Genomic DNA, 72,089 nt, shown 5'->3' with positions numbered 1-72,089 from the left:
TCATTTTTGTTGCTGTATGGAAGGAAGTGTTATACCACCATTCAGCCAGAGGCAACCATTTGACCCATTTTGTCTGTTTATCAGATACAAAGCAACGAAGACATCCTTCCAAACATTTGTTTACTATCTCAGTTTTCCCATTAGATTGAGGATGATAAGATGAGCTATGAGCTAACTGAGTACCAAGACAAGAAAATAAATCTGTCCAAATATTTCCAGTGAAAATGGGATCTCTGTCACTTGCAATAATATTTGGGTTTCCATGTAGCTTTTGAATTATTTCCATAAATGCAGTAGAAACTGTATTGGATTTAAATGGATGTGATAATGCACAAAAGTGTGCATACTTGGTAAGTCTGTCAACTACCACCATTTATGACACTCTTTCCCTCGGATTTGGGTAAAACTGTGATAAAATCCATTGAAACCTCCTCCCAACGTTAGCTTGGAATGGATAAAGGTTGTATTAGACCCAGGGTCTTAATTGTTTCAACTTTATTTTGTTGGAAAACCAAACATTCCGCCACAAACTTTTGAATATCCGATTTAAGGCCATCCCAAAAAAATTCCTTCTTAACCCTGTGGTAAGTTTTTAAAAATCCTGAGTGCCCTCCTAAGGGAGAAGTGTGCAATTCCATAAGAATATTTTGTTTGAGTTGCGAATTCTTACAGAGGTATAAGCAATCTTTGTACCATAACAAATAATTTTTCCAGCTAAATGTATCAGATGTACTGGAATCTTGTTGTAATTTTCAAATAAGTGCCCACACTTCTTCATCGTTCTTCCATTCCCCCCTTGCTTCATTTATCCAATCTGGTTGGATAATAGAAATGGCGCACAACAATGCTTCCACATCCTCATCCTTTCTTGAGAGTGCATCTGCCACCACATTTTTCTTCCCTTTTTTCTAGATGATTTCAAAGTCATAACCCAACATCTTTCTGACCCACTTTTGTTGCTCTTCAGAGGATAATCTTTGTTCTAAAAAGTATTTAAGGCTATCATGATCCATTTTTACCTTGAAGTGTCTTCCCATTAGGTAGGGTCGCTATTTCTTAAGTGCATGTATTATTGCCAACATTTCCTTCTCGTAAATAGATTTGTGTAAAAACTTTCCCTTGATTGGATGACTTTCAAAAGCAATGGGTCTTTCATCTTGCATTAAAACAACACCAATTCCATTTCCTGAAGCATCACATTCCACATTAAAGGTTTTTGTGAACTCCGGTGTAGCTAAGACCGGTGCTTGGCACATTGCCTCTTTAAGATGTTCGAAGGCATTTTTTGCTTATGGTGTCCATGAAAATGCATCTTTCTTCAATAATGTTGTTAGAGGTGCTGATATTCTCCCATAATCCTTAACAAACTTGTGATAATACCCTGTCAACCCGAGAAATCCTTGCAGATGGTTTATGGATGCGGGGATTTTCCATTTCTTAATGGCTTTAATTTTGCTAGGGTCTACCTTAACTCCTTCATGAGATACAATATGACCCAGATATTCCACCTTTTGTACTCCAAAGAAACATTTGGATCTTTTTGCATATAATTGTTTCTCCTCCAATAGTTGTAGCACCCTGTCAACATGTTCAACATGATCCTTCCAAGACTTGTTGTAGATTAGTATATCATCAAAAAATACTAATACAAATTTTCTAAGGAAGGGTTTGAAAATGGACATCAAACCTTTAAATGTAGAAGGTGCATTGGTAAGGCAAAAAGGCATGACCAAAAATTCATAATGACCCTCATGAGCTATAAATGCTATTTTTGGAATGTCTTCAGTCTTCATTTTGATTTGATGATATCCTGAACGAAGATCCAACTTGGTGAAGTAAATTGATCCATGCAATTCATCTAGTAATTCATCAATGAAAGGAATGGAAACTTATCTTTAATAGTGAGCTTGTTGAGCTCCCTATAATCCAAACACATGCACCATGATCCATCCTTCTTGTGCACCAATACTACTGGAGCAGAGAAAGAACTTTGACTAGGTTGAATTATACCAACCTCTAGCATTTCTACAACCATATGTTCAATTTCACTCTTTTGGGCATAGGGATATCTGTACAGCATGATGTTTGGAGGAACACTTCCTGGAATTAGATGAATAGCATGATCATGATCACGAATAGGTGGGAGACCTTTGGGAGTATCAAATACCTTGGAATGATTGTCCAAGACTTTTTGGAGATTTGGAGAAATAGATGATTCTGATGTGGAAACATCTGGTGAACATAATTGTGCAATTACACCTCTTTGTTCCTTTTTAGAAACTTTGTCATACCGTTAGAACTGATTATCTTTCCTAGTTTCCTTGCAATACCCCTTAAATCAACTTCCTTTCCTTCCGCAGAAAATTTCATGAAAAGTTATTGAAAATTAAAAGCTATTGTACCCAAGGGTTGTAGCCATTGGACTCCTGGTACAACATCAGCACCTTCCACTGGAATGGAAAGCATTGGGCTAGTCAATACATATTCTCCCATGGATAGCTTGATATTATGGCACTTTCCAGAGCAATTTATTTTTCCTCCATTTGCAACCATCACTTGACAGTCTGGTGTTGGATATAGGAAGCAATTCAATTCTTTTGCTATCTTACAATGAATAAAATTGTGGGTACTTCCTGAATCAATCAACACTATTACCTTTTTCTTCTTGATTTGTCCTTCTATCTTGATGGTTTAAGGAGTGGTAATTCTAGCCAATGCATTACAAAATATGGTCGGATTCATTTCTTCTTTATCTAGGCTTTGTTCTTGGAGTATATCCTCTTCTTTTGACCTTTCTTGCTTCTTTTCTTCTTCCTCTTCACAATCTATGTATAATAATTTCTTCTCAGCACACTTATGACCTTTAGTGTATTTGCTATCACAACTGTAACAAAGCCCTTTTTCTCTTTTTTCTTCCAATTGTTATGGTGTCAACCTTATAGGTTGTGGAAGATGGTGAGCTCCAGTATTGCAGCAATAATGCTGCAACTCCTAGGGCTCCCTTCTTTACTTTTATCAACCTGGTAGTTTGTAACAAACTTGGAGGCGACAGTGCTGTATGCACAAGTACTAGCTGTTACTGCCGCTATCACTTGATCAGTGGCACAAGTTCGCTAGGAGCTTAAGCCAACTTCTATGAGTTCTCAGAAGAATCTTTTATTGTGATGGTAGAAGACTAATTCTACGAGGGCTATTCTACTTGCAGAAAGAGAATGAAAATTGAAATGGAACTCAAAACCTAGCAAACCCTAGCAAACCCTAATCGTGCAAGAAAAGAGATGGAAATTACTGGAATGGGTGTCATTGATTACTAAAAGGTAAATTGAATTTATTCAAGCTACTTCTGAAGATAAATGGGAAGAAATCATCTTTTTTCAATTTTGAATATTTTATGTGGATTTATTATGCTTGTGATTTGACTAATTGTGACTGTGTAGTGGTTTGGTGGCAAAGGAAAATGGAGTTGGCTTTCTCAAATGATGAGGAAGGTGTGGAGGGGTCCTAAGAAGTCCCTAGTACCTTTTTGGAGATTTCCATTGTGATCAGACTTCAAAAAATCACTCGCATGAACTTCTATAGGAAGGTTGCAGGGCATTTACAGGAAATTCTACAGGAAGTTCTACAGGAGGAGGCCGAAAGTGATTTTTGGAGGTTTGAAAGTGGAAAAATGGTGGGAAAAAAGGAAATGAAGGTTGTGTGAAGGTTTTGGAGGGTCTAGGACTCTATCAATGAAGATTAGGAATGAAGGAGAGGGTTGGACTTGCTCAGAGGGTAAGAAAGCGACTTTGTGAAGGAATGTAGAAATTAGGACAATTTGGCGAAATGTGGTGATCAAGTGAAGGATTATGTGAAAGATGAGTTGGTACAGGTTTTGCTGTGGAAGGATGAAAAGATGGAACATTTTTCAAGTGAGCTGCACACCTACTTCTTAAAACTGACCCAAGTAAGAACCAAAAAAACAGAGTTTTCTTAATTTGACCTAAAATCTGACCTAAAAATAGAAAAGTTCTTAACAGAATTTTATGAACATGAAACTATGTGAGAAAGCCATGGAAACTGAACAAGGACAATCTAAGCATGTAAATACAACTGATATCAACTTCTCCAACTCAAAATCTCACACTAACAATTGCATTGGAAAGCAAAAACAATGTTTTGGTGGCAGCAAGAGTGCCTTGGTCTCAATTCATGGTTCCAAGGAGGGAGAAAGGAGATCAAGGCCTGCATGGTAGCATTTTTGTGGATATTTTTCTATTATTGCAGCAAACTATCTAATCAACCTGAAGCAAGAACAACTATTCTAATCATCAAAAACAACTTAAGTAACAAAGCAAGATTTAAACTAAACAACTGAAATTATTACATGAATGCAAGAAAAAAACATATAGATACACAAAGGAGGTGCTGGGCACTTGGGTTGGGCCCAACGCCAAGAGCTACAGCCCCCTAAGAAAGATCAGTGCTGGTTCAAGGCTGGATTCATCTTCATTGATCAAAAAATAATAGTTACATCACAAAACTGTCTATAAAAAGAGCTCGAAAATGAGCTGAATACAAGGCTGCACTAAAGTGTGAAAATAGGCTATCAAATGGCTAACCTACTGAGGCTTGAACCCTTCTTATTTATACAAGTGAGGATCCCCAACAGTCCTCCTAAACTTAAGGAACTCGACTGCCTAAAACTGGAGATAACAGCAATCCCACTTGAGTTGCTCGGCTGCCCCTTCGAATCATCGATGTGGTGGACTTTGAACTCCGAGATGCTGGTGGAGAACTCAAGGAAGGGGTCATTAATGTAGGAGACACCCCTCCTATAAGTCCTCAACCATGTTTCCTTGAGTTTGGCTGCTAATCTGCTCATAAATGCCTGGTCCTTATCCAAAATTTGTCCAAAAATCTGCAATAAACACTCATTAGACTATGTGGCAAAGTGAATATCCCCATTCACTCAATTGAAATAAATATATTCAAAAAAATGCACAAAACTATGGAGAATGGTGGATTAAATGGAAACAATAGGCAAAATGAGCCCATATAGTTACCCATTTCTGGGGCTCATCATCACTCCCCTGCTGAATGGGTTGCTCATCCTCTGAGCAACTAATCCAATTCTTCATCCTTGATAGCTTTAACAACTTCCCTGACATCACAAGCTTCTGAGGTGATATCCTCTTCCCTGTCAAGAAAACTTTCCTTCTCTCCACTTCCTCCCGTTGCTTTTTTTCTTCTTCTTCCTTAACCCCTTCCAATAGTCCTAAGAGTAGTGGAGGACTGAACTTAAGGCCAATCCAGTTGGCTTTCAAGTTTTGCATTGATTGTTTGTATAGGGGCACTCTCACCAAAGCCTCCCTCATTCTGGTTGGGGAGTGATACTCCCTGATCTTTAAGCTATATGACAATGTATTCCATCTCCTCATGCAAGCATGAAGGCAATCATCACCAATAAAATCTTTCCATATCTTCAAAATGGGTGATAGCTTGCACTTTCCTTTCAACATAATCAGGGAGAACTTGAGGGTTACTTGCAAGTTGTTGATGAGCATGTATGAGAGCTGAGGGGTCTTCCGATTCTGCCCTTATTAGTAGGGGCTCATTTAGTTCTTTTGCCATGATCTATTGAATTTCCACTGCTCTTTTTCCTCATGGCTCATCCAAGAAGCCATAGCCATGAGCTGTAGGTATCCCAATGCAGCATTCGGATCCCAAAAGTTCATACCAGGGAGTGCCATATTGTGTAAGTAGAATTCTGCTAATTTGACCTTATCCTCAGCTGAACTAGTAGCACACAGATGCATAAATTGACCATAATTTTGGAATGGGATTGTGCCTCTTTGAGCCAATGTTTTAATATGGAATTGGAGCAATTGGTATTTGAGATATAGCGCGTAGGATCTAGCTGGGTGCCTGCACTGCAAGGCCTCCATTGCCCAGCTGGCCATGCATGTCATCTGGGCTTCCCTTTCTTACAACTGCTGCTTCAGCATCAACACTTCAGCTGCTGCCTGAGACTCCCTTTCTTGCTATTGCTTTATCATTTCAACATCAGGCTGTGGCTCTTCCTCTTGCTGCTATTTCTCTACTGCTTCCTTATCTTCTAGGGGACCTTCCTATAGTTTTTGTTCTTCAAAAATATGTGATATGTCTCCCCTTTGAGTTTCCTGTTGCTGTAACTACTTTTTCAGCAGTGCATTTTCCTCTTGTAGCTGGGCTCTTTTAATGCTCTCGGTGTGTCTCACCATTGCCAACTCCCTTCTTAATTCTTTCAACTGTTCTTCCATGTGTCTTATATATACAACTCCTTTGGATTTAGCAATTTTCATCCAGGTCTAGGTTCTAACCCTTTATTATTCTAATTCAAAGAAAAGGGGCACAACGAATTTCTGTGGGATGATCTTCCCACCTTCTAGAAAATTGTAATATGAGCCTAAATTAGGCTGAGGGCTTGGTTCAGGTATCTCTTCAGTCTTGTCTTCCTCTTGTGACTATTCTGCTGCCTCCTCTTCTAATTTTTCAGTCTCCTTTAGCTTGGCCAGTGTTTCCTGTAGAGAGGTCTTAGCTTCTTGTAGAACTGTTTTGGTGTCCATTAGTCTGATTCTTTCCTTCCAGGTAGAAGTTTTGGGACTCCCTCTCTCATAAGTGATATAGATTTTGGAGGGGGATTCCTCCTTTTTCTCAGTAGGAGCATCCTCAATTATCATAGGTTCTTTTGATGGTGGCTGGGGCTTGCCCACCTTTATCCTGGTGCCCCTTCTCGCCTTGAAATACATGGATGTTTCTCTTTTTCTTTTTCCCTTTTGTTTTTCTGGAGTGCTCAATGCAGCCAGCACAGCTGCTGCTTCTTTTGCCAATGTTTCAAGGGATGTTTCTTCCTGCTGTTGTTCCTCTTCATCTTCTGCAGTCTTTTCCGTGTCTACTATTTTTGTTTGTGTCTCTGCTATCTCTGGTAATGTATTCTCTTTTTCTTGTTGGGTCCCTGCCTTGCCTGTGGTAGTCTTCTTTTGGGCTTTCTTGGGCTTTTTCTTCTCAGCCTTTGTCCTTTTTCTCTTCTCTGATTTTGAGGTTGTCTTCTTTTCTGCCTTAGGCTCAGTAGTAGTTTTGTCATATTTATCCTCTTCTTCTTGTTTCTCCTATGTTTTTCCTTCTGTTTGAATGTCTTGTGCTTCCTCATTAATGTTCTTCTCAATTTATTCGGCTTTCTCCTCCTCTTCACTACTGGATGGCCTAATGTCCTCAGTTAAAGTTTTGATGTCATCATCTTTGGACATATTCCTGAAAATTTCCCAAGCAATGGGAATGGTATATGTGTGTAAGGCATCTTCTACCAACAGTTTGATGAGCCCATGATGGGCCAGCTGGTCTGGGACCCCTGCATTTAGATTGGTGCTACATTCTATTAAAGACTGGAGGAGGAAATATGGGAGACTGAGTTTTCTAACTGGAGGTAGGTCCATCCCATACCTCAATTCATGTAATAACCTGAAGTGATAACCATAAATTATACTGAACCTTCCTTCACAAGTGATATATTTCATTATTTGGTAGCTGACTTCACTCCATGGAGGAGGTAAGCTTGTCCTTCTGACCCCATTTTTATCCTCTACAGGATTCTCCCCAGGTTGAAAAAATGTCTTCTTGGCAACCTGTCCCAATGCTTTTTCCTCCTTGCTCCAAGGGAGCCCAAGTGGAAGACCTGTGATTCGACTGATAAAATCAGGTGTAAGTTCTAGGGTCAGACCCCTAAAACTAACTGTAGCATGTGTTTTCGAATGGGGTCTTAAGGACATCAAAAATTCTTCAGTCACCTCATCATCATATCCATGTATTCTTTCAAAGAAAATCATCCAATTTTCCCTGGTGAAGAGGGCCACCACCTCAGGGTGCTCATGCAATTGGTTGGAGTTCAAAGGCTCCTTCCTCATAAAACCTCTTGGCATGGTGTTGAGTGCTTTTTTTTTTTAAATGCTCAAGTGAGTAAGCAGGCAAAACTGAAAACAGAGGGATAGCTAAATTTTGTCTTTTTTTGAAACCAGATAAGGAATTTCCCGTGTGCTTTCTCCTTACAACATCAAATTGCAATATTTCCCTTGTTTCAAACTGCTCTTATCTTGAATTTGATTCTCTGCTTTTGGAAAGAAATTTTTTTTTGACAGAACAGAGGATAAATAACACAAGGTTTTTTCTCAGAGAGTAGACAGATATGAAAATTTGGTTTTTTCACATAGGCTGGTTTCTATGGTTGCATGTGTTTTCTTTACAATAGAATGTGAGAAAGAAGAATATAGACTTTGAATGCAGAGAAGAAAACAAAGAACTGTGTAGAACTCAGGGAAAATATGCAGGCAGACTTTTAAGCTTCACTCTCCTTTCTTTCAATTCAATGTTGTGTTTTTAATCCACTACCTTATACAAATAAGTCATATGCAGAGAGGTTTCCCAAACCTATCTCATTTCAAGGTCGAATTTTGACAAAAATCGCAGGTTTTCCTTCTGCAGGGCTGTTCTCTGCCCTTCCTGTAGAAATATTCCGGCTCCTGTAGAATGCAGCAGGGCTCCTGTAGAGCCCGATAGGTGGGAGTGTTACCGGGAAAACTAGTGTCTATTCAGAACTGCTAGTCCCACTAAGATGGGTAGCTATCTTAGAAACAAACAAGCTAAATTCACTTGTTTTTTCCTTTACGAGAGATAGATGAGAAAGAAGCAGAGAGTACCAACCTCAGTCTTTTGCTTGGCTCCTTGCTTGTTTCCTTTCCCCTTCGATAGAATCTTGCCACTGCTTCCTTACTTGTCCTGCTTGAAAGAGCACCTGTAGAGTCACAACAACATAATACCATCAAAGCATAGAGATCTATCACTGTAAACAATATAGGATCAGATATATATTAACCATACAAATGCATATATCAACACAATATTCAGAGATACACAAGAATATGGAGGAAAACTCAAATAGCTTTATTGATAGAAGTAGTAGAAGAGAGGATTACAACCACTTGGTTTGACCCAGCGCCATCCTCCCAGCTTGAAAGCCCTCTTCACCTCATACAAAGCAAGATCACCCAACAATGTCTTCAAAGAGAAACCAATATCACTTCTTTGCAAATTACCAAATTCCAACCTTTGGATCTCTGGGATGAGGGATCCATATATCGATATTTGTAGCGGGGTGAGTCAGCTTCTGGGATTTTGATTAGTGTCATCTCTCTGATAGTTCTTGGTTCCACTTGGAGATTTCATGATCTCTTACTCATCCTTGGGCAAATTCAGGGAGGCAAGTGTCAAATGAGCAGCTTCTAGAAGATTCTTAGGGTCTCCACCTAGAAAACTGCTTGTGCCATTTCTCTGCTCTCGCTCATCGCACCCTACAGAAGGGATTTCCAGTATGCATCATGTTAGCACCTAAATCTGCCTTAGGCTGAAGAAGGAAAAAATTAGGGTAACCAAAAACCATGCTCAGTCTCGTAGCTAGCCCTACGAGAGCAGGAGAGGGCTCTCTTCGAGTCACACTCAGCGAATGGATAAGAAAAATAGTCTGAGATGACTTACAATACGATTTTTATCTTAGGCTAGTAAGTGAAAATGAACATAAGGAGGGATTTTTATGAATGACTGTGTTTCTGGGATGTTATGGGACCACTGGACCTCAATGAACAGAGAACTTAACGCAAAGGAAAAAATTATTTCGTGAGGCAAGGTAGGCGGAAAGAATAGCAATTTTAGTTTTAAGATATGGTGGAATGGAGAGATTGATTAAGAAGGTGAAAAGGGCATCGACAACATGAATCCTTTTCAACAGAAGAATGAACATTGTACATGAAATTTTCCCACAAGTAGAGCAAATAAAATTGAATTCTACCTAATCTCATTCAAAAAATTTCACCAGAAATGAATATGAAATGAAATATGGAACATAACAAGGTACATATGAAACATAAGAGACACACTTGCTACACTCACAACCACAAGAATCTCATGAAACAGAGCCACTGCCTTTCATTAATTCTCTGTAAAAATATACAATGCAGAAACAAAGTTTCTTTCCCACAGTCTCCCAGAAGTTACAAGCCAGCCAACCCTTTGCAAATAAAATGTATACACTATATAGAATGTGTGGAGAAGAGGTGGAACACACAAGGGTTGGGAAGCTACTCAAATCATTTCGAAATGGAAATGGAGAGCCAACCATCAGCTACAGGTGCAGCGCTCTCGAGCATGACATTTGGCGTGTGGTGACCCTTTGCATTCTTTGCCACTTGGATAGATGCCCACCTGGGGAGGAAATTATTCAATAGCCACATTTGGTGCCAAAAAACCGAAGAGTGTATGATCGGGCCCACTTGGAGAAGTCGCAACCCGAAATTTCACGAAACGGGAGCAAACTGGGAAAAATTTCCTCTGTGCGCCGTGCGCTTTTCTCTGTGCATTACGCTACTTTGGGGCCTATTTTGGGGCACTTGTAGGTGTCCAAAATGTGCCCAAGTGGGCTTGTTGGAAATCCTGGCCTGTCTACTTTCCAACCCCACTGGAATTTCTGAATTTGAAGCTTATTTTCTCCTCCAAAACTTCATTCTGCCGAGACTGCTTTCTGTGTGTCCAAAAAGTGGCAGAGAGGCCATTTTTGGGTGTTTTTTGACCTTTAGGAGACCCAAAACTTATCAAAATTTCTTGCCTGGACACCAGTAGATGTATTTGTCGATGTTGAATCCAAATATGTAAGCCGTTCCTTATTTAGATCTCTAGAATTTTAGCGCCACGCAGGGTACGCGACGCACAGGGAGAAAAACCCTGTTTTTTGACCAAAAAATTCCCAAAAAGACAAAATTGCCTGAAATTTTTTGTAATTTGGGCTGGGGGGTCTCTATGGAGTGCCATGCTGAGCCAAGGAAGCCTCAGTGAAGAGTCTAAGCCTGTGTTTCTCTTTTGCTCTTTTTTCCCTTTTTGTGGCTTTCCTCAGTTTTGCTTTCAAACTCCTTATTCAGGCTCTCAAACTCCTTATTCGGGCTCTCAAACTCAAGTTCTGTGCCATGTAATGATGAGCCATGTGTCTCAGCAGTGTGTTTTCATCATTGTCCTTGTTCAGCATGTTGTCCAGGTGCATGTTAACTCTCTCAAGAACAGACTCACGATCCTCCATAACCTGTTGCTCCAATGAAGTGAATTCATTGCTCCTTTGCTGGGCAGTTAGGCGATCCTCACGGATGTTTTGCAGCTCCATGATCACATGCTGGTCTTCCAGCTATTTTTTCCTTTACTCTAAATACCTGATGTTCCATTTGGCCATCTCCAACTTGAGTGTCAAGGATTGAATCTCTGTCTCTTGCTCCTGGAAGATCTCTTTCAGCTGTTCATTTTGTGGACATGTATTTGCATCATCATCATCATGAATGAGAATGAATCCGATCTCCTGTTTACCTGGTGGCACAACTGAAGGCCCCTCCTCATGCTTGGGATTCTTTCCCTTGTCCCGTACTTGTACCTGTATTGCCGATGTAGGAAGCGAGGCCCCTTCCACCCCGGGTGGAGATAACACTTGCTTTGCTGCTGCAAACAAAGGCCTGGTGCCTTTCGGATAGCCTCTCTGATATGTGATGAAAAATGGCACCAAAATGGTCTCATGGCACTCATGCTGATGAAAAGGACCACCTACCTCATGCTTGACCTTCGATACTACCTGTGGAGCGCTGAAGAATTCACGGGAGATGAAGTCCTCCCAAGCAATGCCCTGCAATCTCAACTGATGGTCCACCAAAATCTGGATAAGGGAAAAGTGATATATGCTGTTGAGCTATTGCCGAGGGGTCTTATGCTGCATGAAATTCCTCATCCTCTCTATGTTCCCGCAAATGAAAAATGGGAGGTTCATCATACGCACCCTGGTAAAGTGCATGAGCAACCTGATGTGATATGCATAAAGGCGAGAAAACCTCCCCTCACAACTGAAGTATTTCATGATCAATCTCATGAGCGGAGAATAATCATCTCTCAGAAATCTGAATGGGAAAACTCTCACGAGCTGAATCAAAAAACTGGCCTTTATGTAAGGCGCATAAAGTTCCCTCTCTACCTTCATCTTCTTGTGCCACTTTTCTCCAACAATCGGTATGCCTGTTGCCACTGATATGGTTTCGGGTGTCAATGTGAAAGTGACCCCGAACAAGATAGACTGTCCTCCATGTAGGTGAAGTGCAAAAAGATGGGCCAAATCATGATGAATTCTGACATTTGCCACCCTCTGACAAAATTTGAAACATGCCAAGTGTTGGAAACAAGACATAGCGAGAGGGCATGCCTGTAACTCAGTGAGGGTGTTTGGTTCATCCCTGACATGTCTGCCTCTCCTAGGTCTCCAGGGAGCCTGTTCTCCTGAAGCTGTATCACTGTAAGTTTCCCCCTCATAATCTGATGAAATTTCTGATGCCATTACTACTGTTTGCACCCTGAATTTCTTCGCTGCCATCTGAACCCACTGAACTGATAGATGCCCTGCAAATCTGTCACCAAGGGGACAATAAAATAGGGAGTATCAGGAGGGGAATGATGAAATAGGGATAGGGATTAAGAGGAGAAAGTTATCAGGGATTTAGGAATATTTTGGGTATAGGGTTGATGGGGTAGGGTTTGAATTCTGAGCTATAGGAATGCAGGGGGAAAAAAGGAATAAGATTATAGTGATGTTAAGGTGATGATTAGGGGAAAATGCTACAGGGAATTAGATGATAGGGGTGTGGTAGAAAGATACTTTGGCAACACTGGTTACTGTAGCAAAACCCTATTTTCTCGATTTTCTTTGTGTCTCCCTTTGTTTATTTTCAAAAAATTTTGCATTTGGTTCACAGCCTCCAAATCATGGTATTCTTCTCAATATTTATGCCAAGAGTGAAGGTAGTTTGGTCTACCTCTTAAGTTTGATAGGAATTCATACAATTTTAGGAAAATTGGTACATTTTCGGTCTTGTAAGTCTATGGGCTGCGCGCACTGCCCAATGCGCCACGCCAGTGGAAAATTTAAACTGCAAAACGGCTTCTAGTGCGCCGCGCACAATGAGTGTGCCACGCCACCATGTGTGTGCGCCGCGCACTGTCAAAGTCACCCAAGTTTGCTTGAGAAATAGGAAAGAGGGTTTAGGGCGGTTTAGGGTGGTTCTCTTTGGGAGGCAAGGTGGAATAGAGGTGACTATGACGAGTGAGGGGACAAGGGGGAGTGGAAACAAAACCTTGGTGGCATCATTGCAAACTTGCAACCACATTCATTGTTTTTCTTGGTGATTGTTTTCATGGATGGCCAATGCACCTTGGATATTATTCAACCTCTTCACAAATAGCTAAACATAGACCAAATTGATGGAGAAGAGGAGTCATAAAGCCTACCTCTTTTTCTGCTAGCCTTCCCCAAGATTTGAAGCGGTTTACAATGTTTTTTATGCTTCTGGACTGTGTGCGCAATGCACTCTTCCCAGTGCACCGCGCGCCTTGTATGCGCTGTGCCTGTGGTGATTTTACATTGCGGGTTGGCTGCCAGTGCGTCGCACGCTGTGTGTGCGCCGCGCAACCTGGTGTATGCGTCGCGCTTACCAAATCGCCTCCCAACTCACTCAAACGCTCACCAATGTCACTCTCCCACCTTTTGCACTATCTTTCCAAGTCTTCAATGGCACAATGGCTTTGCTTTGGGCCACAATATGTATTTATAGGCTTGAGAGAAACTAGATTGATTTTTTTCTTCTATGAAAACCCACTTTATAATGTCTTTGTTTTGCACTTTTTTTATTGACCTTTAAACACACTGATTTTCACCTTTTCCTTGAAATCTTGGCTCAAATGACGAAATCTTTGGCACAACTTTGCAAGTACTGTATGACGGAGCATCTGGCTTTGAAATCCTTGACTGCATTTGAAAATGTCAATTGTCGATTTTTTTGGAAAAAATTTTCATAGTTGACCTTGTTTGACTTTTCTTCAAAACAGAGTTTTGAAGAAAAGTCGATGTCTCTTGCGGTGATGATGAAGCTTTCTGCACTGTAGGTGTATAACATCTCCCTCTGACTTGCACGGCTTGTTTCTGGACATGTTTTTCAAAGACCAAACTGATGAATTTATAGATCCAAACCATAAAAATGACTCTGTCCTGTAATAGGACCAGACCTTGACTATCATGAATTTGATTGATTTTGGACCAAGACCTGAACCAGAAGAGGCCCAACATGAGGGGAAATGAGTAGCATGACTTTCTCTGTCATATCATGACATGTCCCTAGCGAAATTCAGCTGAGCGGATGAAGCGGGACTCTTAAAAATGAAATGCATAAAGAGCTTTGATCTCTGATAGAGGGCTGACCAGACCGACTCTAACATTGGCTCCAATGGGGGATGGTAGCTCCCATGGAGGTGCCAAGAACAACAGATCTCTGGAGGAGCTAGACAGTTCCTCTTGGTCTATTGGGCTATGGAGTCATTATTTTGATAAACAGCACAAGACTCTGACTTATTTACAAAACTGAAGTAACCAAGAAATTGACTCAAACTTGACAATTGGAATAACTCAAAAACTGACTGTACATACTGAAACCAAACTGAAATAAAAATGGTATTTACAATGACAATGGAAGCAGCATTGATAGATCAACAATGATACCGCTTGAGCAGCCGACCATTGATCGGCCCTCCAGGACAGTCTTCCCCGTTCATTTCCTTCAGAAGAAAGGCATTTTGACCACTATATGCTGCAATTTTGAAAGGACCCTTCCACAAATTTTCGAACTTTCCGTGCTTGCCTTTCTCTTCATTCCTTGCATCCCACTTCAGCACCACATCATCCAACTGAAATTTGTCCATAGCTTTTCTGTCATAGATTTTCTTTATCTTCTCCTGCAATTTGGATGTGTTTTGGAAAACTTCTTCTCTTGTTTGCTACAAGTGGATCATTTGATTCAGTCTTCTCTGCACGTGATCTTCCTCACTGCATGCCTCCTGAAGAAGTCTGACCACCGGGGCAGCAAGGGTGGCTGGGAATACTGTGTCTACTCCATAAACCAGCTCAAACGGTGACATACCAATAGACTTTTTTTGACTGATTCGATCTGCCCAAAGTGCATGAACCAGCCTCTTGTTCCAGCTCTTCTTATTAATTTCCAGCAGCTTCTCGATGATTTTGACCAAAGATTTATTCGAAGATTTAGCCAATCCATTGCCTTGTGGATGATAGGCAGTTGAATGACCCAAAATGATGTGATATTTGTGACAAAATTCTGCCATCCTTTTCGATTTGAAAGCTGTTGCATTATCGGTGATTATTTTGTTTGGACAACCAAAGCGAGACAAGATGTTATTTTCGAGAAATGAGATGATTACCGTGTCTGCCACTTGTCTGGTAGGTGCTGCCTCAATCCATTTTTTGAAGTAGTCTGTGGCTGTAAGGATCCATATATGTTGTCCGGAAGATGCGGGATGAATTTCCCCAATGAAATCCAACCCCCACTGCTGAAAAGGAGTGCTCACTGCGATAGGCTTGAGTGGAAAAGGCTGTAATTTTTGTTTTCCTTCAAAAATTTGACACTTATGACAGTGCTTTACCATCTTATGCACATCAGCAAACAAAGTAGGCCAGTAGTACCCTGCTCTCAAAATTTTGTTAGCTGTTGATTTCCAAAAAAGGTGACCACCACACTCTCCTCCATGGAAATCTTCCATGGATTTCTTTGCCTCCTCTTCCACCAGACAGTTTAACAAAATGCCACCGGGATCTTTCCAATACAATGCAGAATTCAAAATACAAAACTTGCAAGTTTTCAATTTAAGTGTTCTCGCTTTGTTTCTAGCCATGCGGGGCGGTGGTAGATTTTTCAGCACATATATTATATCAGAATACCATGGGGACAAAGCAAACATTTCGGATACCTGAACTAAAGTTCCTTCCTCATTCTCATCGGACATGGCAGTGATCAGATTTATGTCTAATGCATGCAAGTTTGATTCAGCCATTAGTTTCGCCAACCCCTGTCCTTTGACCAGCTTTGTAGGCTTTATCTCCACATCGTATTCTAGCAAGGTTGCGATCCATTTGCCTCTTCTCCCTTCCAGATCAGTCTGCACCAAAACATCTTTTACAGTAGTATTAGGAACATAGGCCAGAATGTGAGAGTGTAGAATGTATACCCGGAAATCCTTCAATGCTTTCACCAATGCTAGAGCTTGTTTCTCAATGATGTTGTACTTTAACGCTGCATCCCTTATAGCTCTGCTGAAGAATGCAATGGGTCTTTCATGATCATCCCTTTTCTGCAATAATACTGCTGCCATAGTGTGTTCAGAAGCGAATGAAAACAAGATGAAATCTTGAGTGTAATCCGGGCTGACTAGAACTGGAGTTGAAGAAAGGGCCAATTTGACCAAGTTGAAAGATTTTACAGCCTCATCCATCCATTTCACCTGGCTGTCCTTCTTAAGCATGTTGGTCATTTCTTTCAAGTGTTCCGCAAGATTAGGTACAAAGCGACGCAGAAAATTCATCTTACCGTTGAATGACTGTATCTCCTTTTTGTTCCTAGGCAGATTGATTTGCTGAATTGCTTGGACACGTGCTGGATCTATGCGGATGCCATCTTTTGAAATGATATGCCCAAGTAATTTGCCTTCGTCCATGGCAAACAAGCTCTTCTTAGGATTAAGCGATAAACCATATTTCCTGCATTTTTGAAAGACAATTTTTAGGTGCTGCATGTGCTCTTCATCTGATTTTGAAAACACCGTCAAGTCATCCAAGTACACCACCAAAAACACATCCTTCTCATTTTCAAACGCCAAGTCCATTGCACGCTGAAATGTGGCACCTACATTTTTCAAACCGAATGGAATTTTGGCATAGTGAAATGTTCCCCATGGAGTTGTGAACGCTGTCTTATCTCTATCATCTTCATGGACAAAAATTTGGTTATATCCGGAATAACCATCAAGGAGCGACATACGAGATGCCCCCACTACTCGCTGAAGTATATGGTCCATCTTGGGCAGCGGATATTTGTCCTTCAATGAGACCTTGTTTATATTTCTAAAATTGATGCATAGGTGGATTTCATCGGTCTTCTTTCTTACGGGTACCAAATTAGAAATCCAATCTGAAAATCTGATGGGCATAATGATACCTGATTTGTACAACCTATTTACCTCTTTTTCAATGGATGGCAGCAACTTTGGGTTGATCCTTCTCAGCTTTTGTCTAAATGGTTTTTGATTGGGCTTGATAGGTATTGTGTGCTGAATGATATTTGTATCATAGGTCTTCAAATCTGAATAATCCCAAGCAAATACATCTGCAAATGAAGCCATCAAATTGATATATTTGTCCTTGATTTTTGGCGGTAGTGTCTTGGACAATTTTACCAATTTTCGATTTGCTATTGTGCCGATGTTGACTTCTTCTACACCTTTCTCCGTGGGCTGCAAAGTTGGCTTGCGGGCAACATCATCCTGATCGAAAAGTTCTTCTAGGGGTATCAAACCTTTAGGAATGATGTTGTTCTTTAGCTGCAATACGTCCATTTGATTGATTTGAACCTCTTCTGTACCATCCCCTTTGTTCTCATCGTTTTCCACATTGATTAAGGTTTCTTTGAACTTGCCTTGGTAGAGCAGAAAGTCCTTAATCTCTTCATCATATTGGAACACTTGCCAATGTCACTTATTGTCAGGAATGGTTGGAAGGTGCTTGACATGGATTTCAAATTCGTTGCTAGAGTTCATGGGGATCTTCAAGCCTCTCGCTGACTTGGCAAGAGCATCAGCAATACTATTTTGGATTCTTGGCACGCATGTCAAGGTGTATTCAGAAAATAGTTTCAATATGTCCAAAATTGCATTTCGATAGGCCCGCATCCTAGGATGTTTTGCTTGATATTCACCTCTGACCTGTTTTATTACTAACTCGGAGTCGCCATATATTGAAATCCTCTTTGCATTCAACTTTCTAAGAATTTTTAGGCCAGCAATTAGAGCTTCATATTCAGCCTCATTATTGGAACATTCGAAGGCTAGCTTGTAGGAGCAAACTCTCATGCTGCTAGGTACTTTGTTTGGGGCGGAGAAAGGATTGCGTACCCAAATGCCAATACCAGCTCCATCATTCCCTACTGCTCCATCAAAATCCATGGTCCATAAGCCTTCTTCTTCTTCTTGCAAGTGCTGAAAATCCTTTTGCTACCCATTGTTTGTTTGCTGTCCATTGTTTTCAACTGATTGCCCAATCTCTTGTTGCTTTTCTTGTCTTTCTTTCTTCAAAATCTCTCTAAAATTCTTTGTTATCTCTGGAATGTCATCTGCTTCTACTATCTGACTATCTATTTCATTTAAACTATCTAAAAACAAAACAAAAGACTCTAAATATGTATGTACATAGTTTACAGGATGATTGATTGGTTTCTCCTTGCTTGTGATCATATACTTCATCTTTTGTTCCCGATATGGCTTCCTCATTTGTCTAAACACTGGGATTGTCGCATAGGAGAAATCCAGCTGTAGTGTCCCCTTCAATTTTGCCACCCAAGACCTGGAAAGAAACATGCCAAACCTTGGAGGAATGTCTACTACCGCTATGTCCATCAGCACATTTTTCATAGGAAGCTGATATAAACTCACAACTAAGTCTCTCATAAGCCCTATGCACCTTACTCTGCTAGAGTCGAATGAATAGAGATCGTGATATTGCCGGGTGATGTCCAGACCAAGCTTATCCATGATAGACTTGGGCATGAGATTGTGAGAGGCTCCGGAATTGAACATGGCATTGTGTAGCACAAGGTCATGCAGTCGTAAAATGATGTAGAAGGGTGGCACCTCGCTCTCGGGAGACTCACCATTCATTGCTGGCCCAAAAATCATTTCAGGCTGATCATCTTCCACATTTTCCATGTCATATGTTGGGTCCAGGTTCAACAATTTGGAAATATGTCCTCTATAACTGCTGTTTTTCATGATTTCAGTCAAAGGGATGGATATTTTTAACTTAGAAATTTCATTCTCTAAGCTGAAAGTGGGAGTCTTTTCTACCTCTTTGACTGGAGTCTCTTTCTTTTCCTTTTCTTTTGATGTAGCTTGCTGCTGTGATTGTTCTGCTAATTTCGATTTGCTGCTCTCCAGGACCACTGCCTCCTTTCCCTTTCTTTGTGTAGCTGATGGATCCTTCTTTGTTGTTTCATCCTCCTTCTTTTTCTGAATTGTTTTGACCGGTACATCTCTATTCCTCAGTGAATATCGATGTTGTTGGGTGGATAGAGCATTCATATAGCCTCTTTCATATTCTTCTGACTCTTCTTCCAACACAATTTTATTAGCTAGAATAAAATCAGTGTCTCGGTGTGTAGCTGAATTTACTGCACATTCTTCTTCTTCGGTAATGTAAGTGGGCAACTCATCTGGAGTAAAAAGATGGTTCTCTTCACCTATTATGTTCCCTTCCTCATCTGATTCCAGTCCATGCACAAAATTCTGCTGCAAGGGTGTCTGTATGGGCTACTGCGCTGCCTGCTCTTGGTTTCGCTGATCTCTTTGTCTTATCCTATATTGTGGCTGCTGCTGCTGGCCACGAAAGTTAGGATTCCTAACTTGTGGCTCAGGCTTGTCAATTTTCACTCTTTCAAGCATTTGCTCCACCTTTTTGAGCAGCTGATCCATTGAAGACGATTCTTCTTTCACCGTGGTTTTTTTCTCTACTTTCGTCCTTGCTCTTTTGGAAAGCAGGTTAGCCTCAACGCTGACTGCAATTTTCTGCATATCTTCCATTGTAGCCGGTTCTCTCTCTCTCAATTGGTACGCCATGTCAGCATCGAAACCATCCGAAAACTTCATCATTGCTAGTCCCACAGGTGGCTTTGGATGATCTGGGATGTCGTTGTAGACTGCATTAAATCTAACACAGTAATCTTGGACCGACTCACATGCATTCCTTTTGATTTGCTCATACTCGGCCAGAATTTGAAGGGGATTCTTTTTCGCTTCCCACCTGTTCAAGAATTGTCTTTGTAGCTCAGCTAAGGTGATGATACTTGTAGCTGTCAAACCTCTGAACCATTTCCTCACATCATCTACAAATGTTTGTACCAAGAGCCTCATTGCCACGTTCTCCGCATTGATCTCATGAAGTTCATAGAAGTTTGCCATTTTGTCTACATGTTGTTGAGCTGTAACACCGTTAGGAGTGCCATCGAAAAATAGAATCTTACTTTGATAATTATTTGGCATGTTATCTAGGACTTTTGGGAGAACAAGAGGAGCGAAATGGGCAGCCATCATTCTGGGTGGTGTTAGCTCTCGAATTTGCCTCAGGCTGAGGAAGGCAAAACTCGAGGCCACATCAAACCACGCTCAGCCTCGTAGCTAGCCGTACGAGGACAGGAGAGGGCTCTCTCCGGTCAATCTCGGAAAAAGGTAATAAAAGAGGCTCGAGATGACTGTATTGATGACTAATTTTAGGCTAGGTATGAAGTACAAGGATTATGGAATTTATTTTTTGAAGTTTTGTTGAATTCAAGGGAAACGCAATTTTGGGTGCGGGGATGAGGCACAGCTTTTGCAGAGGTCTACTTGGGGCAAGATAGGCGATTGTTTTGATGCCTTTAAAGTGAGTGAATGAATAGTCCTGATAGGTGAGGAGCTAAGGAGAGCAAGGAAGTCTCAAGGATTCTCCTTAAACTGAAGAAAACATGGAAAATTAAACAAACTTAAAGGTAGAGCATAGCAAATTTATGGATTCTACCTTAACACTTCATTTGTTTAATTGCAGAAGATTAAATAAGGAAAGTGGTACACATACAAAACTTACAAGTACTGAGAGAAACACACCATCAACACATAAGGCCACATGAATCCTAAATAGTGCTGCAAAACCCTGGTCTATCCTTTGCCAAAATTGTAGATAAAATATGTACAATAGTGTATCAAGCTATTCCCAAGAGTCCAACCATGAAAATGACTAAGAAAATACATAATATAGGCAAGCTAACACATTCCATTGCCTCTATGGGTCGAGCTCATCATCCTAGGAGCTGTTTCAACCAATTCTAAACAAAGCACTACAATCTAGGCAGTCAAAACAACTTTCCTCTATAAGTTAGGAAACCAATTCATTCATTAAATGTTTGCTATTTTATGAATGAATCATCTAGAATAGGTAAATAAGTGTCAAGTCAACATAAAATTACATCAATTACATCAAGAAGGGTGAAAAATCCCATCACAAGTCAAAATTGGTCAAAGCTAGGCGAATTCCTGAGCTGGAAGGTGCAAAATGTGCAAAAAATCCCGATGCGTAGCGCGCCTTTCCACCTACTTTTGGGGCACTTCCCAGCATCCAAATTGAGCTCACGATAGCTCGTTGGAAAGGTCTGGATGTCTACGTTCCAACCCAAGTCGAATTTTGCAATTTTGTGTCAATTTTCCCCTCCAAAAGTTCATTCTCCCAAGACTGCTTCCTGTGTGTCCAAAAAGGGGCAGTGAGGTCATTTTTTGCATGTTTTTTGACCTTTTGGGGACCCAAACCTTGATGAAATGCATTGGAAGTGGCTGAGCAGATGTATTTCATCATGAAAAATCCAAAAATGCAAACCTTTCTTGAATTGGACCTCCCCATCTTCAGGGTAGCGCGCGGCGCGCTATGCGTTGAGGGCAAAAACATGTTTTTAATACAAAAATTTCAAAATTGACAAAAACTTCTCCAAATTTTTTGAAATTTGAGCTGGGGGTGTCTCATCAAGTACCATGCTCCTTCAAAGAGGCTTCGGCCAAAATTTGGAGTGGATCAGGCCTTTTTCTCCGTTTTAATGCCTTGCTCAATCGCCCTTTAAGGATCTTCAGTTTCACTTTGCAAACATGCATGCGGGCCCAGTAATGATTCTTCATATTGCAGAGCATATCTTTGTCTCTGTTTTCCTTGGCTAACAATTTCTCTAAATGAGTGTTCACCCGGATGAGCATAGACTCTTGCTCAATAGGTGTCAAATCACCGGGTCTCTTGCGGGCCAAGTTTCAGTCTTCTCGGATTCGCCGCAACTCATAAAGAGTGTGTTCATCTTCTAGCTATTTGTTGCGCTGCTCCAAGTAGTTGATTTTCCAATTGGCCATTTCCAATTTCTATTGCAACAAGTGATTCTCAGCCTTTTGTTGTTGAATGACCTCCTTTAGCTCTGAGCTAGGAGAGCTGATATCAAGGTCAATAATATCCGTGTCTGGATCTCCTGAAGGTCCCTCATCAAACATGGGTTGCTTGCCTCTGTCCTGTACCTGTGCTGCAGAAGGCGAGACCCTTTCCACCTGATTTGGAGATAATACTCGTCGTGTAGATGCAAATAAGGCCCTGTGGCCTCTCTGATATGTAACATATGAAGGAGCGCTAACATGCTCGGGCTTAGGAATGTCAAACTGATGTGAAGGCCCTCCCTCATCATGGACAATCTCGGGAGGTGGTTGTGGCACCGTGAGAAGTTCACGAGAAATAAAATCCTCCCAAGTAATGCTCGCTGTGCCAACTGATGCATCACTATGATTTTGATCAATGCATAATGATAGATGCTTTTATGCTGATGTGCTGGGCTCTTCCTTTGTACTAAAGGCACCATTCTCTCTATGTTGCGACACATGAAAAATGGAATATTCATCATACGTACCCTTGTGAAATGCATCAACAAACAGACATGGTACATGTAGAGACGTGAGAATCTGCCGTCGCTACTGAAATATTGAATGATGAGTTTCATCAATGGCGCATACTCATCCCTTAGGAATCTGAAAGGAAAAACTGCAGTCAAGTGTCTTACACATCCGGGCTTAATATATGGCTCATAGTAATATCTATCTAACTGCTGGCATTTACTCCATTCCTCCCCGACATTTGGTATCCCAGTGGCCTGAGCAATAATCTCGGGTGACAAGGTGAAATTCACTCCGACAAGGTTTACAAGACCATCCTGCAAATGTAGAACAAATAAACGGACTAGTTCCCGATGATGTTGGATTTGTGAGATCCGCTCACAGTATTCAAAACATGATTGATATCAAAAACAGTCCATTGCAAGTGGACAAGCTTGCAATTGAGCCAAAGAGGTAGGCTCCTCCCTGACATGCCGACCACCTTTGCCACCTTTGTGATACCTTCTTGGCTCTGGTGTAGAATCACTATCATAATCTTGCTCATAAGCTGACTCGGTCTCTGACATGTTCTTTAAAACCAAGGTAGCTGGAATATATATGCTGATATACAACTGTGTGCAAAATTGACTGTGGACTTTTTCTTTTTCTCAAAATGCTGTGACCAAGGGGACACAAATATATAAGGGAAATGTTAGGAAAGGGGAAACATTAGGGAAATAGGGGCAATGAGAATAAAACAAGGAATTTAGGGAAGGGAAAGGGCATAGAAATTCTGATATTTTAGGGTTTGGGGTGAAGTAGGGAATATTATGGTTGTAATAGAAGGGAGGGGTTAGAATTTTGTAGGGGGATAGTGTAGGGTTTTATGAAGAATTTTTGAGGAAAATGTTGGTGAATATGGGAGGGGTAGGAAACACAAAAGTGGGAAAACCTTGGCAACATGTAATTTTGAAACCCTAGCAAACTAGGCCTTTGAATCCACACAGCAACTTTAGGGTTTTTACATTTAATTTTCATGGCACATCTATCATAATTTTTTCTCATTAATCTTGCAAAACCAAGAACCAGCCATGGAAATGAAGCCTACCTATGGTTTGCTTGAATTAGGAGAGGAGTTGAATACTTGCTGGCGAATTTCTGGGCAGAATTCCCAACGCGTAGCGTGCCTCACCCAATGCGTAGCACGCCCCTAGTGCGTAGTGCACGAGTAAATTTACACTGAGAAAAGGATGCTGATGCATAGCGCGCCCTGGGTGCGTAGCGCGCCCAACCTGATGCGTAGCGCGCACCCAGCTACATAGTGCATTTTGCAGGAGGATTTTGGAGTCCTTCCCAATGTTAAAATCGGGCATAGGATAGCGCATTGGAAAGGTATTTGAGTCTACCTTCCAAAAATACTGGAATTTTTAAATTTGGAGTTCATTTGCCCTATCAAAAATCAAATCTCCCAAGACTGGCCAAAATGTGCCAAATGAGGCTGCCTCAAGGCAGAGTGTTGTTGCAGTCAACTTTTGAATGCCTTCCTCAACTCCAAATTGAGCTCATGATAGCTCATTAGAAATATCTTTGTGTCTAGTTATCATTTGATGCATCAAGAAAGTCATTTGGCCAACCAATCTAGGAGAAAACTTGATTTTCCCAAGGTCACTTCAGAGGTGCATTCGATTCTCCTGAGCAACGATATTTTTGACATTTCTCTAAAACCATGACACCTGTGTAAAAAGTGAGGGATGTTTTTCTTTGGCATGTTGTGGACAAAAACCTCTCTCAATTTTCTAAAATTCATCTTTGATTGCTCTGAAACAGCTTTTGAGTGAAACTTATCCTAATGTGTGAAACAAGGAATTTTGTGGAAATGAAGCGAAATGAAGGGGATAAGGGGCTTCTAAATTCTTGGGGAAATTTTTGGAAGTAGGGAGGGATGTTAGGAAGCAGGGGAAAGTGGAATCTCAGAGATCGAGCGAGGGTAAGGGGTCAAAAAGGGCAAAACACAGGCCCAACCTAGAAAATTGTCACGTTGTAGCAAGAAACTAGGGTTTGTGGAAAAATGAGGAATTTGGGGGATCACAGAGATGGGAAGTGTTTGATAAGGTACATGAAGGATAGGGGAAGGTGTATGAACATCTGGATACAAGTTTTTCTAATGATTTGACCATCCAAGATAAATTGCCTTCAAAACCCTAGGAGAGGGAAATGAACCTTGCCTAGGCGCAACTGAAGCATGAACAAGGTGTAAAATGACCCAATGGAACTTGACATGATGAAAACCCTATGAATGATGATAGAATCAGCTGAATAGTGAAATATACTGACATTTGGGCAATTTTGAAAGAAGTGAAAGCAAACCCTAGACCTAATGCCTAGTGACCAAATTTTGCTTGAAGACTCACTGAAATGAAAAAATTTGACCTTGACACTTCAAAATCACTTTGTAAGAGCACATTTGATCACTGGAGGAAGGCTGGAAAGACTGACACTAACATTGGCTCCAATGGGGATGGTAGCTCCTTGGAGGTGCCAAGAACGACAGATCTCTGGAAGAGCTAGACAGTGCCTTCATCCATTGGGCTATGGAGTCTATTATTTCGGCAAACGCCACAAGACTTTGACGCATTTATTAACTGAAACCTGACTCAAGCCGACACAATTATGAAACCAACATGCCTGAAAACTGACTCATAAATGACTCATGACTGACTTAACGAAAACAAGAACTTACAAAGCTTATTGAAGGGCAGCAGTCCATCAAGATTTGAACTCATGATGACAACCACCTGTGTTTCTTACAAGACAATATACCATCAAACTATATCAAAATGCCAATGCAACCAATCAAGCAGATGCCTTCTTGATTGATTCTCCTGATCAGATCTTCTGGTCAACAGTACAAACCTATCACTAGGCATCCAAAAACATAGTTGACCATGGCTGCAACAAAACACTGTAATAAACACGTTCACTACTGGCTGCAACAAACTTGCTAGAGGAACGTAAAAAACATGAAGAGTTGCCATTGCCACCTCCTGCTGAAAGATCAAGGTGTCCTTTGTTTCAAATTCTGATCTGCCTTCATCATGTGCTTCAGTAAAAGTATGCTCATGAGCTTCAAAAAACTTTGAACAAATGGATGAGCAGATCTCTTCTTGGAAAAACATTTCAGCACATGAAACATATGAAGAGGAATCTGAATGGAAATCCTGAATGTTTTGATCTTCTGTGGTGTGAATGTACTGTAGGTCATTCTTAAACAAAAAACAATCTTCGAGATTATCAAACATGACAGCCTTATCATCTTTGTGAAAGAAAAAATTATCTTTTTGCTGGCCTACAAAACTGATTATAAGACAGTCATCTTTTTCAAAAGAGGAAGAAGTTTCACCAACACTTTCCTGAATATGTGTGCACTACAAATCTGCTGTAGCTTGGGCTGTAACAGACCTCTCAAAAGTAGATCTATCTCATCTTCAGACAAAGGAGACAATGCTTTTTGTTTTCTTCTGCTTAAACAGTAATTATCTTCATATGACAGGGCATTCAAACTATCATTTATTACTGAGTTATTGAAAGGAGATTTATCACTTACTTGCACAAAGATCTCATTCTATTTTTTATGAACATCTGAATCCAAAACTCTGTCTATGATCTCAACAGCAGAGTTCTCTTTGATGGGATTCAGCACAAGGTATTCTTGGTCATCATGATCTGAATGTTGATCTGAAATAGCTGACTTGACTGCATCACATTCTGGAATTGAATCTTGAATACCATGCACGCTGTCTTCTTTTGTGGGCAGATCTGAAACGACACTTTCTCTTTCATTATTTTCAGCCATATGACCATCTTCAGCCTGCTGATCTTGATTCTGCTGCAAAATGTCCTGATCATCTGGACAAGTATCCTCTAAGTTTTCTTTATGCTGCTGAAATGGATTCTCATACAGAGCCTCCATGATCTCATCATCCATAAAATTATCATCTTCATAATATTTCTCAAGGCTTTCAATAAAAATAGAAGCATGTTTGCAACAGTCATGAACCAAATTTAATTATGGATAAGATGCTTGATATCTTTCAATGAACAAGGCATGAAAATCCTTTAAACAGTAAATACAGGCCAGTGGAAAATTTTCATACCAGGATTGGGCTTCACCTTCCAGAGTGGCCAGGAATATCTTCATCAAGCAATCTTCAGGAAAATCCACCTTCAACTTGTGAATATGCATATGAAATCTAACTAGATGTAAAGCAGCATCCTTCTTACCATCATCATTAAATGTAGGCAGATTCCTTGACCAATCTACCTTGGGCATCTTATTCGGAAAACCTGGAATGTGATCTCGGCTCATGGGAGCATATCTTCTTGTGATTTGGTCCATCTTTAAAATCTCACAGCTACTGATCTCTCTGCAGTGAAGTCACCATGAAGCACTGATCGCTGGATTCTTCAGTGAAAGGAGTCGCCAGGTGAATGATTTCAGCCTTGCGGTGCCTGATCGTTGTCCACCATCAACAATCATATCTGAACTTGATACATGTATTGGGGTAATTAACAAGTTATATGTCACGTTTACAAGCTAGACCGGAGATTGACTGAAGCAGCGTTTATCTACTTCCGCTAATGCAAAGCAAAAGTGTTTCGAAGGCTACTTGGCATAACTTCAGGCTCCGTCTGTAGCTTATAAAACAAATGACATCAACAAGTAAACCATTTATTCTTCCCCAGCGGAGTCACTAATATGTTAGCTCTCGAATTTGCCTCAGGCTGAGGAAGGCAAAACTCGAGGCCACATCAAACCACGCTCAGCCTCGTAGCTAGCCATACGAGGACAGGAGAGGGCTCTCTCCGGTCAATCTCGGCAAAAGGTAATCAAAGAGGCTCGAGATGACTGTATTGATGACTAATTTTAGGCTAGGTATGAAGTACAAGGATTATGGAATTTATTTTTTGAAGTTTTGTTGAATTCAAGGGAAAGGCAATTTTGGGTGCGGGGATGAGGCACAGCTTTTACAGAGGTCTACTTGGGGCAAGATAGGCGATTTTTTTGATGCCTTTAAAGTGAGTGAATGAATAGTCCTGACAAGTGAGGAGCTAAGGAGATCAAGGAAGTCTCAAGGATTCTCCTTAAACTGAAGAAAACATGGAAAATTAAACAAACTTAAAGGCAGAGCATAGCAAATTTATGGATTCTACCTTAACACTTCAGTTGTTTAATTGCAGAAATTAAATAAGGAAAGTGGTACACATACAAAACTTACAAGTACTGAGAGAAACACACCATCAACACATAAGGCCACATGAATCCCAAATAGTGCTGCAAAACCTTGGTCTATCCTTTGCCAAAATTGCAGATAAAATATGTACAATAGTGTATCAAGCTATTCCCAAGAGTCCAACCATGAAAATGACTAAGAAAATACATAATATAGGCAAGCTAACACATTCCCTTGCCTCTAAGGGTCGAGCTCATCATCCTAGGAGCTGTTTCAACCAATTCTAAACAAAGCACTACAATCTAGGCAGTCAAAGCAACTTGCCTCTATAAGTTAGGAAACCAATTCATTCATTAAATGTTTGCTATTTTATGAATGAATCATCTAGAATAGGTAAATAAGTGTCAAGTCAACATAAAATTACATCAATTACATCAAGGAGGGTGAAAAATCCCATCACAAGTCAAAACTGGTCAAAGCTGAGCGAATTCCTGAGCTGGAAGGTGCAAAATGTGCAAAAAATCCTGATGCGTAGCGCGCCTAAGCCCTACGCATAGCGCGCCTTTCCACCTACTTTTGTGGCACTTCCCGGCATCAAAATTGAGCTCACGATAGATCGTTGGAAATATCTGGATGTCTACTTTCCAACCCAAGTGGAATTTTCCAATTTGGTGTCAATTTTCCCCTCCAAAAGTTCATTCTCCCAAGACTGCTTCCTGTGTGTCCAAAAAGGGGCAGTGAGGTCATTTTTTGCATGTTTTTTGACCTTTTGGGGACCCAAACCTTGATGAAATGCCTTGGCAGTGGCTGAGCAGATGTTTTTCATCATGAAAAATTCAAAAATGCAAACCTTTCTTGAATTGGACCTCCCCATCTTCAGGGTGGCGCGCGGCGCGCTACGCGTTGAGGGAAAAGACCTGTTTTTAATACAAAAATTTCAAAATTGACAAAAAATTCTCCAATTTTTTTGAAATTTGAGCTGGGGGTGTCTCATCAAGTACCATGCTCCTTCAAAGAGGCTTCAGCCAAAATTTGGAGTGGATCAGGCCTTTTTCTCCATTTTAATGCCTTGCTCAATCGCCCTTTAAGGATCTTCAGTTTCGCTTTGCAAACATGCATGCGGGCCCAATAATGATTCGTCATATGGTGGAGCATATCTTTGTCTCTGTTTGCCTTGGCTAACAATTTCTCTAAATGAGTGTTCACCCGGATGAGCATAGACTCTCGCTCAATAGGTGTCAAATCACTGAGTCTCTTTCGGGCCAAGTTTCGGTCTTCTCGGATTCGCCGCAACTCATAAAGAGTGTGTTCATCTTCTCGCTGTTTGTTGCGCTACTCCAAGTAGTTGATTGTCCAATTGGCCATTTCCAATTTCTGTTGCAACAAGTGATTCTCAGCCTTTTGTTGTTGAATGACCTCCTTTAGCTCTGAGCTAGGAGAGCTAATATCAAGGTCAATAATATCCGTGTCCGGATCTCTTGAAGGTCCCTCATCAAACATGGGTTTCTTGCCTCTGTCCTGTACCTGTGCCTGTACCTGTGCTGTAGAAGGCGAGACCCTTTCCACCTGATGTGGAGATAATACTCGTCGTGTAGATGCAAATAAGGCCCTGTGGCCTCTCTGATATGTAACATATGAAGGAGCGCTAACATGCTCGGGCTCAGGAATGTCAAACTGATGTGAAGGCCCTCCCTCATCATGGACAATCTCGGGAGGTGGTTGTGGCACCGTGAAAAGGTCACGAGAAATAAAATCCTCCCAAGTAATGCCCTGCTGTGCCAACTGATGCATCACTATGATTTTGATCAATGCATAATGATAGATGCTTTTATGCTGATGTGCTGGGCTCTTCCTTTGTACTAAAGGCACCATTCTCTCTATGTTGCGACACATGAAAAATGGAATATTCATCATACGTACCCTTGTGAAATGCATTAGCAAACGGACATGGTACGCGTAGAGACGTGAGAATCTTCCCTCGCAACTGAAATATCGAATGATGAGTTTCATCAATGGCACATACTCATCCCTTAGGAATCTGAAAGGAAAAACTGCAGTCAAGTGTCTTACACATCCGGGCTTAATATATGGCTCATAGTAATATCTGTCTAACTGCTGGCGTTTACTCCATTCCTCCCCCACATTTGGTATCCCAGTGGCCTGAGCAATAGTCTCGGGTGACAAGGTGAAATTCACTCCGGCAAGGTTTACAAGACCATCCTGCAAATGTAGAACAAATAAACGAACTAGTTCCCGATGATGCTGGATTTGTGAGATCCGCTCACAGTATTCAAAACAAGATTGATATTGAAAACAGTCCATTGCAAGTGGACAAGCTTGCAATTGAGCCAAAGAGGTAGGAATTTTTCAATTTGGAGTTCATTTTCCCTATCAAAAATCAAATCTCCCAAGACTGGTCAAAATGTGCCAAATGAGGCTGCCTCAAGGCAGAGTGCTGTTGCAGTCAACTTTTGAATGCCTTCCTCAACTCCAAATTGAGCTCATGATAGTGAATTGGAAATATATTTGTGTCTAGTTATCATTTGACTCATCAAGAAAGTCATTTGGCCAACCAAGCTAGGAGAAAACTTGATTTTCCCATGGTCACTTCAGAGGTGCATTCGATTCTCCTGAGGCAACGATATTTTTGACATTTCTCTAAAACCATGACACCTGTGTAAAATGTGAGGGCGGTTTTTCTTCTTTGGCATGTTGTGGACAAAAACATCTCTCAATTTTCTAAAATTCATCTTTGATTGCTCTGAAACATCTTTTGAGTGAAACTTATCCCGATGTGTGAAACAAGGAATTTTGTGGAAATGAAGCGAAATGAAGGGGATAAGGGGCTTCTAAATTCTTGCGGAAATTTTTGGAAGTAGGGAGGGATGTTAGGAAGTAGGGGAAAGTGGAATCTCAGAGATCGAGTGAGGTTAAGGTGTCCAAAAGGGCAAAACACAGGCCCAACCTAGAAAATTGCCAGGTTGTAGCAAGAAACTAGGGTTTGTGGAAAAATGAGGAATTTGGGGGATCTCAGAGATGGGAAGTGTTTGATAAGGTACATGAAGGATAGGGGAAGGTGTATGAACATCTGGATACAAGTTTTTCTAATGATTTGACCATCCAAGGGAAATTTCCTTCAAAACCCTAGGAGAGGGAAATGAACCTTGCCTAGGCGCAACTGAAGCATGAACAAGGTGTAAAATGACCCAATGGAACTTGACATGATGAGGAAAACCCTATGAATGATGATAGACTCAGCTTAATAGTGAAATAGATTGACATTTGGGCAATTTTGAAAGGAGTGAAAGCAAACCCTAGACCTAATGCCTAGTGACCAAATTTTGCTTGACGACTCACTGAAATGACAAAATTTGACCTTGACACTTCAAAATCACTTTGTAAGAGCACGTTTGATCACTGGAGGAAGGCTGGAAAGACTGACACTAACAGGTGGATTTGGCCTTGGAGGTGTTGGAGGAGTGTGCACAGTCTGCAAGGGTATTGCACTTGGAGTTTGTGACTGTGTGGCAATATAACTATCAATTAATCTATTAGCTCTTTCTATCTCTAGGTCTACAAGAAATTTAGGATCGAGGACAGTGTAATCAACAACCCTTTTGGATTTAGATTCAAACAAAGGTATCTCAAATCGTTCGTCAAACTCAAACTCTTCAAGGTATTCAAAAATGTCAGGACATGAAGGGGATTCGAATACGGGAGTGAAGGTGCTTTCTTGACGAAGGAATTTTGGGATCAAATTGGGATTTTTCATAAATGTGAGGAGGATCCGGATCTGGATTCTCTCTGGTATATCGTCTTGAAGCCAGCGTGCTATTGAGAAGAATTACGGGACACAACCAACTTACTCAGCCTTTCCAATCCTAAGCCCATCATCCGGGAGCCTAGAATTCTTATGAAACAAGGGGATTTGATTTTCAACTTGATGTCCCCAGTATGGTCGCCACTATGTTAGCACCTAAATCTGCCTTAGGCTGAAGAAGGCAAAAATTAGGGTAACCAAAAACCACGCTCAGTCTCGTAGCTAGCACTACGAGAGCAGGAGAGGGCTATCTCCGAGTCACACTCAGCGAATGGATAAGCAAAATAGTCTGAGATGACTTACAATACGATTTTTATCTTAGGCTAGTAAGTGAAAATGAACATAAGGAGGGATTTTTATGAATGACTGTGTTTCTGGGATGTTATGGGACCACTAGACCTCAATGAACAAAGAACTTAATGCAAAGGCACAAATTATTTCGTGAGGAAAGGTAGGTGGAAAGAATAGAAATTTTAGTTTTAAGATATGGCGGAATGGAGAGATTGATTAAGAAGGTGAAAAGGGAATGGAAAACATGAATCCTTTTCAACAGAAGAATGAACATTGTACATGAAATTTTCCCACAGGTAGAGCAAATAAAATTGAATTCTACCTAATCTGATTCGAAAAATTTCACCGGAAATGAATATGAAATGAAATATGGAACATAACAAGATACATATGAAACATAAGAGACACACTTGCTACACTCACAACCACAGGAATCTCATGAAACAGAGTCGCTGCCTTTCATTAATTCTCTGTAAAAGTATACAATGCAGAAACAAAGTTTCTTTCCCACAGTCTCCCAGAAGTTACAAGCCAGCCAACCCTTTGCAAATAAAATGTATACAATATATAGAATGTGTGGAGAAGAGGTGGAATGCCCAGGGGTTGGGAAGTTACTCAAATCATTTCAAAATGGAAATGGAGAGTCAACCATCAGCTACAGGTGCAGCGCTCTCGAGCATGACATTTGGCGTGTGGTGACCCTTTGCATTCTTTGCCACTTGGATAGATTCCCACCTGGGGAGGAAATTCTTCAAAAGCCACCTTTGGTGCCAGAAAACCAAAGAGTGTATGACCGGGCCCACTTGGAGAAGTCGCGACCCGAAATTTCGCGAAACGGGAGCAGACTGGGCAAAATTTCCTCTGTGCGCCGCGCACTTTTCTCTGTGCATCACGCTACTGTAGGGCCTATTTTGGGGCACTTTCAGGTGTTCAAAATGTGCCCAAGTGTGCTTGCTGGAAATATTGGCTTGTATACTTTCCAACCCCATTGGAATTTGTGAATTTGAAGCTCATTTTCCCCTCCAAAACTTCATTCTCCCAAGACTGCTTTCTGTGTGTCCAAAAAGTGGCAGAGAGGCCATTTTTGGGTGTTTTTTGACCTTTAGGAGACCCAAAACTTATCAAAATTTCTTGCCCGGACACCAGTAGATGTATTTTTCGATTCTAAATCCAAATATGTAAGCCATTCCTTATTTAGAGCTCTAGAATTTTAGCGCCGCGTAGGGTGTGCGACGCATAGGGAGAAAAACCCTGTTTTTTGACCAAAAAATTCCCAAAAAGACAAAATTGCCCCAAATTTTTTGAAATTTGGGCTGGGGGCTCTTTATGGAGTGCCATGCTAAGCCAAGGAAGCCTCATCCAGGAGTCTAAGCCTATCTTTCTCTTTTGCCCTTTTTTCCCTTTTTGTGGCTTTCCTCAGTTTTCCTTTCAAACTCCTTATTCGGGCTCTCAAACTCAAGTTCCGTGCCCTGTAATGACGAGCCATGTGTCTCAGTAGTGTGTTGTCATCATCGGCCTTGTTCAACATGTTTTCCAGGTGCATGTTAACTCTCTCAAGAACAGACTCACGATTCTCCATAACCTGTTGCTCCAATGAAGTGAATTCAACTCCTCCTTTGCTGGGCAGTTAGGCGATCCTCACGGATGTTCTGCAACTCCATGATCACATGCTAGTCTTCCAGCTGTTTGTTCCTCTACTCTAAATACCTGATGTTCCATTTGGCCATCTCCAACTTGAGTGTCAAGGATTGAATCTCTGTCTCTTGCTCCTGGAAGATCTCTTTCAGCTGTGCATTTTGTGGATGTGTATTTGCATCATCCTCATCATGAATGAGAACGAATCCGGTCTCCTGTTTACCTGGTGGCACACCTGAAGGCCCCTCCTCATGCTTGGGCTTCTTGCCCTTGTCCCGTACCTATACCTGTATTGCTGATGTAGGAAGCGAGGCCCCTTCCACCTCGGGTAGAGATAACACTTGCTTTGTTGCTGCAAACAAAGGCCTGGTGCCTTTCGGATAGCCTCTCTGATATGTAATGGAAAATGGAACCAAAATGGTCTCATGGAGCTCATGCTGATGATACGGACCACCTACCTCATGCTTGACCTCTGATACTACCTGTGGAGCACTGAAGAAGTCACGGGAGATGAAGTCCTCCCAAGCAATGCCCTGCAATCCCAACTAATGGTCCACAAAAATCTGGATAAGGGCAAAGTGATATACGTTGTTGAGCTGCTGCCAAGGGGTCTTGTGTTGCATGAACTTCCTCATCCTCTCCATTTTCCCACAAATGAAAAATGGGAGGTTCATCATATGCACCCTGGTAAAGTGCATGAGCAACCTAATGTGATATGCATAAAGGCGAGAAAACCTCCCCTCACAACTGAAGTATTTCATGATCAATCTCATGAGTGGAGAATAATCATCTCTCAGAAATCTGAATGGGAAAACTCTCATGAGTTGACTCAAACAACTGGCCTTTATGTAAGGCTCATAAAGTTCCCTCTCCACCTTCATCTTCTTGTGCCACTTTTCTCCAACATTCGGTATGCCTGTTGCCACTGATATGGTTTCGGGTGTCAATGTGAAAGTGACCCCGACAAAGATAGACTGTCCTCCATGTAGGTGAAGTGCAAAAGACGGCCAACTCATGATGAATTCTGACATTTGCCACCCTCTGACAAAATCCGAAACATGCCAAGTACTGGAAACAAGACATAGCGAGAGGGCATGCCTGCAACTCAGTGAGGGTGTTTGGTTCATCCCTGACATGTCTGCCACTCCTAGGTCTCTGGGGAGCCTGTTCTCATGAATTTGTATCACTGTAAGTTTCCCCCTCATAATCTGATGAAATTTCCAATGCCATTACTGCTATTTGCACCTTGAATTTCTTCGTTGCCCTCTGAACCCATTGAACTGATAGATGCCCTGCAAATCTGTCACCAAGGGGACAATAAAATAGGGAGTATCAGGAGGGGAATGATGAAATAGGGATAGGGATTAAGAGGAGAAAGTTATCAGGGATTTAGGAATATTTTGGGTATAGGGTTGATGGGGTAGGGTTTGAATTCTGAGCCATAGGAATGCAAGGGGAAAAAAGGAATATGATTATAGTGATGTTAGGGTGATGATTAGGGGAAAATGCTACAGGGGAATTAGATGATAGGGGTGTGGTAGAAAGATACTTTGGCAACACTGGTTACTGTAGAAAAACCCTATTTTCTCGATTTTTTTTGTGTCTCCCTTTGTTTATTTTCAAAAAAAATTGCATTCGGTTCACAGCCTCCAAATCATGGTATTCTTCTCAAGATTTATGCCAAGAGTGAAGGTAGTTTGGTCTACCTCTTATGTTTGATAGGCATTCATACAATTTTAGGCAAATTGGTACATTTTCGGTCTTGTAAGTCTGTGCGTCGCGCGCACTGCCCAGTGCGCCGCGTGCTCTGAGTGCGTCGCGCCAGTGGCAAATTTAGACTGGGAAACGACTTCTAGTGTGTCACGCACAATGAGTGCTCCACGCCACTATGTGTGTGCGCCGCGCACTGTCAAAGTCACCCAAGTTTGCTTGAGAAACAGGAAATAGGGTTTAGGGTGGTTTTAGGGTGGTTCTCTTTGGGAGGCAAGGTGGAATAGAGGTGACTATGATGAGGAGTGAGGGGACAAGGGGGAAGTGGAAACAAAACCTTGGTGGCATCATTGCAAAGTTGCAACCCCATTCATTGTTTTTCTTGGTGATTGTTTTCATGGATGGCCAATGCGCCTTGGATATTATTCAACCTCTTCACAAGTAGCTAAACATAGACCAAATTGATGGAGAAGAGGAGTCATAAAGCCTACCTCTTGTTCTGCTAGCCTTCCCCAAGATTTGAAGCGGCTTGCAATGTTTTATATGCTTCTGGACTGTGTGCACCGCGCGCTCTTCCCAGTGCACCGCGCGCCTTGTATGCGCCACGCCTGTGGTGATTTTACACTATGGGTTGGCTGCCAGTGCGCCGCGCGCTGTGTGTGCGCCGTGTGACCTGGTGTATGCACCGCGCTTACCAAATCGCCTCCCAACTCACTCAAACGCTCACCAATCTCACTCTCCCACCTTTTACACTGTCTTTCCAAGTCTTCAATGGCACAATGGCTTTGCTTTGGGCCACAATATGTATTTATAGGCTTGAGAGAAACTGGATTGATTTTTTTCTTCTATGAAACCCACTTTATAATTTTTTTGTTTTGCACTTTTTTATTGACCTTTAAACACACTGATTTTCACTTTTTCCTTGAAATCTTGGCTCAAATGACAAAATCTTTGGCACAACTTTGTAGGGACTGTATGATGGAGCATCTGGCTTTGAAATCCTTGACTGCATTTGAAAATGTCAATTGTCGATTTTTTTGGAAAAATATTTCATAGTTGACCTTGTTTGACTTTTCTTCAAAACAGAGTTTTGAAGAAAAGTCGATGTCTCTTGCGGTGATGATGAAGCTTTCTGCATTGTAGGTGTATAAGATCTCCCTCTAGCCTGCATGGCTTGTTTCTGGAGATGTTTTTCAAAGACCAAACTGATGAATTTCTAGATCCAAACCATAAAAATGACTCTGTCCTATAACAGGACCAGACCTTAACTATCATGAATTTGATTGATTTTGGACCAAGACCTGAACCAGCAGAGGCCCAACATGAGGGGAAATGAGTAGCATGACTTTCTCCGTCATATCATGACATGTCCCTAGAAAAATGCAGCTGAGCGGATGAAGAGAGACACTTAAAAATGAAATGCATAAAGAGCTTTGATCTCTGACGGAGGGCTGACAAGACCGACTCTAACACATCACACTTTTTGCATGTGGCAGGTGAGATGCATTGCACCCTTAGCACTGGGCAGTCTGTATGGTCCTTCTTTGACTAGTTCTGAGTATTTTTTCATGGAGAACTTCTGGAAGATGATGTAATCAGCTGACCTTGCTCCTTTAGGGTATGAAACAACACTTTTAGGGACTTAGATCCCTTGGTTTATGGACATATGTGATTGGGGTTGCAGTGCCCAAAGCATGAGGTCGTAAATCTTTTGATGTCGGGTGAAATGCTTTATAATGAGGATCCAAGGTTTTTCGAACTGGAAGTTGACTTGTAATAAGATACAATACAATACATTATCTTCATAATATTTTCATGATCTACCTGAGGCAGGCATTCCCATGCTCAGCTTGATAAATTCATTTTCATGTACATAGGACAGACAATCGTCTGTGTGCAGATTGATGATTCTGGTAGAGCCATCATCCCTTAGTTTGGATGATTATCTGTGCAGCAATGATGTACATTTGATGTCTTTATTTTCATGAATATATCACAGCTCAGATGGATGAAACTAGATCCGGGGTCTTCAAAACTCGTTCAATCTTCGCCTGAAAGTACAAGTCAATCCATGTGAAAAGATGTTCTGATGTCGAACATGGAAGGACATTGCCAGATTACTAGCCAATGATGTAAGCTGTTAACAGGCACGAGAGGAATCACCGATGATGATGATGACCCTCAAGGTACTGCAGTACAATTCATGTGGTGTGAATACATGAGTCGATGTCAAACACCACACAAAATCTTTCAGTCGAAGGCCATTAATGTAAACCTGTCGTCGGAAGTGAGAAACTTGCCATTGAGGCATGCAAGCTTCAAAGTATTGAAAGGGTTGTTCCTAGGTCGACTTCTTGGATAATGAGTTGATGTCGACAAGAAGTGACCCATCATAGGAGGGCATTAATGGATCCCACATCTACGACATGGAATGGAGCAAATTATTTTGTAGAGGTGAAAATGATCTGATGATACAAGGTTCAGGGTGGCGGTCATGAAAGAATGAAGCATCAAGGTATTGCAGCGGATGAGACACAAGCTGGGTGGGTGAATTCTTTGAGTGATTTCTCTTGAACATATCGGTGACACCAAAATGGATTGGTAGCATTAACCCCAAAAGTGGATGGTGCGGTGGACCAATGGTGATATGAACGGTGAACGGAATAACCCAACCCGACTCAATCATGGTGATGGAGTGAAAGTGTTATGTTCAAGAGTGACCTGCTACCAATAAAGTTTCTTCAAGTTTTCTACCCAATTTTACCCAGTCATTTCTAACCGGTACCTTTTTATTTTTTTCAAGCTTGAGGAGGATAATATATGTTTGTTCTATAATTTTCCCTTCAGGAAAACCCATCGCTATGTTTTAACGAGCCTAGCGATAGTGAAAGTCGCTCTTGTTTGAATGGACAAGTTTGTTGCTATTGTTTTAATGAGTTTAACTACAAGGATAACATGGTCCTTTTCAATTTTAGAGAGTCTAAAAAGAGACGGAAAGGAAACTCCAATATTCCTTTTTTGTAGTATAATCCCTTAAGTCCGAAAAAGTATAAAACAATATGAAAGGGATGAATTTTCGATAGTTTTAACAAGCCGAACAAGACAAACGCTCGATCTTTTTGTGTAATCATCCTTTAGGTCCAAAAATATTAAAATCTAGAGGAGGGATGGCACTTCCAATCACTTTAACAAGCTGGAGAGACCAATTTCTCGGAAATCTTTTCATATTTTACGAGTTAGATGAAAAGACTTAAAGGAGACTCGTTTTTGAGGAATGAGTGATATTTTCGGGTAGCAACTGGTTCTAGGTAAGGGTTGGAACTTTCCAATCATGGCAGTGTTAAGAATATAGCTAACATAATCACTCATCATGGCTATTCCTCAAAAGGGGTAAACAATCAAATGGAGGTGTATGATCGGCTAAAACAGAGTGGAGGTGATAGTAAGAACACGACCAAGGCTCAAAAGCTGATGATAATGCGTTCGTAATGGTTATTTACCGTAGGTGGGTTCATTCTTTAATGAGCTTAAACTCTAGTGGAACATATGCTCATTGCTAGGTTTAATTTTTAACGAGCTTGAACTTTGTGTAAAACTGCTCGTGCCAGTCGTATAATAAGGATGTCTCATTGATAGGTTCATTTTTAGGGAGCTTGCACCATTAGAGATTTTGCTCCGACTCCTTTTATTATGTTAGCTAGGAATGACCAATCCTACGAGTTTAAAGGGTTAAGAACCTACAAACTAAGAAAACAAATGGTTGCTTTTCACTTTCACGCAAAAAGGTTTGCATGCCCCCAGGTATAGCAAAGTAGAGTTTCCCAGGTTACCTTTCAATTTGCAGAAAAAAAATTTGTTCTGTCGAGAAAGGCATACCTTCTGACAAAGGTATCTTATTCCGGTCTAATCCCATTTTCCTAAATGGACGGGTGTGTCAAACTAGTCATATATCCTCCATAGAAACCTACCCTATATCTAAAGTTTTCCTGCCGAAGCAGACCAGGGTGCATGCCCCCTGGGTTTCAGTCACAACCATCGGATCACTCGCGCTCATCAAGTGGACGAACTGGAGATTGATGAGACATTCCTTGTGCAAAAAGACCTGTTAGGGATGGAATTTGACTATTAGCTATGTGTGAACCGGGGAATGAAAGCTGGTCTACGAGCTGGACCACTTTGCCTTCATGCAGAAAACACATCACTCAGAAGTGTGAGGAAACAATATCTCCCATGCTATAAATGTAGTCATGCCCAAGGAGAAGATTGTAATCTAAAGGTCCTTGGACTACCATTACATTTAGATAAACGGTTTTCCTTCTCAAAGTTATAGGAAAATTTGGAAGGATCCCTAACGGTCGACTGGTTCCTTTGTCGAAGCCTGTCAGATTTCGCATCTCAGGCAAAAGCGATGGTGAACCAAGCGCTTTCCAAGCAGTTGAGGAAAGGATACTCACAGAAGCCCCTTCATCTATGATGGTACCAACCATGACCATTCTGTAAGTTTTCACTATGATTCAGAATGGTACATTAGATGGTAAATGGGGTCTGCCTAGTAGATTCCAATCGAAGGAGACAACTAGGTTGCTTGGAGGTGGGACCGAATAAACGGCCGGATACATCTCTGACGAACTTCCTTCCTGCGGTAAAGGAATGGGTAGATTGCCCCCATGTTCATCAGAGTCTGTGTTTACGAAAAGAATTTGAATGGTGTCGTTCTCATTCTCTTTGGTGACTGTATCATCTGAAGGTAAATCCTCTGAAGACAAGATGGGGTCGACTACCATCTTGACCTGTTGACTTTGGTCCGATGTGGACTCAGAGGGTTTATCTTCAATGATAGGTGCTTCGACCAACAACAAAGGTGAATCAGTCGGATTTTCAACTAGCAATGGACTCAACAAGAGTTTCTTGTATCCAGGAGGGAGTCGCTGTGGTGATGCAGGACGGTTATCCAAGACTCTTTTAGCTTTGTCTAGGAAGGGAAAATGGTGGAGGGCATGATCGCCTTCACACAGTCTGAAGGAAATTTAGATTTTCATTTCTGTTCGATGACTTCGTTTTCACTAGTTGACGGTGTACTCTCAACATGATCGTAAGAGGTTGACGACACCGGATTGTGCAAGTGGGGAGACCAGTCCCTTAAGATCCACGAGATGCAAGGACAATCTCGATGATAGTGGTCCCCTTTGCAGATGACACATGGAGATTTAGGTTTGGATGGTGCAGTGTGTGGATTTTTTCTAGACGATGTACAGTTGCCCCTTTTTTCCATTGGCTCCTTCTTCTTCTTCTCAGTTACTTGGTTTTTAGTTTTACTATCTTCACCAAGCGAAGAGGAATAAGGAGAGGGAGAAACAAACGAAGTAGAAGGTTCGGGGCTAATTCTAGTATCGTCTAGTTTCTGATTTGATTGCTCAAGAATCATGGTGCTTTGAATGACAGAAGTCGAGAAAAGCCATACCGGCAGGCCAATTGTCAGTCCTGGAAGGGACAATGTGGCCATATGAGGTGCACCAACATTTCCCCAAGAGGAGAAAAGACTAGGATTTCCCCCAAGGGAAAATCCTTGGTTGGTGGACTCCATTTTCTCAACCTAAGATCAACGAGGGAACATTGACATTATTCCAATTAAAATAAATTTTAGACGCTTTGACACAACTTGCTTTTTCAATTTTTAAGAGTCGAGAAAAAGCTAAAGATGACTCTAGTCACCTTCAATTTTAAATGAGCCTGAAGTGACAAGTGCTCAGATGGACCTTTTCCTTTAAGGAGTATGAAAAGGAATGAAAGAGACTACTCTGGAAATCTAGATAGAGGGATTACCAAACCAATCACAAAACTACAAAATACTTTTTACGGTATGGCAGTCAATCTTCTCGAATGCTGTGTTCAATGCATTGCGATCGATAGGGCGGCAGACACGGCTTCCTAAGGATAAATGATATAGCGTACTGTGGTCTACCAATATATACTCGATGGTACGTGGGAGCACAAGTCCATACTGGCACTTGTCGTCTCAAAGAGGAGGAATCACCCAACCTATGATGAAAGCGACAGTTACCAGGCTTTACGATGTCGGAATACGTCTCTAGCCTAGACTTCTAGATGTTGTGCGTTAGGTTCCAAAGTGTTTTTATGTTCATTGAATTTATTTTACAGTTGATATTTCTTAAGAAGTTTTCCTTTAAGGTTCACCGCGTAATGTAGATATACTACTCCTAAATATGAAACCTAAGATGATAAACAGTTGTTTACTCTTCTTTTTGCAATGAAAATCCTAGCTACTAAGGAAAGAGAAGTGAAATCCTTTCAACATAGAGCAAAGAGCACACACTAGATGCACTGTCCTAAATAGAAATCAACAAGCAGTATTAATGCAAATGCACATGCATGTATTTGTTTTCTGCTTTCTTAATGTGTGAATGACAAAAAGAATGCTAAGTACAAATCTGAATTATGTCTTCTTTCAAAGCGACAGTACTAACGATTTTCTTTTCAAAAAACGAAAGGGAGACAAGATGACACTTTGCGATTTTGAATTGAAAACTACTTTCAACACTTGAAATACTATTAATTCAGATCAAATACAAGAGTAACAGTGTAATCAACTATCAAAAAGAGGAGGATTCTTTTCTTTGACTGAAAACGACACTTGCACACTTTCAAATCAAAAGACGACAGTTCGATTAAGCTACCATTTTGTAAAGGAGAACTGTAAATGATGAAGAATACATAAAAAAATTCACAATTCCTTGTACAATGGAGGCTGGATGATGCAAAGGAAGGGCGTTTAAACAGTGGTCTACTGATCACAGACAACAAAACTCCTGAATAAAGCTGAAGACAGTGAAGGAAAAACCAAAATCTGGAGGCAGAAACAGTCTTACCTGATCATCGCACCTATAACACAGGGAAACAGGGATGCATCTCACCTACTGCACACGGGAGGTGCGATGCATCTAGATTGCCAAGGGGAGAAGGTGCGATGGTCCAGGGACGAGACTTTAACTTGGTTTTTGGTCACATTTTGCAGCTTAGTTCATGGATTTAGGTTGAGCTAATGATAGTCAGTAACTACAAAGTATAGGGGCTGATCTAATGAGGTTACTTGAGCTACCTCTAGGGCGCTTAGGATGTTTGCAAGTCAATTGTTCTGTTCATAAACAAACCTGGAGATTGACTGAAGCAACATTGATCTACTTTGCACTTGCATAGCAAATGCAGTTTGAAGGCTAGCTAGCTTAACTTCAGGCTCCATCTATGGTTTATGAATCGAACAAATAGAGACAAGCAATCAAACTATTCTCTCCCAAGTGGAGTCGCTATTTTGTTACCGGAAAAACTAGTGTCTATTCAGAACTTCTAGTCCCACTAATATGGGTAGTTATCTTAGAAACAAACAAACTAAAGTCACTTGTGTTTTCCTTTACAAGAGATAGATGAGAAAGAAGCAGAGAGTACCAACCTTAGTCTTTCGCTTGGCTCCTTGCTTGTTTCCTTTCCCCTTCGACAGAATCTCACCATTGCTTCCTTACTTGTCCCGCTTCAAAGAGCACCTATAGAGTCACAACAACATAATACCATCAAAGCATAGAGATCTATCACTATAAACAATATAGGATCATATATATATTGACCATACAAATGCATATATCAACACAATATTTACAGATACACAAGAATATGGAGGAAAACTCAAATAGCTTTAGTGATAGAAGTAGTAGAAGAGAGGATAACAACCACTTGGTCTGACCCAGCACCATCCTCCCAGCTTGAAAGCCCTCTTCACCTCATACAAAGCAAGATCACCCAAAAATGTCTTCAAAGAGAAACCAATAGCACTTCTTTGCAAATTGCCAAATTCCAACCTTTGGATCTCTGGGATGAGGGATCCATATATAGATATTTGCAGGGGGGTGAGTCAACTTCTGGGATTTTGATTAGTGTCATCTCTCTGATAGTTCTTGGTTCCACTTGGAGATTTCATGATCTCTTACTCATCCTTGGACGCATTCAGGGAGGCAAGTGTCAAATGAGCAGCTTCTAGAAGATTCTCAGTGTCTCCACCTAGCAAACTGCTTGTGCCATTTGTCTGCTCTCGCTCATCGCACCCTACAGAAGGGCTTTCCAGTATGCATCAAACTTTTTGCATGTGGCAGGTGAGATGCATCGCACCCTTAGCACTGGGCAGTCTGTATGGTCTTGCTTTGACCAGTTCTGAGTAGTTTTTCATGGAGAACTTCTAGGAGATGATGTAATCAGCTGACCTTTATCCTTTAGGGTATGAAACAACATTTTTAGGGACTTAGAAGCCCTTGTTTTATGGACATATGTGATTGGGGTTGCAGTGCTTAAATATGTCTATAACAGGGAGGGTTTTGGAAAAAAAACTAGTAGAAACTACTGGTTCGCAGCTCTGAAGGTGGTAGACGAGCATTGTAGTTGAGAGCTTCATAACATGCAAATGAACCAAAAGGGTGGTGGAGGCTTAGAGCACACTGTACTTAATTGGTGGCATAATCCGTGTTGAGGAGATGAGGTGGCCGGTTAGGTACGTTATCCCCATCTGGACCATTGGTCCTACGCCAGTGTCATTATGGTTCGTCATGCCTCTAGACCACCATCACCTCCCTTACTCCCGTTACCTACCGCCACCATTACCAGTTTCGAATGTCTTCTTCCTGAATTGACATGCCACACGTGCTGACTGCGTATCTGATCGGAAGTTTGAATTCGGACGTGGCTCAACTGAATTCCTCGAAGGTGTGTGAAATGAATGAGGGTGGACAGTTAGCTGGCCACCGATTCCATTCAATCGACCATTCCCATAGTTCATGCAGTTTTGAAATATTATTCATGCAATTGAGGAATAGGTTTAGGCACTTACCTGCTCAGTCGCTGTTGTGTTATGCATATTTCGGACTTGGGCACTTCATTTCCTCATTGTTGTCGCTGCTTGCACTCTGCATGCTTGGCCTTGGGCTTTTGTTGATGATCTCCCGTTCAAACATTGCTCCTTGCATGTTTCATACGTCCTACTACGCTGACCCTGTCTCTGGAGTATGTTTTTCAAAGGGATCAACTGCTATAGGAATCCTGTAGGATTTTCTGTAGCTGCTTCTCCTTTTGAAATCCAAGCTAATATTTGAGTAGGGCTAAAACTGCTGAAGAATGTCTTGACTGAAAAGAAATCATAGCTGGAAGGTATCGGGTAGGAATGAGTAAAAATGTTGCTGCCTTTATTTGTCATCAATTTTTTTTTTTGTGCAGAATGAAAGAAATAGAATTCTGTATGTGGCTTTGTAGGGACACAGAAAAAAATGAGTGGAAATGCAGGTGTAAAAGGATGGAATGGCGAAAGAGGCGGATGGATGGTGGTAGAGAGGTTCGCAGGGTTGCTAAACGAATTTCCAACCCTCGGGTTCTTTTCTAAAATGGATTTTGGCCTTTCTGTAATTTCTACAGGATCCTCCTGTAGAATACATAGAGTTTCCTGTAGGATGTGAAATTTCAGAACAAATGAGACCAAAACTTGGGAAAGGATAATGGTTATGGGGTGATGGATTGTGAAGGGTGCATGCAGCCTGGCCATGTCTTTTTCTTTTGGTGCGACCCTCCTGCAACCTGCAATTTATTCAAAAGAAGTTAGGTTTTTCTTTTTTTTTTTTCTTTTTTTTTTTTGAGACAGCTGGGGCACCTCCAGGAGGTTTTCACCCTCACTGCCTGCCCTGGGCGCCTCCAAGAGGTTTTCACCCAGGGATATTTTATTCCATTTTCTTTTTTCTCTATTTTTTCTGTTTTTTTCTTTTTTCTAGTTCTTTTTTTTTTTTTTTTTGGTTTTGCTCAGGGTGTGGGTGGAGTGGAGACATGGACCTGCTCCACTACGAGCACTGATTTTCCCAGAGACTCAATGAACTCCTGCTTGGAAAGGGGCTTCCTGTAGATCTTTAATCGATGCCCATTGACGAGCATGGGGATGGATTCTTCATCAATGGTCCAGATAAGGACTGAACCATTGTCATTACATTTTTCTACTGTATATGGTTCCAACCATCTTTTCCTCGGCTTGCCCTTGAAATCTTTGTATCTCGAATCATACAGCATCGCCCAATCTCCCGGCTGAAATTGTTTCTCTTTGAGGTGTCGGTCATACCATATTTTTCTTTGAAGCAGGACTACCTCTGAGTGGAGAAGGACCTGCATTCTCTATTCATCTAATCTATTTAGCTGAAGAAATATTTCACTTTGTGCATGGCTGAGATCTAGGTCCAGCTGAGCTGCGATCCTTAATGTGTTATATTCAAATTCTATGGACAGCAAATCCTTCTTCCCATAGACCAGCTCATAGGGTGTGAAACTTGTGCTGGTTTTCCAGGTGCTGTTATAGGCCTAGGTGGCCTCAACCAATCAATCTACCCAAACTTTTCTACTGCTGCTCGCTACCTTAGTCAAAATCGCTTCCAAAGCTCTGTTAGTGACTTCCACCTATCCATTTGCTTATTGATAATAAGGGGTGGAAGTTTTGTGCTTAATCTTGTGGTGTGTGAGTAGGTCTTCAACCAAATTGGAGGTAAACTGACTCCCTTGATCTGTAACTAACTCTCTTGGGTAGCCAAACTTTAAGAAGATATTTTCCCTTAAAAACTCAGCTACTTTTTCTTCTGTTGCTACTTTGATTGCCTTTGTTTCTACCCACTTTGTCAAATAATTAGTACGCACAATGATGTAAGATTTCTGTTTTGAAGGAGGGTTGATAGGACCCACAACGTCCATGCCCCACTTCTCAAATGACTCGAAAATCGCTTGAGGTTGCAGGGGCATCTCATCCCTTGGAGTCGGTTTCCCCATCCTTTGACATTGGTCACATTGGCTGATGTATCTCCTGACATCTTGATGAAGAGTGGGCCAATAATAACCTGCTCGAAAAATTTTGAAAGCAGTCCTCTTTGCTACAAAGTGGCCCCCACAAGGTCCATCATGACAGGTTAAGAGGATGTCAAAGACTTCCTCTTCCCTGACACATCGCCTCAAAATCTGATCTGGGCCAAGTTTGAAAAGGTTGCCCCCAATCCAAGTGAATGGGGCGCTTTTCCTCATGATCTTGCTCTTCTCTTTTGAGGATAGGTGTGGCGGAAACTGTGCTGAAACCAAGTAATTTGCTATATTAGTGAACCATGGAGAGAGTACTGAAATAGCAAATAAGTGTTCATCTGGCATTTGATCATCCACCATTCCTTCTTCACCTGCAGACAGATCTAATCTAGACAGATAATCATCAACAACATTTTCCTTACCTAGCTTATCAACAATAGTCAAATCAAATTGCTGCAATAAAAGTAACCATCTAATGATACGAGCGTCTACATCTAGTTTATTCATCAAATACCTAATTGTGGCATGATTAGTGTGTAAAAATGTTTGATAGCTAGTGATGTAGTGTCTGAACTTGTTTAGGGAATGGACTACAGCTAGGAGCTCCTTTTCAGTTACAGTGTAGTTTAATTCTGCCTTAGACAGGTTTTTACTGACAAAATATATGGCATAAGGCAGCTTCTCTTCAACTTGCCCTAAGGCTGCTCCTATCGCTTTGTTCGAGGCATCTGTGTGAATGTGGAAAGGTAGGGCCCAATTTGGACCTCTCAAGATTGGGGTAGTTACCAGCTTACCTTTCAAGGCATCCAGAGCCTCCTGACAGTTTTCAATCCATATAAACTCAACATCTTTCCCCAAAAGACCAAACAATGGAGAGGCTAGCTTGCTAAAATCCTTAATGAATCTTCTATATTACCCTGCTAAGCCTAGAAAACTCCAAACATCTCTTACCTTCTGAGGAGGTGGGACCCTTTCGATGATAGCAATCTTGTTGGGATCCACCTGTAGTCCTTGCTGAGAAATTGTATGACCTAGCACGGTCCCTTTAATCATTAGGAATTTGCATTTTTCAGGACTGAGGGATAGGTTCATTTCAATACACTTGGCTAAAACTTTTCCCAGGTTAGTCAAAGCTTCCTGGAAGTTAGAACCATAAGGGGTAAAGTCATCCATATGGATCTCCACTGAATCATGAACCAGTTCAACAAATATGCTTAGGACTACTCTCTGGAAAGTGACGGGAGCATTGCACAACCCAAAATGAAGGACCCGATATGAAAAAGTACCCCATGGACAAGTGAAAGTGGTCTTATCCTAGTCTTCTAGGCTGATTTGGATCTGGTTGTACCCGTTAAACCCATCTAAGAAGGAGAAGAACTTCTTCCCTACCAAGCCATCTAACACGTGATCTATGAAAGGCAAAGGGAAACGGTCCTTCTTAGTGGCCTTGTTCAGTTCCTGATAATTTACACACATTCTCCACTTCCCGTTTTTCTTTGGCACTAGCACCAAAGGATAAACCCATGCGCTGTTAGAGATGGGGTAGATGGATCCTGCATCCAACAATTTTTGCATTTCTTCTTTGAAAATGTCCTTAAGGGCTGGATTCATCCTCCTTTGAGGCTACCTAACTGGTTTGCACTCTTCCTTAATGTAAATGTGATGAGTACAGATGGTAGGGTGGACTCCCTTCATATCCTTATAACTCCAAGCAAAATCATCCAAGTGATTCTTCAATAAGCTACACAGTTCTTTCTCGTGAGAGGTGGACAGGGATGAGTTGATCTTCAAAGTTTTTTCTGGGCCAAATTCCACGTTCTTGACTCGGTGGGAGGTCGGATCAGCCACACAGAGATCAACTATAGGATTAGCTTGGGTTTCTTCCACCAGCTCTTCTAAGGGCAACACACTCCGGGGTGGATTCTGGATGAAGTTCTCAATAAGATCATCCTCAGTTTGTGGACCCCCATGGTAGTTTCTACTGTACACAATGGTGTAGAATAGACTTCATCCTCATCTTCCTCCTCCAACCAGAGGGGTAAATCATGTTCTAGTAGAGGTTGGGCAAGAGGATAGAGGACTAGCTATTTGGACATATGCCCATTCTTGATTGTCATATTCCCAGCTCGGCAACTAATGTAGGCATCTGCAGTAGCCAACCAAGGTCTTTCGAAGATGAGAAGATACCTAGTGAGCTTTGCCTTTGGTTGGAGAACCAGGAAATCAGTAGGGTACTCCCAGGAATCAATAGAGACCATGACATCTTCCACAATCCCCTCAGAGGTCACGGTGGAGTGGTCTGATAACTGCAGTACTGTTGAGGTCTTTCTTAGGGAACCCTGATGGTTGAGTTTGAGCATAGTGTCCCTAGTCATCACATTAATGGCAGCCCCTAGATCAATCAAGGTATGGGGGATTGTTGTGCCATTGATGTGGACATCGACTAATGGACTCCCAGGGTCTAGATATTTCGAACAAATTACTTGCCCCAACATCAAATCAGACAGTTGTCCTATGACATTGATAGTTGGGGCATCTCTCCTTTGCTTGCCTTGGTGTTTGAAGAACTTCTCCTCGATCATCTTGTTGTATATAGGCACATCCTTTATGGCTTGGAGAAGGGGTATTTTTACACAAAACTGTTTCAGTTCTCCCAGAAGTTCAATTTCTTCTAGGGTTGGTTGGGTGGTTCCAGTTAGTCTCTCAGGAAAGGGTGGAATGACCTTGGGTTCACTTTCCCATTTTTCTTCCTCATCATCCTTAGGAGTAGGTTGGCTATCTGGGAGAACCTTCCTAGATCATAGGTTAATCTCCTGAATCTCCACAGCCTAGGTTGGACATGATGTTTCCCCACTATATACCTACTGGGCCTGTCTATTGTTGGGGTTTGGGTTCGGTTGAGCAGGTATTTGGGGTTGTCTTGGAGGAGCAGGAGGTAATGGTTGTGGTTGAGCAAGTGGTGGAGGCAAAAGAGTGGGGGGAGATTTATACTGGGGCCTCCACCCCTGATGAGGTGCACTTCACTGAGGCTGTGGTTGAGCATAAGGATGAAATAAATGAGTAGCTGGAGGAGCCTGGTATTAAGGAGGATATGACCGAGGAGGGGGTGTGGACCAGGAAGGATGAGCAGGGGGACCCCAAGAAGGCATGGAAGTGGCTTGATTGGGGTTGTAATAGCTCTGGGAGGTCCCTTGCATTCCCTGCTGGTAAGGTCTGGGCCCATGTGGCCTCCTTTGGTTCATGAAATAGAGTGGTTCAGTGGCTCCCTTAGCCCCTTGATATGCAGCTTTGATTTCAGGCAAGGAAGGGCACTGATTTGTAGGATGGTCTTGTTCACAGACTACACACACTTCTATAGAGTGCAATGAGCATTCGTTCCTAGGGTGCTTTCTCGTGTACCTGGGACAGAAGATGGACAGAGCTCTCTCAGCTTCCTCTTATTTCCTTTTGATATGCAAGGTATCCATGTGCATGGCAAGAGTCTGCCTCACCTCACTCTTGAAATCTTCAAGTTCATTTGTAAGGGATGAGATAGATGAGGTTGTACTAGCTAATGGTTGACTTCCCCTACCTCTCTTCCTGGCTGACTTGGAATGGTTTCTAAACACAATTTTTATGTCATCATAAGGTAGTTGATAGATGTCCCCCCCAGCTAGCAAATGGAGGGTATCTAGAAGTTCTTTAGGGACTCCTCTGAGCAGAACCAACTTCAGAGATTCAGGGTCAAGTGTGCACCTGGCCCTTTTATAACTGAGTTGAAACCTCTCTTCATAGTATTCTAAAGATTCATCACTACCCATGGTCATACGGAAGATTTCTTCCTTGGTTTCTTTTGACCTACAATAGTCCCAGTATTTGTTGTTGACGGCTTGCTGCATTTGAGTCTCCAAGTAACCCCATGAACCAGTGCAAGACTGCATCCTTGAGGGTAGAAGGAAACAACTTCAACTTCTTCTCATCTTCTGCACAGTCATAGGTTTGATAGAGAATAGAAAATTCAAACAAGAAGGTATCACGATCTTCGGTGGTTAGGCCATGGAAGTGAGGTAAGGCTGAAGGACTTATGTTTTTCATTTTTGCGTCCCATTGGTGTCCCAGATAGGAAAGGTACCTCATATTCTTTCCCCATTCCCTCTAATGTTTTTGTTTTCAGCCATGGTCTAAGGAGGAATGTTTTCTCGCTCTTCTTCTGTTATAGAATCTTCATATATCTCTGGAGGTTCACCTATAAGATCTTCTGGATCACCACCACCAAAGAAGAGAGAAGAGTGACTCAGTGATGTGTTCGGGGTGTTGGGTAGGAATTTTCCTGAATTGTCTATGTTCCTATGAGGCATGAAAGGAAATCTCTTTTTTTTTTTGAATTTTTGTGTTTCTTTTTCTGCTTGTACCTGCAAAAACTGAAATGGATTGAACAACAAATTGCAACTAACTAAAAAACCTTGCTGAAATGGAAAATTGTAGAATTAGAATGAAAGTAGGAGATGTCTAATCTACTTTTGCTGAAAACAAAATTGTAGAATTGAAATGAAAGAAAGAAATGTATAATCTATGCTTGCTGAAATGAAATTGCAGAATTGAAATGGAAGCAGGAAATGTCTAATCTACTTTTGCTGAAATGAAATTGCAGAATTGAAATGAAAGTAGGAAATGTCTAATCTACGCTTGTTGAAATGAAATTGTAGAATTGAAATGAAAGCAGGAAATGTCTAATCTAGTTTTGTAGAATTAAAATTGCAGAACGGAAATGAAAAAGGAAATTTCTAATATACTTTTGCAGAATTGAAATTGCAGAATGGAAATGAAACAACTACTCTACTCTTGCTGAAATAAACTACTTAGTAGAATGTTGCAGTAGAAAATAGAAGAAAAGAAGTAATCACAAATACCCTGACGATTCCTTGGCAATGGCGGAAAAAAGAGGTGGTGAGCTCCAGTATTGCAGTAATAATGTTGCAACTCCTAGGGCTCCCTTCTTTACTTTTATCAACCCGGTAGTTTGTAACAAACTTGGAAGCGACGGTGTTGTATGCACATGTACTAGCTCTTACTACCGCTATCACTTGACCAGTGTCACAAGTTCGCTAGGAGCTTAAGCCAACTTCTATGAGTTCTCAGAAGAAGCTTTTACTGTGATGGTAGAAGACTAATTCTACGAGGGCTATTCTACTTGCAGAAAGAGAATGAAAATTGAAATGGAACTCAAAACCTAGCAAACCCTAATCGTGCAAGAAAAGAGATGTAAATTACTGGAATGGGTGCCATTGATTATTGAAAAGGTAAATTGCATTTATTCAAGCTACTTCTGTAGAGAAATGGGAAGAAATCATCTTTTTGCAATTTTGAGTATTTTTATGTGGATTTATTATGCTTGTGATTTGACTAATTGTGACTGTGCAGTGGTTTGGTGGCAAGGGAAAATGGAGTTGGCTTTTACAGATGATGAGGAAGGTGTGGAGGGGTCCTAAGAAGTCCCTAGCACCCTTTCGAAGATTTCCATTGCATCAAACTTCGAAAAATCGCTCGCATGAACTTCTATGGGAAGGCTGCAGGGGATCTACAGGAAATTCTATAGGAAGTTCTACAGGAGGAGGCCGAAAGTGATTTTTGGAGGTTTGAAAGTGGAAAAATGGTGGGAAAAAGGACATGAAGGTTGGGTGAAGGTGTTGGAGGGTCTAGGACTCTGTTAATGAAGATCAAGAATGAAGGAGAGGGTTGCCCTTTCTCAAAGGGTAAGAAAGCGATTTTGTGAAGGAATGCAGAAATCAGGACAGTTTGGCAAATTGTGGTGAACAAGTGAAGGATTCTATGAAAGATGAACTGGTACAAGTTGTGCTATGGAAGGATGACAAGCTAGAACATTTTTCAAGTGACCTACACACCTACTTCTTAAAACTAACCCAAGTAAGAACCAAAAAAACAGAGTTTTCCTAATTTGACCTAAAATCTAACCTAAAAACAGAAAAGTACTAAACATAATTTTATGAACAGGAAACTATGTGAGAAAGCCATGGAAACTGAATAAGGACAGATCTAAGCATGTAAATACAACTGGTATCAACTTCTTCAACTCGAAATCTCACACTAGCAATTGCATTGGAAAGCAAAAACAGTGTTTTGGTGGCAGCAAGAGTTCCTTTGTCTCAATTCATGGTCCCAAGGACGGAGAAAGGAGATCAAGGCCTACTTGGTAGCCTTTTTTTGGATCTTTTTCTATTATTGCAGCAAACTATCTAATCAACCTGAAGTAAGAACAAATATTCTAATCATAAAAAACAACTTAAGTAACAAAGCAAGATTTAACCTAAACAACAGAAATTATTACATGAATGCAAGAAAAAAACATGTAGATACACAAAGGAGGTGTTGGGCACTTGGATTGGGCCCAACCCCAAGAGCTACAGCCCCCTAAGAAAGATCAATGCTAGTTCAAGGCTGGATTCATCTTCATTGATTAAAAAATAATAGTTACATCACAAAAATGTCTATAAAAAGAGCTCGAAAATGAGCTGACTACAAGGCTACACTAAAGTGCGAAAACAGACTATCAAATGGCTAACCTACTGAGGCCTGAAGCCTTCTTATTTATACAAGTGAGGACCCCCAATAGTCCTCCTAAACTTAAGGAACTCGGCTGCCTAAAACTAGAGATAACAGCAGTCCCACTTGAGTTTCTCAGCTGCCCCTTGGAATCATCAATGTGGTGGCCTTTGAACTCTGAGCTGCTAGTGGAGAACTCGAGGAAGGGGTCATTAATGTAGGAGACACCCCTCCTATAGGTCCTCAACCCTGTTTCCTTGAGTTTGGCTGCTAATCTGCTCATAAATGCCTGGTCCTTGTCCAAAAATCTGCAATAAACACTCATTAGACTATGTGGCAAAGTGACTATCCCCATTCACTCAATTGACAAAAATATATTTAAAAACATGCACAAAACTATGGATAATGGTGGATTAAATGGAAACAATAGGCAAAATGAGCCCATATAGTTACCCATTTTTGGAGCTTATCAGAAGACTAGGGGCAACAACACTTCCATCTTTATAGTTGTGAGTGGTATGCTTCCTGGTTGCCATAATTTTGCTTTCCATTTTTCTTGCTAACCTGAATTCCTTCTCTAATGAATCAGGTTCCCAAAGGTGAAAATCATGTTGGATATTATCCTTTAAATTCCCTATGAACACATCAATCCTATGCTCCTCTGGAATATTTTGTACACTTATGTTCAATTTTTGGAACTCCTCAATGTGCTCCATTATTGAACCCTTTTATTTGAGACTTATCAATTGGTTAAAAAAAATGTTGCTTTTTGTATCCTCATAATGTGCTATCAATTCTTCCATAAAAAATGCCCAAGTGATAATTTGTTTACAAGAGAAAAGCCATTGATACCATACAAACTAATTTGGTTCCAAATATAAAGTTGCAATACGTACCTTTTGTGTGTTTTGCACATTATTGAGTTCAAAAATTGCTCCATCTGTAATATCCATGCCACGGGATCCTTGCCATCAAACTTCCTCATATCGATTTTGGAATATGGTGGGTCTTTGGTCCAACATTAGAGTCTATGAAATCATGATTAACGTTTCTTTTTTTCTCATCATGAGTTTCATTTACTACCCTTTCACCATTAGTAAGCATTTCTTGTAGAAACTTTGTCAAATCTGTCTTCAAATCTTCCATACCTGTCTTCAAATCTTCCATGCCTGTCCTCAAATCTGTCTTCAAATCTATCTTCAAATTGTCCATATTAGCTTCCATGTCCTTCATCTTAGCTTCTACGCCTTTCTTCAAAACATCCATCTTAGATTCTGTTACTTTTTGTGCAAGTGACACTTGTTTCACTTGGTCTCATAATTTTGATATATCATGTTGTATTTCTTCCTCTTCTTCATGAGTAATGCTAGATTTTCCAGGTTTCTTGCTAGGCGTTTGCATTTTCTTTCCTTAGAGCATCAATTACCGATAACAATACTTTACTATGCCCTTTGAATTCCTTCAAACTAATTTTTCAAACCAAGATTATGCAAAAATTTAAAAAAACTACACCTTTTTTCACTTTGTAGGAGCTTGATATTGAATCCGATGTATCTCTATAATTTCAGATCATCTAGTTTTGAAATTGCGGCCTGCAGTAGCCCTCTGCATCCTCTTTCCAATGCCACCAGTCTGATCCAAATTGGATTCTCTAGGGAAGAGTTATGTGAAATCTCCCACAGTGACTTGATTATAGACTAGTTCAATAGAGCGAACTTGTACAACGTGCCATGAGCAACTGTTTTGACCTTAGGCTCTGAAAAATATATACAAGAAACTAAAATTTGTCCTCTTTCTATGCCTTCTTATGAAATTTCAATCCGATGCTCAGAGAGAAGTTATGCCAATTTTCCCCAGGTCACATGTTTGGAATGTAATTCAGGAGTCTGCAAAAAGACCAACTTCCTCAGATCATATCTCCGCAAATATAGTGCAAAAAGCTCTAAAATTTGGGCTTGAGGTTTAGTGTGATTTCATTTCAAATGGTTTTTTTTTTAGCTTCTGAAACGTCGTAGAAAGAAGTTATAGCGAAAATGCCATGATGACCTATTTGGAGTAGCGAAACCCTAGAATCCAAAGCTATGATACCAAATGTTACGAAACCAGCTCACAAAAAGATAGAAAAGATAGATCAATGCCTTAGAATTCAGCCTCTTTGAGGGGGAAACCTCCTTTACATTACATAGATGAACAATTCTTGGATGATTCAAATGAAAAAACCTCCTTTCTATATATAAGAGTATAAGGAGTCACAAAATAACCCAACCGACCTAACAATAATAATATAAAGCCACAAAAATAACAATAGAGGGATTCTATGGGGCACAGTAATAACAATATGGGGACAATAGGGGCACAACAATATTAATAAGGGATACAACTACAACAGTAATGGGGTAATCACTTGTATTATAGGGACCTAACATAAATGTTGTTATTTCTGCTCTTTGTTAAATGCCTTGATACTCTACCTTTTCTATGGTACAATTTCATTATTCATTCTGAAAAATGTGCTAATTAAGCCTCCATATATGAAGCTAGTTGGATATACATTAGCATTTCACAATAGAAAGATCACTTATAATGTCAATAGTTTTTATTAGAAATCCTCTACCACCTTCTTTATCAAAATCCAAATACTCCCAGAAATGGTCTTTGTATACTATAGAGTCAAACCTTTAGTTTTCATTAGTTGAGGGAGCCCCCTCTAGATAGAAAGGCCAGTTTTCTAGCATAGAGCGGTTTGTGGTTACCTTTGGGTTCCTCTCCTCATCCTGGAGGAATTACGGAATGATAATAGATATGTCCTTCTATCTTGAGAGCTTGAGGAGTGGTAATTCCTGCCAATGCATTACAAGATATGGCCGACTTCATTTCTTCTTTCTCTAGGGTTGGTTCCTGGTGTATATCCTCTTCTTTTGACGTTTTCTATTCCTTTTCTTCCTCCTCTTCACAATCTATGTAAAATCATTTCTTCTCAGCACACTTATGACCTTTAGTGTATTTGCTATCACAATTGTAACAAAGCCCTTTTTCTCCTTTTTCTTCCAACTTTTATGGTGTCAACCTTGTAGTTTGTGGAAGGCTAGGGGAAGCAACACTTCCATCTTTATAGTTGTGAGTGGTAGGCTTCCTTGTTACCATAATTTTGCTTTCAATTTCTCTTGCCAACCTAGATGCCTTCTCCAATGAATGAAGTTCCCAAAGGCAAACCTCATGTTGGATGTTATCCTTTAAAGTCCCCATGAACACATCAATCCTATGTGCTCCACCATTCAATCCTTTTGTTTGAGATTTATTAATTGGCTAAAGAAGGTGTTTCCCTTTGTATCCTCATAATGTGCTATCATTTCCTCTGTAAAAATTGACCAAGTGAAAATTTATTTACGAGAGCAAAGCCATCGATAAGATACAAACTGATTGGGTTCCAAATATAAAGTTGCAATGCATACCTTTTGTGTGTTTTGTACATTATGTTGATCGAAATATTGTTCCATTTTTAGTATCCATGTTATGAGATCCTTGCCATTAAAGTTCCTCATATCGATCTTTCGAACGTGGTGGGTCTTCATTCCAATGTTAGATTCTATGAAATCATGATTACCATTTCTTTTGTTGTTCCATTTTTAGTATCCATGTTACAAGATCCTTGCCATTAAAGTTCCTCATATCGATCTTTGGAACATGGCGGGCCTTCATTCCAACGCTAGAGTCTATGAAATCACGATTACCATTTCTTTTGTTCTCGTCATGAGTTTCCTCTACCATTTTTCCATTAGGAAGCCTTTCTTGTAGAAACTTTGTCAAACCGTCCTTCAAACCTTCCATGTATTCAAATCTTCAATGTTGTCATTCTTCAAATCATGATTAACATTTCTTTTTCTCTCATCATGAGTTTCCTCTACTACCTTTTCGCCATTAGGAAGCCTTTCTTGTAGCAACTTTGGCAAACATTCCTTCCAACCTTCCATGTCTTTCTTCAAATATTCAATGTTTCCTTTCATACCATTGATGCCATTCTTCAAACCATCCATCTGAGTTTCTGTTACATTTTGTGAGAGTGAAATTTGTTGCACTTGGTCTCATAATTTCGATATATCATGTTGCATTTCTTCCTCTTCTTAATGTGTCATATTAGAGATTTTGGGTTGCTTACTATGTGTTACAATTTTATTTCTTTGGGGCATAAAATATTGATAATTTTATTCACTATGCCCTTCTATTTACTTCAAACTATTTTTTCAAACAAAACTTATGCAAAGTTTTAAGAAAACTACACACCTTTTTTCGCTTTGTAGGAGCTTGATATTGAATTTGTTGCATCTCTATAATTTCATATTAATTTCGTATTTCCAATGTCTAAAATTTTGTCTTGTGGTAGCCCTATGAGCCCTCCTTCCAATACCGCAAGTCTGATCAAGATTGGATTTTCCAAGAAAGTGTTATGCCCAATCTCCCATAATGACCTGATTATAGATTGGTTCAGTAGAGCAAACTTGTACAGAGTGCCACATGTCATTGTTTTGAACTTAGGCCCTAAAAATGATACCCAAAACGCTATAGTTCGTCTTCTTTATGTCACTTTTTATAAAATTTGAATCTGATGCTCAGGGAGAAAGTTATGCTGATTTTCCCAAGGCCACCTATTTGAGATGGAATTCGGGAACCTAAAAAAACCCTAAATTCCTCGGTTCATATCTCCGAAACTATAGCGAGAAACGGTCTAACATTCAGCCACGATGTTCATCATGCTTTCATATCAAATGAATTTTTGTTTTAGATTCTGAAGCTTCGTAGAAAAAGCGTTAAGCTTTCACGATGACTTGTTTGAAGTAGTGAAACCCTATAATCCAAAGCCTTTGACACTAAATGTTATGCAACCGTTTCACAAAATAGAAGAAAATATAGATCAACGACTTCAAAGTAAGCCTATTCGAGGGGGAAACCTCCTTTACATTACACAAATGAACAATTCTTGGATGATACAAATGAGAAAACCTCCTTTCTATATATTGGAGTCTAAGGGGTTACAACATAATCAGAGTCGGCATAACAATAATAATATAAGGGCACAAAAATAACAATAGTGGGCTTCTATGGGGAACAATAATAATAAAATGGGGACAACAGGGGCACAAAAATAACAATAAGGGGCTATAATGACTATAGTAGTGGGGGAATGACTATAGGGACCTAACAGACCCAAATGATGGTACACCATAAGTACATAGCTCCATGAGAATTTTACATGAATATATCAATGAAATGCATGCCTACTAGGATAATCTCCTATGGACCAATGACTCAAATACATAATATAACATGATTGTTACATCATCATTAGCCCATACATGTGGCTGCAATATGACTTCATAATACTTCTCCAAAACAAGCCTATCATTACGATGACTCAAAAACTATTGAATGGACTCAAAACCAATATAAAATGATGAAACAATAGCAAATACATGGTTGTAGTAATCATCATATAACAACCTATACATGGCTGGTCCATGTCACAAGTCATCTTAATACATCCCGGAGTCATGATCACAATCTATGCATGGCTACACATATTTTCAACCAACTGTTAGTGGAAACCAAAAACATATACATGGTTGAAAAATATGCTATTTTTCACTCATGAAAGCACATATAAATCTTCCACAAGTGACTGAGTGAAAAAAGAATGAAGAAAATGCTGAATATCACATGTAAATTTGTACCATGCATAGCTCCCCCTAATATCAATATACCTCCAAAGGACAGGATGATCCTATGGATCTGAAAGTGCATGAGGCTAAAATGAACTCATCATACACTACTGCAAAATACATCATATTCTCCCCTTGATGTTATGCACCTCTCATGAATTCTTCAATCCTCTATAAGTATGCAAGAAACAATCATGGATTGTAGGAGGAAATGTTATTCACTAGTTGAAGAGCTGATGCTCCTTGTTTCTCCACATGGTTTTGGGATGCTTCTTCTCCTCTTTAATCTACTTATTCTCTTCCTCCGTATGCATTCTTTCTTGCTTCACCGATATTTTGTTAGATCATATTTTTTATTGCTTCTTTTGATTTTTTAAAATTAATTAACATACCAGTAAACAATTTATTGCAATATGGCCAAATCTATGGAAAATATAGCACTCCACATGGCTAAGAGGTTAAAATCTTCTTCTTCTCACTACAAATCTAAACCTTTCATGAAACATGTCTCTTCTCCATTGGTTAGACATGAAATCCCATGCCTTATGTCCAAACTGGTAGCATGAGTAACAATAACCATAAAAATCGGGATTATACATGAAGGACAACCTTCTTAGCTACTGATGTGATCTATATGTTCTGCTCCATCAATTTTCTGCAATATGCCCATACTTGTGATAGTTGTAAAATTATACATTATGCACAAAAGGAACAAAAGGACTTTGATTCCTTTGAAACTTTACAAATCGGTCATGATCATCTCTAGGAGAAAAGGTTATTTTGAATGTACATTCTCCTTGAGATTTTCTTCTTTGGTGCTAGTTTTGCTACGTGATTTGATGTTGGTTCTGCTTTCTTTTCTGTTGCTGGTTCTTTTGTTTTCTATTCAGTTGTTGGATCTACTTCTTGGTTCCTTGGTTCTCACTTATGTTGCTGGAATTGTTTGCTACAGGTTTCTTGCATTCTTATTTGATGTTTTTACCTGCATGCAAACTAGACTCACCCTTTTGAAATCCAAGACCAGATTTATCCAATGGTGACCTTTGGATCACAAGAAAATTATCCAAGGCTATTGTTCTCTTCTCCATCTTTTATTGCTTTCTCAAGGAAACCACTTTAACTTATAATTTCTCAATCTCTTCAATCTTCACTTTATATTGTTTTCTCATACCTTCCTCTACCTTTTCTGATTCAACCAAATTAATCTTTAATTTGACAATCTGTTCCTTGAGCTTGGCCTCTTTATCATCACAGATTGATCCTTGCATGAAACTGTTAGTCTTCAAATCTCAACTCTAAGATCCTTAATAACATTATCATATTCATTATGTGCTTCAACATGATCTAAATCTGAATCATCAAAATTATAACTCAAAAGAAAATCATTAATGTTTATACCTTTGGATTCATGATTTTCTAATCTCTTCTCATCATCTATTGAATCATGTGCACTAGAAGAATGAGACTCTTGTGACTAAACTTCATGTTTTTGAAGGCCCTTCTTCTTATTCTTCTTCTTGTTTCTCTTCTTCTCATTTTACTTATTGTTGCTGGTACCATCACCAAATATGGATTATATCTTGTCACACATTACTTTGGCATGTTTCACACCCACTAATCTCTTCGTATCATCATCATGAAGATTCTTGTAGATTATGCATATTGCTGCAAAACTTCATCTGCAATTAGATCTTTACCACAACCTTCACATACTAATCTCCAAATGTTAGATCCATAAGATAATAATTGAGATTTTATATTTTTGTACCATACCTTGTAATTTGCAGCAATGAGGACAACCATTCTGAAGAAAAAAAAAATGCTAATAAACCCCAGATCTACTTCCCAACAATCAAATTGCAACCAAGAACCCCACTCTGATACCAATTGTTGGAAATCTTTAAGCACCACTGAGAGGTGGGGGGGGGGGGGGGGGGATGAATTAGTAGTGTGATATATATACACATTTTACCAATTTAAACTTCAATTACTGAATCACACATATGTTAACCAACAACTAATAAACATCATAACATGTGCATCACATAAACATAATTGAAAACCATAAGCAACTACAAAACAATAAACATGCACATCACATCAATCACACATGAGACACAATATTTCTGGTGGAAACCCTTTCGGGAGAAAAACCACCCTTGTTGTTGTTGCTCTGCTCTGAATTTCTATTATGTCAAGAAATTGGTATTTTACATAGCTTGCTGACTCCCATCAACATGGAGACTTGACCTCATATACAAATTCCAACATCTATTGGCTAGGAGACTCGATACTACTTATCGGCTTGAAATACTATGTTCTCTATCAATATACAAACTACATGTTGAGAATTCAATAAGGCAATGAATACATTAATTCTCTTAACTTGATAACTATTTGTGTTATATTTTACTTATTATCTTTTTTTGTTATTATTCCAATGTGAAATACATCAAACAACTACCAAAACAATAAGAATAGTGACATAGTATATAGGCTACAATCCAAGGCCGAAAGCCCTCCTCTTGAGGGGAAAACCTGTAAATATCTTCTTTTCTTAGATATTTAATTGAAAACTACCATGACATAGAGACTTAGAAAAATACCTTCCAAGATCAAGTCTACCATGACCTCCTACTACAATATATTCGACCCCCCAGTAGATCCGAAATTCTGCTCTAACTGCTACAACTGCTGTTGCTTCTCTAGGAGACTTTAATCTCCCTCTAGTAGCCTTCCTCTTGACTTTGATTTCCTTGTATTGAGTCTTAGGGATAATAAGATTCCCTAAGAGACCTTCGCCTACCTTCCCTTCTCTTCTACTTCCAATATCGAACCAAAAGAGATCAAAACGAAAAAAAACCTAACTTCGCTCTTCCTAAGAGAGATAAATAAGGCCCATAAACACTTTGACTTCTTCTACTTCCCCTTCTTCGAACTTAATTCTACTTTTGTTTCTTCGCATAATATATGAGTGAGTGAGTGATCCAAGTGGAGGACGAGTTCCTTTATATATAGGATTCTTCAAGGGTGGACACGGCTCTTCATGTAGGCTGACTTGAAAACTCAATAGGCTGACTTGATCTTAGAGGTATTTTGACACTTTAAAGAAAAAATAATTTTTTCTTTACAATTTGCAATGCGCCCATAGGGTCTTCAATTTATGACAATGACTCTTTTATATAGGAAAAACCCTAGAAGCACTCAATTGGTTCTTTTCCTATAAAATAAAATAACTAAAGCATGAAACCTGTGCTCCAATAATAATAATAACTTATTTTCATTTTATATTTACAAGAATACACTTCACATTTATGAATACCAAATCTAGTTACATGTTTTTCAACACTCCCTCTTAACTATGGAGGTATTCATAAGAGGTACATGGTCATTCTCAATCTGAAGAGATGTCATAAGAAGAGTTAGATTGGTAACCCATTTGTTTAACACCATATTAAGTAGCATTGTTACATAGCAAGGTCTTGACTAACAACTCTATCTCTCCACAAGATCAAAGCACAATGTTGGTGAGACCAATGATGTATAGACACCATCGTCATTGTCTCCCAAGGTACATACTCCACTAGGGTGTTCACAGAGTATGACCTTCCATTGGACTATTCATATCTTGGGTATCTAATCCTCAAATAATATCGATCCATGAATACTCTTGCCTTGAATGCCCTACCACATTCTCAAAGATTATCGAATGCTAGATAGTTACCCAATCCTCCATTCTTTCTTCCCAAGCGAAGACATAAATTTAGTGTCTATCTCTCCCTCTCAATTAGGGAGGAAAAATAAGCCAAACCAATCTTGTCCCTTAAGTGTACAAGCTTCTTGTTTGGAATTGGTTTTGTCAATATGTCAGCTACATGTTCATCGGTGGAGATATACCGTAGCTACAACAAACCATTTTGTACTATATCTCGAATATAGTGATACTTGTTTTTTATGTGCTTTGTATTTCCATGATGCATTGGATTCTCACAAAGTATCACTGTAGGGTTCATCAGTCCTTCAAACAAGTCGGATAACAAATTTCTTAACCATACTTCTTCTCTTCTAAATTCACATGTTGCAACATGCTCAACCTCAACACTACTCAAAGAAACGATGCCTTGCTTGTTTCTCATCCATGATACCATGGAGGATCCTAAACTTAAACATCATCCGGTAGTGCTTGTCAGCTCAATTTATTGTGTAAATTAAGACATGCATTTTACTATCAATCCAGGTTGGTAATCTTAAAAGCAAACCACAATTTGTGGGCCTTTGGATAAAAACTACTGTAGGAACTAGTTATGAAAATAGAAGTTCATATTACAAATATAAATCATTCTAAGAATGGAAATACATATTATAAATTACTTCTCACAACTGAAGCAAAAACTATCTAAGTCTATTTCATGAAAGCATACATTATTGCTCAATGAAATTAGGCTATTTTAGAAAAACAAGGAAGAGGCTCTCTCAAAGAGACCTGGTTATCCTCCCTCAACAATTCTATAATAACATTTCCAATATCTAAGTAAGCAAGAAATGATGTAATGAAAGCATAAGAACTTAATCTAAGAAAACTTGAAAGAAGTGAATCTTGTTCAGTCTTAGTTTTAGCTCACGAAGAAGAGGCTCCCTCAAGGAGACCTGGTTGTCCTTCCACATTCAAGATAATCACTAAAATAAGCAATATTCACTTAACACATTTCATAAAATAAATTCATATTAAATATATCTACAATTATTTACAGAAAATGAATATTATGAACATGGAAAATCAAACTAGCATATGCACAAATATAAACATGATACAACAAAGTGTACTTAGCTTGGATGGGGGCCCTCCAACCTTGCTAGTACACTGCTAAAATACTTAGCTACAACAACTCATTCACTCCAGCAAATACAAAGAAATCATGAAGCAAAAGTTCTGTTTTCAATTATCTAAAAAAATAATAAGTTTGTCTACATAATTCTAACTATGAATGCCTCTCTTAAATAGGAAAAATGATAACCAAATAAGATAAAAAGTCTGAAACAACCATAATTAATGTTATCCCACTTCATCAGGTCGAAGCCATTCATTAGTTAAAAGAAATTTGAAAAAATTCGAAAAAATCCTAAAACTGCCCCTTTTAATAGGGATTTTTGGGTGATAGGTCATGTTTGACCAGCTTTGACCGGGCCTGTATTTTCTCAATTTGACCGAGCCAATAGCTGCTCATCCATACTTGGTTCCTAATCTTTCCAAATATATATCTATCTTGAGCCCAGGTGTCCTGGATATATAACTTTAATGGAGTTATTAGGAGAATTTCCAGTTCTGTCCAAAAATACTCTTAAAACCAATTTTTTACAAAAATATCTAAAAATAGAAAAAAATAATTTATTTACTTGAATATGCATAATAAGGTCAAAGTAAAGCATATATGGATGATATAAAGTGGAATATTATGGAAGTTAAGTGGATTTTTAATAAGAAAAATTGATCAAAATCGAGGACCAACATCTCCCCCTTGCTGATCTCCAAGCATGTCCTCATGCTTGCTTTCTTCTCTTTGATCTTCTGAGTGCTGATGTACCTACTGTCCCTAATCCTGAAGCCTCTTTTTTTGCTACCTGTAGAAGACAATCAATACCTTCACATGTCCCTTCTTTGTAGATAGTAGTCATCACCTTCTGTCTCTCATACTTGTATTTCCATGTGTTCTTTTCATTGAGCCACCTGTAAGCTTGTTTAGAAATCAAAATGTTCTTTGTTTCAAGCTTATTAATTTTCTTGTTCATTTTTTCATTTTCTTTAATGAGAGCTTTTTTGTTTTGTTTATACATCTTGTTTTCTTTCTTCAAATGCCTTTCCAAAATCTTGTTGACTTCCAACTCCCTTATCAACTCTTCTATCTTTTTAAGATGTTCTTCTTATTGTAGCTATTTTTCTTCTCTTACAGTTTCCTTGGCAAATGAATGTGATTATGTATATACTATCCATGCATTCTCAAATTAAGAGTCATTTTTGAAAGGCTGTTCTTGAATTTCCCTTTCCATCCTTTGCAATATTTCATTAACGTCCTTTGATATTATTGGAGGTGCAACATTTTCTACCTCTGGGTCCTTTTCTTTCTCACCTGACTCTTCTTGGGTTTTCTTCCTAGGCCTTCTAGGAAAAAATATGAAAGATATTTCTTTTTCAACCATGCCACTATCTTGTTTCTTTTTGGATTGGGTCCTAGGATACATAGGAGAGTTCATTATGCTTCTAGTAACATGCATTTGTTCAAATTTATCTTCTGTTGTTTGCTCTTCCATATGATGTTGAACCAAGAATTCTCTCCAAATCAATCCCTTGCTTCTCACCTAATGTTCTACAAGTATTTTGATCAACCCTTGATGATAAACATGTGCTTCTTTCACTTTAGTTTTATTTTTGACACTCTCTATCATTTTAATCAAGCTTTTAGAGAAGAAATAGGGTAGATTAATCTTGGATTCTCCCTTTATGTGTTGCAGTAGCCTAATGTGGTAGAGATAAACTAGGCTATGCCTACTGTCACAAGTGAAGTATCTTTGAAGGATTAAAACTAGTTCAGACCAAGGTTCCTTGAACCAGTCCCTTTGAATGCCTTTTGATCTATCAAAAGATCCTTTTCTCTACTTTTCTAAAAAGAATGTCCATCCTTTCTCTTTGAAGTGTAAGCCTTTATGGTATTCTTCTCTTGTTAAGGGAAGATCTAGAGCTTGGGAAAGGAATTATGGGTTTAATGGCATGGAGAGTGTTAATGTCAGTCTTTCCAGCCTTCCTCCAATGATCAAACGTGCTCTTACAAAGTGATTTTGAAGTGTCAAGGTCAAATTTTGTCATTACAGTGAGTCTTCAAGTAAAATTTGGTCACTAGGCATTAGGTCTAGGGTTTGCTCTCACTCTTTTCAAAGTTTCCCAAATTCCAATCTATTTCACTATTCAGCTGAGTCTATCATCATTCATAGGGTTTTCATTATCATCTCAGTGTTTAATGAGTCATTTTACACCTTGTCCATGCTTCAGTTGCGCCTAGGTGAGGTCATTTTCCTCTCCTAGGGTTTTGAAGCCAATTTCTCTTGGACGGTCAAATCATCAGCAAAATTTATATCCTGATGTTCATACACCTTCCTCTATCATTAAAGTACGTTATCAAACACTTCCAATCTCTGAGATCCCTCAAATTCCTCATTTTCGCACAAACCCTAGTTTCTTGCTACAACCTCGCAATTTTCTAGGTTGGGCATGTGTTTTGCCCTTCTGGATCCCTTCCCCTCACTCAATCTCTGAGATTCCACTTTCCCCTACTTCCTAACATCCCTCCCTACTCACAAAATTTTCGTCAAGAATTTAGAAGCCCCTTATCCCCTTCATTTCGCTTCATTTCGACAAAATCCCTTGTTCCACACATCGGGATAAGTCGCACTCAAATGATGTTTCAGAGCAATAAAAGATGAATTTTGGAAAACGGAGAGAGGTTTTTGTCCAAAACATGCCAAAGAATAAAAACCTCCTTCACTTTTTACACAGGTGTCATGGTTTTAGAGAAATGTCAAAAATACAATCGCCAGATCCAAGGAGGTTGAGCAAAGCACTAAAACGGAGAAAAAGGCCCGATCCACTCCAAATTTTGGCCAAAGACTTTTTTACTGAGCATGGTACTTGATTGGGGACTCCCAGCCCAAATTTCAAGAAATTTGGAGAAAATTTTGTCAATTGTGAATTTTTTACGCCAAACACAGGTTTTTGCCCTCAACGCGTAGCGCGCCGCATGCTACCCTGAAGATGGGGAAATACATTTCTTAAAAACTCAGAATTTTTGGATTTTTCATGACAAATTACACTTTCTCAGCAATTACCAAGACATTTCATCAGGTTTTGAGCCCTCAGAAGGTCAAAAAACATGCAAAAAATGACTTTCTGACACTTTTTGGACACACAGGAAGAAGTCTTGGGAGATTGCAAGTTTTGAGGGGCAAATGGACACCAAATTGAGAAATTACACTTGGGTTGGAAAGTATACATCCATACCTTTCCAACAAGACTACTTTTGCCTCATTTGGATGCCGGGAAGTGCCTCAAAAGTTGGCTCAAAGGCGCGCTACGCGTTGAGAATTGGGGCGCTACGCATCAGGATATTTTCCAAAATTTTCATCTTCAGATCAAGAATTCACCCAGCTTTGACCAATTTTGACTTGTGATGGGATTTTTCACCCTCATTGATGTAATTGATGTAATTTCATGTTGACATGACACTTATTTACCTATTCTAGAAGATTCATTCATAAAATAGCAAGCATTTAATGAATGAATTGGTTTCCTAGCTTATAGAGGCAAGTTGTTTTGACTGCCTAGATTATAGTGCTTTGTTTAGAATTGGTTGAAACAGCTCCTAGGATGATGAGCTCGACCCCTAGAGGCAAGGGAAGAGGTTGGCTTGCTTATATTATGTATTTTCTCAATCATTTTCAGAGGTTGGAGAGGTTGGACTCTTGAGGGATAAGCTTCTATTGTATTACACTTTGTATCTCTGCAATTTTGGCAAAGGAAAGACCAGGGTTTTGTAGCACTATTTGGGATTCCTGTGGTTATTTGTGTTGATGGTGTGCTTCTCTCATGTACTTGTAAGATTTGTTATGTGTATCATTTTCCTATTTCTCTTTTCTGCACATTAAGTAAATGAAGTGTTAAGGTAGAATTCATAATTTATATGTTCTGCCTTTAAGTTTGCTTAATATCTATGTTTTCCTCTGTCTAAAGAGAACTCTCGATGGTTTCTTTCTCTCTTTAGCTCCTCACCGGTCATTCCTATCCATTCACTTAAATCAAAGGCATCAAGACAATCTCCTACCTTGCCCCAAAAAGACCTCTGCAAAAGCTGTGTCCCATCCCTGCACCCAAAATTGCTCTCCCCCTGTTTTCCACCAAAACCCTAAAAATCTGAAATCAAACCTTCTCAATCAGTTTACTAGCCTAAAATCAGTGTTCTTTATTGGTCATCTCCGCCCTTTGAAAACCTTTTTCCGAGATAGACCTGGAGAGAGCCCTCTCCTGCCCCGTAGGGCTAGCTACGAGGCTAAGTTGTTTGATGTTGCCTTGGATTTTGTCTTTTTTAGCCTGAGGCCAAATTCAAGCGCTAACAGAGAGGTCACCTACTTTTGTTTGTCCATGTTCATAATGATCTATGAATTCTTGAGTAATCTTCTTTTTATGCCCATTAAAATTTTGAGTAAATCCTATCAATCCTACTTGATACAGTATTTCTATGCTTTCTTTCCCTCAATTTTCTATCTTGAATTCATTTGGCTCAGTTTTGGTTGCCATATGTTCTGTGTACCAATTAATGTACCCTTGGAAAATTAACATCTTCATCATAAACAAAATTACATATCTAGATATCTCTACTTTCTTATTCATGCAATTTTGGTTTATGGATCATTGCAAATAGGCTTACCTGATATCTGAAGTTTCTTGAAAAAAAAAATGACTCCCTTTCTTGATTCTTTCTCAATTCCCTGTTTTGCTGTGAAAAAAAAGTCCATTGTTCTTTTAAAAATGGCTAAATATGTAAAGAGATGTCAAAAATATCATAACAATGTCTCACTGCTTCTAAACTTCATGCTCCAATCTCTATTTTCCAAAGTTTTGTTATGAAAATACCCTCTCTATTTTTTTTTAATTTTCATTGTGCATATGAGAATGGAACAAATTTTCTCACTGTATATATGAAAATAGAGAAAAAAATGCTCACTGTTTGTAGGAAAATTTTCTCTCTGTATATATGAAATCTCACTCACTATATATATTGATGAGAGATTGTATTGTAGCAAGGATGCTACAACTCCTGGGCTACCAGCTTTACTTATCAACCCGGGGTTTGTACAAACTTGGAGGTGATAGTGCTATATGCAGAAGAAAAAGTGAAGGTCATGCTAGTTGTAACTGTTCATCTGGCAAGAGACCCCAGGCATTCCAAGCCAGACTTCTATAGCGTCAGAAGAAGCTTGATTCTTTGATGGAAGAAGAGAAAATATATTCTAAGAGAGCTACTCTACTGCAGTAATGAAGAAAACAACATGTAATGCTAATTCACACCATATCCTTAGTAACCATTTAAATAGCTATGCTAAGCAGAATTGCTAAATCAACACTAACCTAATGTTGTTATCTAAGTTATGAGGACTCGCCAAGGTCAGCCTAGGCGGGTGCCTTCCAGCCCTTCCTCCGAGTTGCCCTCCCTTCCCTCGCATGGCTCTGCGCTCTTCACCTTTTGCAGCACTCTAAACCGCCCAAGGATCTCCACTCACATGACGGTGGTCTTCCATGAGGAAGCCCAAGAGGGACGGTCGAGCTCTCACCAGGAGAGCCCTGGCTCTATTTCTGTTCCGGCTTCAAACGTCCAGATGTGGATTAGCAGAGTGTCTTTGCAGGTTCCAGATGTTCAAGCTCGTATCACTCAGGATGTGGTTATGGCGTCAGCTAACCCTGGTCCTTCCAACTCTACTGTAGCTCTTGAAGGGGACATGCCTGATACAGGTTGGTGCCGGATTGTTGAAGAACCTCCAGATGTTTAGCTTGCTCACTGTTGTCATGATAGTACACCATGCGACCCATACTATTGGGCAAGTTTTTGTTCAGATTGTTATATGGAATCTCAGTTCTTTTTTGAATTTTTGTAAACTCAGTAAACGGTTCAAGACTGAGCTCCCTGAAATGGGGTAGTCTCACTCCATGCTTATCTTGACAACTTTGCCTCTCTTCAGGGCAATGTTTAGGACTTCGGTCACGTTGTAATTTTACTCCCTTTATGTTAGTAGATTAATCTTATTTAGAAAAGAAAATTTTGTTATCTAAGTTACAAAAGTAAAGGGCATCAAACCATACTAATGTGTGAGCAAGGAAACTAAACTAAATCTATTTTCACTTTTTTGGTTTTTTTGGTAAAATAAAGCATGCAATTTAATTGTTCTTGTGGATGTGACAGGTGGATGGAAGGTGGTTGAGGATGGCTAGAAGGTCTATGGAGTGTTTGGATAGTGTGGAAGGGTCCTAGGAGGCCCTTTGTGAAAGGAAAGGCCACTGATATAGAAGATTAGATCGAGAACGAATTCATTGTGTAAATATTTATTTGTTAATATAAAAGTGCAATTTCTGATTCTGTGTGGTGTGTATTGAGTGATTGAAATATAAACTATGTGTGGATTAGAGTAATTATGCATAACATAAGTGTGCAAGGAATTAAAAAAGAATCAGAGAGAGAGGACAATGCTCAGAGGAGTATTGCGATGATCGAACAGTGTTGGAGTCTAATTGAATAACCAAATCCAAGTTCAAGAGTGGCAACGTTTAAATAATACGTAGAACAAAGTTCAGGAAGGAGCCAAGCGGAAGAGCAATCAAAGATCGAAATCAATGAAAGGAAGAAGTAATGAAGCAGAAATCCACAGGAACCGTTGGATCACTCAGATCAATGAACAGGATTAATAGAAGATGAGGAGCAGAGAACTTATCGCAGGAGATTAAGTTAATAGATGGATGGGTTGCATCAAGTCACGTGTCAACAGAAGGGTGGAAAACATGCAGAATTATGGAGCGATCTTCGTAGGTGGTAAACAATATCTCGCACGCCCTAAAAGCTGTAAGCGAAATTCCTAAATTTCACGTGATTAGCCTAAGTGGGTGACACATAGCATGGGAAAACCACTTTTCTCGCACTCGATCTGATATCGATCATGGAAGAATTCACGTGATATTGTGTGATAGTCGTTGGATCATGCGAGATTGATCAACGGTGGAGATCGGCCAAGCTAGTTGGTGAGCGGGTGACATGATAACTGTCCGATCAAGCGAGAGAAAAAGATGGTGGACATTTGGAATGCATAAAGTTAAACATTGAAATGAATACGCCAGCTATGTGACACGCAGTCGACGGTGATTGGTCAGGTTTGTCGTGGATCAGACGGTAAGGAAATCCATGGGTATAATCTGATTAAGATGTGATTTATTAGCTTTCGCTTAAGCATTTCAATGTGTCTAGGGGAATTTCAATGAAAAAGGACAAAAAAACTAGTGAGGGTGAGGGTGGACCAAGAGATGGTTGAGGTGGATGAGGTGAAATATGGATGCTGGTGATGAAGTTTAGACCTCCTCCCAAAGTACCTTCAATGCTTAAAACGTGTGTGTCTTCTAAGAACTATGCAACAAGATACATTCTCATAAACTAGAAAATCATGAATCAGTTGCCCATATTATGCATGAAGAAAGTGCTGAAGGAAATGAGAATATGAGTGAGATCTTATTACAAAAAGAGAGTGATGGAAAATGATGACAATGAAATGAACCAAGTACTGAAACAAGACAACAAACTCCAAAGCTCATGCAAGAACTAGAACTCTGTGTTTTTGGGGTTGTTGAAGGGTCTCTTCCTCAAGTCATGGTCCCAGAGGGAGGAGGTGAGGCCGAGACACTTGTTGACAACCTTATGGTGATATTTTTCTCCTTGCTAACCTGCTAATTGAAAGAAGGCACAAATGGAAGCAAACTAAAACACAACCTATCTACTCTACACTGGTGTAATGGAAATGCAGCTACTTAAGAAAATGAACATATAAACCATGAATCTATGCTAGTATACATGTACAATAAAGAGGAGCCTTGGCTGCTAGGATTGGGCCCTAACCCAATACATTCAACCCTCTAAGTTAACTCAGTGTTGGCTCAAAACAAAAATCATTCTTATTATCAAAACCATGGATTACATCAAAAACTGTCACAAGTCTTGCAGATCAAAAATAGAGTAGAGTTTTACAATCCAAAATCCGAATCCTACTAAGGTCCTAGGCCTCTCTACTTATACATCTGAAGTCTCCAATGACTTCATTAAAATTAGGGAGGCTTGGCTCCCAAAATCGAGATACACCGGTGCTTTGAATTTCACTTGCTCGGATGCCTTCTAGTCCTCATGATTTGGCTATTTGCACTCCGAGCTAATGGAGGAATATTTGAATGGAGGGGTAGTAAATGAGGAGGATTACCTCCTATAATTCCTCTCCCTTGTCCCATTCGAGTTTTGACCAAGCTCTTTGCCAAAATTCCTTTCTTTTATCCTACATTAAATGCACATTAGACCACAAATCAAAATATCCAACTCTAACTCATCTCATAAACAAAATATAATCAAAAGTATGCAATAAGTTGTGAGAATAGTTGGTTTGACTAAGCTAGGAGGTGAATTAAGGCTCATATAATTACCCAATTATGAGGCTCATCATCGCCCCCCTACTGAAAGTGTTGCTCATCCTCTGAGCAACTTAGTCAATGTCCATGTCCTTCATGGCTCTGGTAGCCTCTCTGACATCCCATGCCTCTGTTGTGGTCTCTTATTCTTGTTCATAGAAGCCTGATTTCCTTTCTACTTCTTCCCACTGCCTATTTTCCTCTTCTTCTTTTCTCCCTTCTAACATCCCTAGGAGTAGTGGTGGACCGAGTTTTAGGCCTATCCAATTGACCTTCAACCTTTCCATTGATTGCTTATACATAGGTGTCTTGTTGAGTGCCTCTCTCAAACTTTGAGGGGAGTGATATTATTTGATCTTCAAGTCATGTGGTAGTGTGTTCCATCTCCTTAAGCATGCATGTACACTATCATCTCC

The sequence above is a fragment of the Pinus tabuliformis genome, chromosome 2_1, assembly GCF_031772625.1.
Source record: "Pinus tabuliformis cultivar Carrire ecotype Pingquan chromosome 2_1, CPIR1, whole genome shotgun sequence".
NCBI classification, from domain to species: Eukaryota; Viridiplantae; Streptophyta; class Pinopsida; order Pinales; family Pinaceae; genus Pinus; species Pinus tabuliformis.
The sequence above is the reverse complement of the archived record's forward strand: the minus strand, read 5'-3'. Positions refer to the sequence as shown.